A 70,048-nucleotide genomic window follows, 5' to 3' on the forward strand; every position below is an offset into this window, starting at 1 on the left:
AGTATCATTCAAAATAACAAAATTCAAACTTAACAAAAAAAATTGAGGACCAATTGAAAAAATAACCAAAAACAATTTGGGGACCAAAGCCAACGGTTCTACATCCTAACAACGTTGGCTTTGATCCCAAAATTTTTTATTATTTTCTTTTTTATTTTCGTTTTTTATTTATTTTATAATTTTCTTATATTTTTATAACTATCATTCAAAATAATAAAGTTTAAACTTCAAAAAAAAAAATTGAGAACCAATTGAAAATTACAAAATTGAAAAAATAACAAAAAAAAAAAAAATTGGAAGACCAAAGCCAATGCTTGTACATCCTAAAAACATTGGCTTACAAGCATTGACTTTGGTCCTCCAATTTTTAAAATTTTTTTATTATTTTCTTTTTTTAATTCCTTTGATGAAAATATGATAATGAACAAAAAAAAGGGGGAGGGTGTTTGTCTTAAAATTGGACAAAAAAAAAAGAGGAAAAAAGTTTTTTGATGAAAATATGATAATGAACCAAAAAAAAGGGGGAGGGTGTTTGTGTTAAAATTGGACAAAAAAAAAAAAAGAGGAAAAAAAATTTTAGATGAAAATATGATAATGAACAAAAAAAAGACGGTTTATTTTTAAAATTGGACAAAAAAAAAAAAGAGAAATTTTTTTTGATGAAAATATGATAATAAACAAAAAAAAAAGGGTTTATGTTTAAAATTGGACTAGAAAAGAAGAAAAAAAAGGAAAAAAAACTGTCACAAACGAGGAAAAAGTCGATGATATTTTCAGAACAAGTGTTGCCTTTGTACAGGCTTTAGCGACGCTATTTTAAAATAGCATCACTAAAACCCAAATATATAAATTTATAGATTTAGTTTTTAGCAACGCTATTTTAAAATAACGTCACTAAAGCTTATAAAAACTGACGTTTGCTCTAAAAATAGCGTCGGCTTTGATCTTTTTTGTGACATTTTTTTTTCTTTTTTTATTCTTTTCTAGTCCAATTCTAAACACAAATCCTCTTTTTTTTTTCCTTTTTTTTTTTTTATGTTCATTATCATATTTTTATCAAAAAAACTTTTTCTCTTTTTTTAGTCAAATTTTAAAGACAAACTTTCTTTTTTTTTTTTTTGGTTCATTATTATATTTTCATCTAAAGTTTTTTTCCTCCTTTTTTTTTTTGTCCAATTTTAAATAGAAATTTTTTTTTTACTCATTATCGTATTTTTATCAAGGAAATTAAAAAAATAATTAAAAAATTTTAAAAATTGGAGGATCAAAACCAAGGCTTTTAGGATATAAAAGCATTGGCTTTGGTCCCTCAATTTTTTTGTTATTTTTTTAATTTTGTAATTTTGAATTGATACTCAATATTTTTGGTTAAATTTGAATTTTATTATTTTGAATGATACTTATAAAAATATAAAAAAATTATAAAGTAATTAAAAAAATAAAATAATAAAGAAAATAATAAAAAATTTTAAAAATTTGGGGTACACCAAAGTCAACCCTGTTAGAATGTAGAAGCGTTGGCTTTGGTCCCGAATTTTTTTTTTTTTGGTTATTTTATCAATTTTGTAATTTTCAATTGGCCTTCATTTTTTTTTATTAAGTTTGAATTTTATTATTTTGAACAATACTTGTAAAAATTTAAAAAAATTTAAAAAAAATAATAAAAAATTTTAAAAAATTGGGGAATCAAAACCAATGCTCTTGGGATGTAGAAGCGTTGACTTTGGTCCCCAATTTTTTTTGGTTATTTTTTCAATTTTGTATTTTCAATTGGTACTCACTTTTTTTTGGTTAAGTTTGAATTTTATTATTTTGAATAATACTTATAAAAATATAAAAAAATTACAAAAAAAATTAAAAAAAAAATTAATAAAAAATTTAAAAAAATTGGGGGATCAAAGCAAACGTTGTTGGTATGTAGAAGCGTTGGCTTTAGTCCCCAATTTTTATTTTATTTTTTTATCTTTCCAATTTTGTATTTTTAATTGGTCCTCATTTTTTTTTGTTAAGTTTGAATTTTATTATTTTAAATGATACTTATCGAAATAGAAAAAAAAATACAAAAAAATTAAAAAAATAAAATAAAAAAGAAAATAATAAAAAAAATTTTAAAAATTGGGGATCAAAGCCAACGCTTTTACATCCAAACAGCGATGGCTTTGGTCTCCAATTTTAATTTTTTTTGTTATCTTTTTAATTTTGTATTTTCAATTGGTCCTCTTTTTTTTTTTGTTAAGTTTAAATTTTATTATTTTGAATAACACTTCTAAAAATATAAAAAAATTACAAAAAAATTAAAAAGAAAATAATAAAAAAATTTAAAAAATTGGGGAACCAAAGCCAACGTTGTTGGGATGTAGAGCGTTGGCTTTGGTCCCCAATTTTTTTTTTTTTTGGGGCTATCTTTTCAATTGGTCCTCACTTTTTTTGTTAAGTTTAAATTTTATTATTTTGAATAATACTTGCAAAAATATAAAAAAATAAAAATAATAACAAAATAAATAAAAAATAATAAAAAATTTGGGGATCAAAGCCAATGTTGTTGGGATGTAGAAGCATTGGCTTTGGTCCCCCAATTTTTTTTTTTTGGGTTATATTTTCAATTTTGTAGTTTTCAATTATTCCCCAATTTTTTTTTTTATGTTTGAATTTTATTATTTTGAATGATACTTGTAAAAATATTAAAAAATTACAAACAAATTAAAATAAGAAAATAATTAAAAATTTTAAAAAATTGGAAGACCAAAGCCAACGTTGTTGGGACGTAAAAGCATTGGCTTTGGTCCCCCAAATTTTTTTTTTTTGTTATCTTTTAAGTTTTGTAATTTTCAATAGGTTCTGAATTTTTTTAATTAAGTTTGAATTTTATTATTTTGAATAATACTTGTAAGAGTAAAAAAAAAATATTACAAACGAATTAAAAAAAAAAGAAAATAACAAAAAAATTTACAAAAGTGTTAAAGCTTCCATAACTCTACATCTTCAAACCTCTTCTTTCTAGTATTCAATTCAATCAACAAGACCACCATCTCAATTCTTGTTCTCTGAAACTCCACCACTCTAACTCCTCTATGATCGTGCGCTTGTCCTTCACAGCTCAATTGAAAATCTCCAAGTAGGTACTCCTCAACCTCATATCTAATAAGATCGGGGCCTCAAGACTCAAAAGAATCCAACCAAACGAGACTCAATTATCATGGTCATAGATGCCCTTTCTGCTCTGGGCAGTGATACAGTCACCACCAGAACTTCGTTCTCGGCTACCATGAAGAAAGAGCATCTCTTAATCTGGAGGAAAATACCCACTTGTTTTGTACCTAAGCTAATGACGTTTTGCAGGTCATCAATGTCATTGTTTTTTTTTTTTTTTTTTTGGGAGTTTTTTGTTCACACTTAAAAAAAAAAAAAAACAATGGCTCCCAAATAATAACCTAACCTTTAACCCAAGTTCTAAATGGATTTTGGATTTGTCGAGGAGAAGGCCTAGGCGGTGGAAGCAATAGAAGGATATCTGGGATTAGAATGGTGGAGATGGTAGATTTTATTTGGAAATTTTGAAACGGTGAGAGATGGTATATTTTATTTAGGAATTTTGAAATGGTAAAGTCTATATACGGTATTGTGAGTGGGAAAGAAAATGATATTTTGAAGCAGGAAGGTTGAGGGAAATTTTTTTGAAGTTGTAATTTTTTCACGTGTGACAAGAAAGTAGAAATCTAATGTCTAATCATTTTTTCACTTTGTTGGACCGCACCATTATGGTCAGATCGGTCTCTATATATATATGTATATACACCCACACACACTACAACTACTACATATTCTACACTGTGCAGGGATTTTTGTGACTTTAAGTCCTTTTCAATTTTCTGTGTTTAACTTTTTATCTTTTTATCTTTTTTTTTTGTTTGTTTAAATCAGCACAAAATTGGAAGGATTCATTGCCTATATAATATAGATGTTTATCTCTAATAGTTTTATGTAATATTGATATGTATACATATTTTTTCTTTCTTTTTTTTTTTTTTTGCTTTAATTATATATTCTTGATAATAATTCTTTTTATTATTGATATGGATTGTTTTTTTTTTTTTTTTTTTTTCGTTTAGTTGTACTATTTAACAAATCTTATAAAAACAGATGATGGCCTTCGTTTTATTTATTTTTGCCACAATAATATAAGAGAGTTTGGGAGAATTATTATTATATTAAATATCAGTTGGTACGAATCAAAATATGACACTACATCATAAAAAAAAGATGGTCATATATACATATATATATATATATATATATATTTTTTTTTTCTCAAACGAAAAAAAAGATCGTCACATATGTTTTCATATTATACGTGAATTTGAAGGATCACCTGATTTGCGCAAAGGACAGACATCGCCCTCCTCAACAGATACATGAGCGAACAAGACAGAAGGCATCTTTTCTCTGCTTTTTTTTTTTTTTTTTTTTTTTTTTTTTGGGTCAAAAGAGAGGAGACAGCTCCTCTAAAGAAAATTCATCAAGAATGAGACAGGGATCGTACTTCCTTGCTCAGCCGGAAACGTTACCATTGCTTTTTTTTTTTTTTTTTTTTCAATTGACAACCGGATATTATGGGTTGGCTATGGTCTATTTCCCTTCATATATTTTTTTTTTTTTGTATTTTAAAATTTGCCCTATAAAAGTTAATATTTACCATTTTTTTATTGAACATTTTCATTTATGTTATATCTATACATACATATATATATATATATATATATTTTAATATGCAACAATAAGCAATGTTATATTTATCAAAATTTTAATAAATAATAATATAATAATATATGCATGGTAAATAAATTATTTATTTTTTACAATTATATAAGGAAAAACTAATAGTATAATGCTAATTTATGGTTTATCAAAATTTTAGTTAACAAATTTAATAGATGTAGAATTAATCGTGCAACAATACTAGTTGCACTAGTTGCCTTGTCAACTAATGTAGAATTAATAGTGTAGAATTACTTTTACACTAGTTACCTTGGCAACTTTCCATAAATTGACAGTTATAATTTTACTTTAAATGGTAGTTTCCATAGAGGAAGCACGGTTTTCTTCAAATGTAGAATTACTTCCATTCTTGTGCCAACAAAAATAATAAGAATAAAATAACATTTAGCCGACGTAGACGGCGACAAGAGCGAAGGCTTTGAAGGGCTGAGGTCTCAGTGCCCTTCATAACCTCTTCTGAAAGACACTATGGCCCATCACAACTGGGCTGGCTCCCATGTTTCCTACCACCAACAACGACAACGACAACGACAACGCCTTCCTTGTCGTCCACCACCTCTTCCTCCACCATCTCATTCATTCTCAATTTCTCTGATGACCTCCCTTTGACCTGTGTTTGTCTACTGTCCTACACTTTCTTACTTTGAGGCAGTCCGAGAACAGAAACGGGCTTCTCTTTTGGGCCGTACACGGACAGTGGGTTTAAGGCGAACCAGTCCAAAGTCCTAACTTTTTGTACGTCAACTGTATACACCACAATCTTTTTGGAATTGTTAAGTCAAGATCATTTAAGAAAACAAAAAAAAAACAAAAAAATGGGTGGGGGCGGGGGAGAGAGAGATGTTAATTTAATTATTATCATTTTGTTAAAATTTCTTAATTGAGAAATCATTCACATTTACTACTGGAACAAACGTAATTGTTTGTATTAAGAAACTGTATTTTATTCTCACGTAGATTCTGTCTAGCTAATTATTTTTCCAATCACATTTGGATATTCTACGATGCTCAGTTTTTATTTCAAATTAGAAGAACAAATCCTTGATGGTTGCAATGACCGAGACAATTGAGAATACAAGGACAAAAAACGCAACGACAGAGGAACTCCCAGTCCAAATATCCTTAAAGTAGACGCTTTTAAGGGTCGCTTTTGCAACGTTCCACGGATTGTTATAGTGGTCATTAAGATCTTCACAGAGGATTCCATAGCAGAAAGATGTTTCTGCAATTTGGTCACAGATTTTGTTAAACAAATTGGCAACTACATCATTGCTGCCTAGAAAGTTCTGAACAACATCCTTCTCAACCAGTAATTCCACATCTTCAGCAGTGTTGATAAGTTGATCCAGCAGTGAAATATAATTGCATATGTGAGCCTCACATGGATAAAGACACTGCTCCAAAGCCATAACGTTTCTCATAAGGCATTCTGTGTCGTCTTCTACCTTGAGTTTAGGGACCTTCAGTTTCAAATACTTCCAACCTATACAGAAACAGTTGTATGTAACCTTTGTTCTGTGTATGTCAGCTAAGGAATGGTCTTCACTCGGCACAAAGTTCACGCCTGCTCTATCCAGTTGTTTTGCAGTGTAAAGACATTTGGTTTTGACATGTGGACCTCGAGGATACCCACTATATGGACACATGAACTGTCTGACCAAATCAGTGAAATGTTTGATTTTGTTCAGCTGTTGCAATTCCACTTCTCCTGGCTTCTTTATTGTAGCTTTTCCATTCCTGTAATAATCAATGAAGAATTCACATGTAATCCTAATAAAGAAATCATGGGATTCACTTTCCTTCCGATGTTTTGATAGATAAGGAGGGATATTCATATTCCCTTGATTTTCTGGCTGTTTTTTGAGGATGAAGTCAAATAATTCTGTGAAAATAAAATAAGAGAGCTGATTTTCGAGCATTATCAAGTCCAGCTCTACAGCTTTCCTTAGCCATGGAGTTCTCAATATGTAGTCCTGTATATCCTTCTTCATTTCCTCAGGCTTGTCATTATTATCAAGCACATGTTCGTAGTTTCTCAAAAATAGCTCAAAGATGAAGGAGACATCTCGTAGAATAACCCGGAAGAACATGTCCCGGTTATTCATAAGCTCAAAGCTCCCTGCATAGCTACACCAGATTCGTTCTCGGCGAGCCCCTTCTTCGATGAAGTCTCTGATGTCATTTTCCCTAATATGTTTACTGAAGTCCCGTTTCCAGAATTGATCATGATATTTGGTTTTGTGCTGTTCCATGGCATTCAGTTTCGGTTCGTCGTAATGTAAAGGGCCTATGGAAATTAGCTGGGGAGTGTAAGCTGCTTCATGTACCTGACGGAGCTTCCTAGGAACTCTGTGGATCCAACATGTAGAGTTCAAATCAGGTTCCAAGTCCTCTGGAATGTCTATTATGATTGCCTCATCGGGGCAAGCCTTCTTTTCTCCCATTTATAAACGGCTTTCGAAGATCCTTGATTTCCCTTGATACCTATAGAAAATAAAGCAGATTACAATAAATCATCAGAAAATGCAAACTTGTTCTAAAAGAACAGTGTTACGGAATTGGGAGAAAAACAAATAGCAACGGAAACAAAGAAAGCGAAGAACAAACACAAAATTAACGTGGAAACCCTTGACGGGAAAAACCACGGGCAGGGAGAACAAATCCAATATCGAAAGATTGGTACAAAAAGTGAGCCTGACTGCGCGATACCTTCTAACCCTAATTACAGCCGAAAACTAAATATATATAGTACAGAAGAAACCCTAAAATTGAACAGGTCCATACCAAATCAGTGAAATGTTTGATTTTGTTCAACTGTTGCAATTCCACTTCTCCTGGCTTCTTTATTGTAGCTTTTCCATTCCTGTAATAATCAATGAAGAATTCACATGTAATCCTAATAAAGAAATCATGGGATTCACTTTCCTTCCGATGTTTTGATAGATAAGGAGGGATATTCATATTCCCTTGATTTTCTGGCTGTTTTTTGAGGATGAAGTCAAATAATTCTGTGAAAATAAAATAAGAGAGCTGATTTTCGAGCATTATCAAGTCCAGCTCTACAGCTTTCCTTAGCCATGGAGTTCTCAATATGTAGTCCTGTATATCCTTCTTCATTTCCTCAGGCTTGTCATTATTATCAAGCACATGTTCGTAGTTTCTCAAAAATAGCTCAAAGATGAAGGAGACATCTCGTAGAATAACCCGGAAGAACATGTCCCGGTTATTCATAAGCTCAAAGCTCCCTGCATAGCTACACCAGATTCGTTCTCGGCGAGCCCCTTCTTCGATGAAGTCTCTGATGTCATTTTCCCTAATATGTTTACTGAAGTCCCGTTTCCAGAATTGATCATGATATTTGGTTTTGTGCTGTTCCATGGCATTCAGTTTCGGTTCGTCGTAATGTAAAGGGCCTATGGAAATTAGCTGGGGAGTGTAAGCTGCTTCATGTACCTGACGGAGCTTCCTAGGAACTCTGTGGATCCAACATGTAGAGTTCAAATCAGGTTCCAAGTCCTCTGGAATGTCTATTATGATTGCCTTATCGGGGCAAGCCTTCTTTTCTCCCATTTATAAACGGCTTTCGAAGATCCTTGATTTCCCTTGATACCTATAGAAAATAAAGCAGATTACAATAAATCATCAGAAAATGCAAACTTCTTCAAAAAGAACAGTGTTACGGAATTGGGAGAAAAACAAATAGCAACGGAAACAAAGAAAGCGAAGAACAAACACAAAATTAACGTGGAAACCCTTGACGGGAAAAACCACGGGCAGGGAGAACAAATCCAATATCGAAAGATTGGTACAAAAAGTGAGCCTGACTGCGCGATACCTTCTAACCCTAATTACAGCCGAAAACTAAATATATATAGTACAGAAGAAACCCTAAAATTGAACAGGTCCATACCAAATCAGTGAAATGTTTGATTTTGTTCAACTGTTGCAATTCCATTTCTCCTGGCTTCTTTATTGTAGCTTTTCCATTCCTGTAATAATCAATGAAGAATTCACATGTAATCCTAATAAAGAAATCATGGGATTCACTTTCCTTCCAATGTTTTGATAGATAAGGAGGGATATTCATATTCCCTTGATTTTCTGGCTGTTGTTTGAGGATGAAGTCAAATAATTCTGTGAAAATAAAATAAGAGAGCTGATTTTCGAGCATTATCAAGTCCAGCTCTACAGCTTTCCTTAGCCATGGAGTTCTCAATATGTAGTCCTGTATATCCTTCTTCATTTCCTCAGGCTTGTCATTATTATCAAGCACATGTTCGTAGCTTCTCAAAAATAGCTCAAAGATGAAGGAGACATCTCGTAGAATAACCCGGAAGAACATGTCCCGGTTATTCATAAGCTCAAAGCTCCCTGCATAGCTACACCAGATTCGTTCTCGGCGAGCCCCTTCTTCGATGAAGTCTCTGATGTCATTTTCCCTAATATGTTTACTGAAGTCCCGTTTCCAGAATTGATCATGATATTTGGTTTTGTGCTGTTCCATGGCATTCAGTTTCGGTTCGTCGTAATGTAAAGGGCCTATGGAAATTAGCTGGGGAGTGTAAGCTGCTCCATGTACCTGACGGAGCTTCCTAGGAACTCTGTGGATCCAACATGTAGAGTTCAAATCAGGTTCCAAGTCCTCTGGAATGTCTATTATGATTGCCTCATCGGGGCAAGCCTTCTTTTCTCCCATTTATAAACGGCTTTCGAAGATCCTTGATTTCCCTTGATACCTATAGAAAATAAAGCAGATTACAATAAATCATCAGAAAATGCAAACTTGTTCTAAAAGAACAGTGTTACGGAATTGGGAGAAAAACAAATAGCAACGGAAACAAAGAAAGCGAAGAACAAACACAAAATTAACGTGGAAACCCTTGACGGGAAAAACCACGGGCAGGGAGAACAAATCCAATATCGAAAGATTGGTACAAAAAGTGAGCCTGACTGCGCGATACCTTCTAACCCTAATTACAGCCGAAAACTAAATATATATAGTACAGAAGAAACCCTAAAATTGAACAGGTCCATACCAAATAAGTGAAATGTTTGATTTTGTTCAACTGTTGCAATTCCACTTCTCCTGGCTTCTTTATTGTAGCTTTTCCATTCCTGTAATAATCAATGAAGAATTCACATGTAATCCTAATAAAGAAATCATGGGATTCACTTTCCTTCCAATGTTTTGATAGATAAGGAGGGATATTCATATTCCCTTGATTTTCTGGCTGTTTTTTGAGGATGAAGTCAAATAATTCTGTGAAAATAAAATAAGAGAGCTGATTTTCGAGCATTATCAAGTCCAGCTCTACAGCTTTCCTTAGCCATGGAGTTCTCAATATGTAGTCCTGTATATCCTTCTTCATTTCCTCAGGCTTGTCATTATTATCAAGCACATGTTCGTAGTTTCTCAAAAATAGCTCAAAGATGAAGGAGACATCTCGTAGAATAACCCGGAAGAACATGTCCCGGTTATTCATAAGCTCAAAGCTCCCTGCATAGCTACACCAGATTCGTTCTCGGCGAGCCCCTTCTTCGATGAAGTCTCTGATGTCATTTTCCCTAATATGTTTACTGAAGTCCCGTTTCCAGAATTGATCATGATATTTGGTTTTGTGCTGTTCCATGGCATTCAGTTTCGGTTCGTCGTAATGTAAAGGGCCTATGGAAATTAGCTGGGGAGTGTAAGCTGCTTCATGTACCTGACGGAGCTTCCTAGGAACTCTGTGGATCCAACATGTAGAGTTCAAATCAGGTTCCAAGTCCTCTGGAATGTCTATTATGATTGCCTTATCGGGGCAAGCCTTCTTTTCTCCCATTTATAAACGGCTTTCGAAGATCCTTGATTTCCCTTGATACCTATAGAAAATAAAGCAGATTACAATAAATCATCAGAAAATGCAAACTTCTTCAAAAAGAACAGTGTTACGGAATTGGGAGAAAAACAAATAGCAACGGAAACAAAGAAAGCGAAGAACAAACACAAAATTAACGTGGAAACCCTTGACGGGAAAAACCACGGGCAGGGAGAACAAATCCAATATCGAAAGATTGGTACAAAAAGTGAGCCTGACTGCGCGATACCTTCTAACCCTAATTACAGCCGAAAACTAAATATATATAGTACAGAAGAAACCCTAAAATTGAACAGGTCCATACCAAATCAGTGAAATGTTTGATTTTGTTCAACTGTTGCAATTCCATTTCTCCTGGCTTCTTTATTGTAGCTTTTCCATTCCTGTAATAATCAATGAAGAATTCACATGTAATCCTAATAAAGAAATCATGGGATTCACTTTCCTTCCAATGTTTTGATAGATAAGGAGGGATATTCATATTCCCTTGATTTTCTGGCTGTTGTTTGAGGATGAAGTCAAATAATTCTGTGAAAATAAAATAAGAGAGCTGATTTTCGAGCATTATCAAGTCCAGCTCTACAGCTTTCCTTAGCCATGGAGTTCTCAATATGTAGTCCTGTATATCCTTCTTCATTTCCTCAGGCTTGTCATTATTATCAAGCACATGTTCGTAGCTTCTCAAAAATAGCTCAAAGATGAAGGAGACATCTCGTAGAATAACCCGGAAGAACATGTCCCGGTTATTCATAAGCTCAAAGCTCCCTGCATAGCTACACCAGATTCGTTCTCGGCGAGCCCCTTCTTCGATGAAGTCTCTGATGTCATTTTCCCTAATATGTTTACTGAAGTCCCGTTTCCAGAATTGATCATGATATTTGGTTTTGTGCTGTTCCATGGCATTCAGTTTCGGTTCGTCGTAATGTAAAGGGCCTATGGAAATTAGCTGGGGAGTGTAAGCTGCTCCATGTACCTGACGGAGCTTCCTAGGAACTCTGTGGATCCAACATGTAGAGTTCAAATCAGGTTCCAAGTCCTCTGGAATGTCTATTATGATTGCCTCATCGGGGCAAGCCTTCTTTTCTCCCATTTATAAACGGCTTTCGAAGATCCTTGATTTCCCTTGATACCTATAGAAAATAAAGCAGATTACAATAAATCATCAGAAAATGCAAACTTGTTCTAAAAGAACAGTGTTACGGAATTGGGAGAAAAACAAATAGCAACGGAAACAAAGAAAGCGAAGAACAAACACAAAATTAACGTGGAAACCCTTGACGGGAAAAACCACGGGCAGGGAGAACAAATCCAATATCGAAAGATTGGTACAAAAAGTGAGCCTGACTGCGCGATACCTTCTAACCCTAATTACAGCCGAAAACTAAATATATATAGTACAGAAGAAACCCTAAAATTGAACAGGTCCATACCAAATAAGTGAAATGTTTGATTTTGTTCAACTGTTGCAATTCCACTTCTCCTGGCTTCTTTATTGTAGCTTTTCCATTCCTGTAATAATCAATGAAGAATTCACATGTAATCCTAATAAAGAAATCATGGGATTCACTTTCCTTCCAATGTTTTGATAGATAAGGAGGGATATTCATATTCCCTTGATTTTCTGGCTGTTTTTTGAGGATGAAGTCAAATAATTCTGTGAAAATAAAATAAGAGAGCTGATTTTCGAGCATTATCAAGTCCAGCTCTACAGCTTTCCTTAGCCATGGAGTTCTCAATATGTAGTCCTGTATATCCTTCTTCATTTCCTCAGGCTTGTCATTATTATCAAGCACATGTTCGTAGTTTCTCAAAAATAGCTCAAAGATGAAGGAGACATCTCGTAGAATAACCCGGAAGAACATGTCCCGGTTATTCATAAGCTCAAAGCTCCCTGCATAGCTACACCAGATTCGTTCTCGGCGAGCCCCTTCTTCGATGAAGTCTCTGATGTCATTTTCCCTAATATGTTTACTGAAGTCCCGTTTCCAGAATTGATCATGATATTTGGTTTTGTGCTGTTCCATGGCATTCAGTTTCGGTTCGTCCTAATGTAAAGGGCCTATGGAAATTAGCTGGGGAGTGTAAGCTGCTTCATGTACCTGACGGAGCTTCCTAGGAACTCTGTGGATCCAACATGTAGAGTTCAAATCAGGTTCCAAGTCCTCTGGAATGTCTATTATGATTGCCTTATCGGGGCAAGCCTTCTTTTCTCCCATTTATAAACGGCTTTCGAAGATCCTTGATTTCCCTTGATACCTATAGAAAATAAAGCAGATTACAATAAATCATCAGAAAATGCAAACTTGTTCTAAAAGAACAGTGTTACGGAATTGGGAGAAAAACAAATAGCAACGGAAACAAAGAAAGCGAAGAACAAACACAAAATTAACGTGGAAACCCTTGACGGGAAAAACCACGGGCAGGGAGAACAAATCCAATATCGAAAGATTGGTACAAAAAGTGAGCCTGACTGCGCGATACCTTCTAACCCTAATTACAGCCGAAAACTAAATATATATAGTACAGAAGAAACCCTAAAATTGAACAGGTCCATACCAAATCAGTGAAATGTTTGATTTTGTTCAACTGTTGCAATTCCACTTCTCCTGGCTTCTTTATTGTAGCTTTTCCATTCCTGTAATAATCAATGAAGAATTCACATGTAATCCTAATAAAGAAATCATGGGATTCACTTTCCTTCCAATGTTTTGATAGATAAGGAGGGATATTCATATTCCCTTGATTTTCTGGCTGTTGTTTGAGGATGAAGTCAAATAATTCTGTGAAAATAAAATAAGAGAGCTGATTTTCGAGCATTATCAAGTCCAGCTCTACAGCTTTCCTTAGCCATGGAGTTCTCAATATGTAGTCCTGTATATCCTTCTTCATTTCCTCAGGCTTGTCATTATTATCAAGCACATGTTCGTAGCTTCTCAAAAATAGCTCAAAGATGAAGGAGACATCTCGTAGAATAACCCGGAAGAACATGTCCCGGTTATTCATAAGCTCAAAGCTCCCTGCATAGCTACACCAGATTCGTTCTCGGCGAGCCCCTTCTTCGATGAAGTCTCTGATGTCATTTTCCCTAATATGTTTACTGAAGTCCCGTTTCCAGAATTGATCATGATATTTGGTTTTGTGCTGTTCCATGGCATTCAGTTTCGGTTCGTCGTAATGTAAAGGGCCTATGGAAATTAGCTGGGGAGTGTAAGCTGCTTCATGTACCTGACGGAGCTTCCTAGGAACTCTGTGGATCCAACATGTAGAGTTCAAATCAGGTTCCAAGTCCTCTGGAATGTCTATTATGATTGCCTCATCGGGGCAAGCCTTCTTTTCTCCCATTTATAAACGGCTTTCGAAGATCCTTGATTTCCCTTGATACCTATAGAAAATAAAGCAGATTACAATAAATCATTAGAAAATGCAAACTTGTTCTAAAAGGACAGTGTTATGGAAGTGGGAGAAAAACAAATAGCAGCGGAAACAAAGAAAGCGAAGAACAAACACAAAATTAACGTGGAAACCCTTGACGGGAAAAACCACGGGCAGGGAGAACAAATCCAATATCGAAAGATTGGTACAAAAAGTGAGCCTGACTGCGCGATACCTTCTAACCCTAATTACAGCCGAAAACTAAATATATATAGTACAGAAGAAACCCTAAAATTGAACAGGTCCATACCAAATCAGTGAAATGTTTGATTTTGTTCAACTGTTGCAATTCCACTTCTCCTGGCTTCTTTATTGTAGCTTTTCCATTCCTGTAATAATCAATGAAGAATTCACATGTAATCCTAATAAAGAAATCATGGGATTCACTTTCCTTCCAATGTTTTGATAGATAAGGAGGGATATTCATATTCCCTTGATTTTCTGGCTGTTTTTTGAGGATGAAGTCAAATAATTCTGTGAAAATAAAATAAGAGAGCTGATTTTCGAGCATTATCAAGTCCAGCTCTACAGCTTTCCTTAGCCATGGAGTTCTCAATATGTAGTCCTGTATATCCTTCTTCATTTCCTCAGGCTTGTCATTATTATCAAGCACATGTTCGTAGCTTCTCAAAAATAGCTCAAAGATGAAGGAGACATCTCGTAGAATAACCCGGAAGAACATGTCCCGGTTATTCATAAGCTCAAAGCTCCCTGCATAGCTACACCAGATTCGTTCTCGGCGAGCCCCTTCTTCGATGAAGTCTCTGATGTCATTTTCCCTAATATGTTTACTGAAGTCCCGTTTCCAGAATTGATCATGATATTTGGTTTTGTGCTGTTCCATGGCATTCAGTTTCGGTTCGTCGTAATGTAAAGGGCCTATGGAAATTAGCTGGGGAGTGTAAGCTCCTCCATGTACCTGACGGAGCTTCCTAGGAACTCTGTGGATCCAACATGTAGAGTTCAAATCAGGTTCCAAGTCCTCTGGAATGTCTATTATGATTGCCTCATCGGGGCAAGCCTTCTTTTCTCCCATTTATAAACGGCTTTCGAAGATCCTTGATTTCCCTTGATACCTATAGAAAATAAAGCAGATTACAATAAATCATCAGAAAATGCAAACTTGTTCTAAAAGAACAGTGTTACGGAATTGGGAGAAAAACAAATAGCAGCGGAAACAAAGAAAGCGAAGAACAAACACAAAATTAACGTGGAAACCCTTGACGGGAAAAACCACGGGCAGGGAGAACAAATCCAATATCGAAAGATTGGTACAAAAAGTGAGCCTGACTGCGCGATACCTTCTAACCCTAATTACAGCCGAAAACTAAATATATATAGCACAGAAGAAACCCTAAAATTGAACAGGTCCATACCAAATCAGTGAAATGTTTGATTTTGTTCAACTGTTGCAATTCCACTTCTCCTGGCTTCTTTATTGTAGCTTTTCCATTCCTGTAATAATCAATGAAGAATTCACATGTAATCCTAATAAAGAAATCATGGGATTCACTTTCCTTCCAATGTTTTGATAGATAAGGAGGGATATTCATATTCCCTTGATTTTCTGGCTGTTTTTTGAGGATGAAGTCAAATAATTCTGTGAAAATAAAATAAGAGAGCTGATTTTCGAGCATTATCAAGTCCAGCTCTACAGCTTTCCTTAGCCATGGAGTTCTCAATATGTAGTCCTGTATATCCTTCTTCATTTCCTCAGGCTTGTCATTATTATCAAGCACATGTTCGTAGCTTCTCAAAAATAGCTCAAAGATGAAGGAGACATCTCGTAGAATAACCCGGAAGAACATGTCCCGGTTATTCATAAGCTCAAAGCTCCCTGCATAGCTACACCAGATTCGTTCTCGGCGAGCCCCTTCTTCGATGAAGTCTCTGATGTCATTTTCCCTAATATGTTTACTGAAGTCCCGTTTCCAGAATTGATCATGATATTTGGTTTTGTGCTGTTCCATGGCATTCAGTTTCGGTTCGTCGTAATGTAAAGGGCCTATGGAAATTAGCTGGGGAGTGTAAGCTGCTCCATGTACCTGACGGAGCTTCCTAGGAACTCTGTGGATCCAACATGTAGAGTTCAAATCAGGTTCCAAGTCCTCTGGAATGTCTATTATGATTGCCTCATCGGGGCAAGCCTTCTTTTCTCCCATTTATAAACGGCTTTCGAAGATCCTTGATTTCCCTTGATACCTATAGAAAATAAAGCAGATTACAATAAATCATCAGAAAATGCAAACTTGTTCTAAAAGGACAGTGTTACGGAATTGGGAGAAAAACAAATAGCAGCGGAAACAAAGAAAGCGAAGAACAAACACAAAATTAACGTGGAAACCCTTGACGGGAAAAACCACGGGCAGGGAGAACAAATCCAATATCGAAAGATTGGTACAAAAAGTGAGCCTGACTGCGCGATACCTTCTAACCCTAATTACAGCCGAAAACTAAATATATATAGTACAGAAGAAACCCTAAAATTGAACAGGTCCATACCAAATCAGTGAAATGTTTGATTTTGTTCAACTGTTGAAATTCCACTTCTCCTGGCTTCTTTATTGTAGCTTTTCCATTCCTGTAATAATCAATGAAGAATTCACATGTAATCCTAATAAAGAAATCATGGGATTCACTTTCCTTCCAATGTTTTGATAGATAAGGAGGGATATTCATATTCCCTTGATTTTCTGGCTGTTGTTTGAGGATGAAGTCAAATAATTCTGTGAAAATAAAATAAGAGAGCTGATTTTCGAGCATTATCAAGTCCAGCTCTACAGCTTTCCTTAGCCATGGAGTTCTCAATATGTAGTCCTGTATATCCTTCTTCATTTCCTCAGGCTTGTCATTATTATCAAGCACATGTTCGTAGCTTCTCAAAAATAGCTCAAAGATGAAGGAGACATCTCGTAGAATAACCCGGAAGAACATGTCCCGGTTATTCATAAGCTCAAAGCTCAAAGAACAGTGTTACGGAATTGGGAGAAAAACAAATAGCAGCGGAAACAAAGAAAGCGAAGAACAAACACAAAATTAACGTGGAAACCCTTGACGGGAAAAACCACGGGCGGGGAGAACAAATCCAATATCGAAAGATTGGTACAAAAAGTGAGCCTGACTGCGCGATACCTTCTAACCCTAATTACAGCCGAAAACTAAATATATATAGTACAGAAGAAACCCTAAAATTGAACAGGTCCATACCAAATCAGTGAAATGTTTGATTTTGTTCAACTGTTGCAATTCCACTTCTCCTGGCTTCTTTATTGTAGCTTTTCCATTCCTGTAATAATCAATGAAGAATTCACATGTAATCCTAATAAAGAAATCATGGGATTCACTTTCCTTCCAATGTTTTGATAGATAAGGAGGGATATTCATATTCCCTTGATTTTCTGGCTGTTTTTTGAGGATGAAGTCAAATAATTCTGTGAAAATAAAATAAGAGAGCTGATTTTCGAGCATTATCAAGTCCAGCTCTACAGCTTTCCTTAGCCATGGAGTTCTCAATATGTAGTCCTGTATATCCTTCTTCATTTCCTCAGGCTTGTCATTATTATCAAGCACATGTTCGTAGCTTCTCAAAAATAGCTCAAAGATGAAGGAGACATCTCGTAGAATAACCCGGAAGAACATGTCCCGGTTATTCATAAGCTCAAAGCTCCCTGCATAGCTACACCAGATTCGTTCTCGGCGAGCCCCTTCTTCGATGAAGTCTCTGATGTCATTTTCCCTAATATGTTTACTGAAGTCCCGTTTCCAGAATTGATCATGATATTTGGTTTTGTGCTGTTCCATGGCATTCAGTTTCGGTTCGTCGTAATGTAAAGGGCCTATGGAAATTAGCTGGGGAGTGTAAGCTGCTCCATGTACCTGACGGAGCTTCCTAGGAACTCTGTGGATCCAACATGTAGAGTTCAAATCAGGTTCCAAGTCCTCTGGAATGTCTATTATGATTGCCTCATCGGGGCAAGCCTTCTTTTCTCCCATTTATAAACGGCTTTCGAAGGTCCTTGATTTCCCTTGATACCTATAGAAAATAAAGCAGATTACAATAAATCATCAGAAAATGCAAACTTGTTCTAAAAGAACAGTGTTACGGAATTGGGAGAAAAACAAATAGCAGCGGAAACAAAGAAAGCGAAGAACAAACACAAAATTAACGTGGAAACCCTTGACGGGAAAAACCACGGGCGGGGAGAACAAATCCAATATCGAAAGATTGGTACAAAAAGTGAGCCTGACTGCGCGATACCTTCTAACCCTAATTACAGCCGAAAACTAAATATATATAGTACAGAAGAAACCCTAAAATTGAACAGGTCCATACCAAATCAGTGAAATGTTTGATTTTGTTCAACTGTTGCAATTCCACTTCTCCTGGCTTCTTTATTGTAGCTTTTCCATTCCTGTAATAATCAATGAAGAATTCACATGTAATCCTAATAAAGAAATCATGGGATTCACTTTCCTTCCAATGTTTTGATAGATAAGGAGGGATATTCATATTCCCTTGATTTTCTGGCTGTTTTTTGAGGATGAAGTCAAATAATTCTGTGAAAATAAAATAAGAGAGCTGATTTTCGAGCATTATCAAGTCCAGCTCTACAGCTTTCCTTAGCCATGGAGTTCTCAATATGTAGTCCTGTATATCCTTCTTCATTTCCTCAGGCTTGTCATTATTATCAAGCACATGTTCGTAGCTTCTCAAAAATAGCTCAAAGATGAAGGAGACATCTCGTAGAATAACCCGGAAGAACATGTCCCGGTTATTCATAAGCTCAAAGCTCCCTGCATAGCTACACCAGATTCGTTCTCGGCGAGCCCCTTCTTCGATGAAGTCTCTGATGTCATTTTCCCTAATATGTTTACTGAAGTCCCATTTCCAGAATTGATCATGATATTTGGTTTTGTGCTGTTCCATGGCATTCAGTTTCGGTTCGTCGTAATGTAAAGGGCCTATGGAAATTAGCTGGGGAGTGTAAGCTGCTCCATGTACCTGACGGAGCTTCCTAGGAACTCTGTGGATCCAACATGTAGAGTTCAAATCAGGTTCCAAGTCCTCTGGAATGTCTATTATGATTGCCTCATCGGGGCAAGCCTTCTTTTCTCCCATTTATAAACGGCTTTCGAAGGTCCTTGATTTCCCTTGATACCTATAGAAAATAAAGCAGATTACAATAAATCATCAGAAAATGCAAACTTGTTCTAAAAGAACAGTGTTACGGAATTGGGAGAAAAACAAATAGCAGCGGAAACAAAGAAAGCGAAGAACAAACACAAAATTAACGTGGAAACCCTTGACGGGAAAAACCACGGGCGGGGAGAACAAATCCAATATCGAAAGATTGGTACAAAAAGTGAGCCTGACTGCGCGATACCTTCTAACCCTAATTACAGCCGAAAACTAAATATATATAGTACAGAAGAAACCCTAAAATTGAACAGGTCCATACCAAATCAGTGAAATGTTTGATTTTGTTCAACTGTTGCAATTCCACTTCTCCTGGCTTCTTTATTGTAGCTTTTCCATTCCTGTAATAATCAATGAAGAATTCACATGTAATCCTAATAAAGAAATCATGGGATTCACTTTCCTTCCAATGTTTTGATAGATAAGGAGGGATATTCATATTCCCTTGATTTTCTGGCTGTTTTTTGAGGATGAAGTCAAATAATTCTGTGAAAATAAAATAAGAGAGCTGATTTTCGAGCATTATCAAGTCCAGCTCTACAGCTTTCCTTAGCCATGGAGTTCTCAATATGTAGTCCTGTATATCCTTCTTCATTTCCTCAGGCTTGTCATTATTATCAAGCACATGTTCGTAGCTTCTCAAAAATAGCTCAAAGATGAAGGAGACATCTCGTAGAATAACCCGGAAGAACATGTCCCGGTTATTCATAAGCTCAAAGCTCCCTGCATAGCTACACCAGATTCGTTCTCGGCGAGCCCCTTCTTCGATGAAGTCTCTGATGTCATTTTCCCTAATATGTTTACTGAAGTCCCGTTTCCAGAATTGATCATGATATTTGGTTTTGTGCTGTTCCATGGCATTCAGTTTCGGTTCGTCGTAATGTAAAGGGCCTATGGAAATTAGCTGGGGAGTGTAAGCTGCTCCATGTACCTGACGGAGCTTCCTAGGAACTCTGTGGATCCAACATGTAGAGTTCAAATCAGGTTCCAAGTCCTCTGGAATGTCTATTATGATTGCCTCATCGGGGCAAGCCTTCTTTTCTCCCATTTATAAACGGCTTTCGAAGGTCCTTGATTTCCCTTGATACCTATAGAAAATAAAGCAGATTACAATAAATCATCAGAAAATGCAAACTTGTTCTAAAAGAACAGTGTTACGGAATTGGGAGAAAAACAAATAGCAGCGGAAACAAAGAAAGCGAAGAACAAACACAAAATTAACGTGGAAACCCTTGACGGGAAAAACCACGGGCGGGGAGAACAAATCCAATATCGAAAGATTGGTACAAAAAGTGAGCCTGACTGCGCGATACCTTCTAACCCTAATTACAGCCGAAAACTAAATATATATAGTACAGAAGAAACCCTAAAATTGAACAGGTCCATACCAAATCAGTGAAATGTTTGATTTTGTTCAACTGTTGCAATTCCACTTCTCCTGGCTTCTTTATTGTAGCTTTTCCATTCCTGTAATAATCAATGAAGAATTCACATGTAATCCTAATAAAGAAATCATGGGATTCACTTTCCTTCCAATGTTTTGATAGATAAGGAGGGATATTCATATTCCCTTGATTTTCTGGCTGTTTTTTGAGGATGAAGTCAAATAATTCTGTGAAAATAAAATAAGAGAGCTGATTTTCGAGCATTATCAAGTCCAGCTCTACAGCTTTCCTTAGCCATGGAGTTCTCAATATGTAGTCCTGTATATCCTTCTTCATTTCCTCAGGCTTGTCATTATTATCAAGCACATGTTCGTAGCTTCTCAAAAATAGCTCAAAGATGAAGGAGACATCTCGTAGAATAACCCGGAAGAACATGTCCCGGTTATTCATAAGCTCAAAGCTCCCTGCATAGCTACACCAGATTCGTTCTCGGCGAGCCCCTTCTTCGATGAAGTCTCTGATGTCATTTTCCCTAATATGTTTACTGAAGTCCCGTTTCCAGAATTGATCATGATATTTGGTTTTGTGCTGTTCCATGGCATTCAGTTTCGGTTCGTCGTAATGTAAAGGGCCTATGGAAATTAGCTGGGGAGTGTAAGCTGCTTCATGTACCTGACGGAGCTTCCTAGGAACTCTGTGGATCCAACATGTAGAGTTCAAATCAGGTTCCAAGTCCTCTGGAATGTCTATTATGATTGCCTCATCGGGGCAAGCCTTCTTTTCTCCCATTTATAAACGGCTTTCGAAGATCCTTGATTTCCCTTGATACCTATAGAAAATAAAGCAGATTACAATAAATCATCAGGAAATGCAAACTTGTTCTAAAAGAACAGTGTTACGGAATTGGGAGAAAAACAAATAGCAACGGAAACAAAGAAAGCGAAGAACAAACACAAAATTAACGTGGACACCCTTGACGGGAAAAACCACGGGCAGGGAGAACAAATCCAATATCGAAAGATTGGTACAAAAAGTGAGCCTGACTGCGCGATACCTTCTAACCCTAATTACATCCGAAAACTAAATATATATAGTACAGAAGAAACCCTAAAATTGAACGGGTCCATACCAAATCAGTGAAATGTTTGATTTTGTTCAACTGTTGCAATTCCACTTCTCCTGGCTTCTTTATTGTAGCTTTTCCATTCCTGTAATAATCAATGAAGAATTCACATGTAATCCTAATAAAGAAATCATGGGATTCACTTTCCTTCCAATGTTTTGATAGATAAGGAGGGATATTCATATTCCCTTGATTTTCTGGCTGTTTTTTGAGGATGAAGTCAAATAATTCTGTGAAAATAAAATAAGAGAGCTGATTTTCGAGCATTATCAAGTCCAGCTCTACAGCTTTCCTTAGCCATGGAGTTCTCAATATGTAGTCCTGTATATCCTTCTTCATTTCCTCAGGCTTGTCATTATTATCAAGCACATGTTCGTAGCTTCTCAAAAATAGCTCAAAGATGAAGGAGACATCTCGTAGAATAACCCGGAAGAACATGTCCCGGTTATTCATAAGCTCAAAGCTCCCTGCATAGCTACACCAGATTCGTTCTCGGCGAGCCCCTTCTTCGATGAAGTCTCTGATGTCATTTTCCCTAATATGTTTACTGAAGTCCCGTTTCCAGAATTGATCATGATATTTGGTTTTGTGCTGTTCCATGGCATTCAGTTTCGGTTCGTCGTAATGTAAAGGGCCTATGGAAATTAGCTGGGGAGTGTAAGCTGCTCCATGTACCTAACGGAGCTTCCTAGGAACTCTGTGGATCCAACATGTAGAGTTCAAATCAGGTTCCAAGTCCTCTGGAATGTCTATTATGATTGCCTCATCGGGGCAAGCCTTCTTTTCTCCCATTTATAAACGGCTTTCGAAGATCCTTGATTTCCCTTGATACCTATAGAAAATAAAGCAGATTACAATAAATCATCAGAAAATGCAAACTTGTTCTAAAAGAACAGTGTTACGGAATTGGGAGAAAAACAAATAGCAGCGGAAACAAAGAAAGCGAAGAACAAACACAAAATTAACGTGGAAACCCTTGACGGGAAAAACCACGGGCAGGGAGAACAAATCCAATATCGAAAGATTGGTACAAAAAGTGAGCCTGACTGCGCGATACCTTCTAACCCTAATTACAGCCGAAAACTAAATATATATAGTACAGAAGAAACCCTAAAATTGAACGGGTCCATACCAAATCAGTGAAATGTTTGATTTTGTTCAACTGTTGCAATTCCACTTCTCCTGGCTTCTTTATTGTAGCTTTTCCATTCCTGTAATAATCAATGAAGAATTCACATGTAATCCTAATAAAGAAATCATGGGATTCACTTTCCTTCCAATGTTTTGATAGATAAGGAGGGATATTCATATTCCCTTGATTTTCTGGCTGTTTTTTGAGGATGAAGTCAAATAATTCTGTGAAAATAAAATAAGAGAGCTGATTTTCGAGCATTATCAAGTCCAGCTCTACAGCTTTCCTTAGCCATGGAGTTCTCAATATGTAGTCCTGTATATCCTTCTTCATTTCCTCAGGCTTGTCATAATTATCAAGCACATGTTCGTAGCTTCTCAAAAATAGCTCAAAGATGACGGAGACATCTCGTAGAATAACCCGGAAGAACATGTCCCGGTTATTCATAAGCTCAAAGCTCCCTGCATAGCTACACCAGATTCGTTCTCGGCGAGCCCCTTCTTCGATGAAGTCTCTGATGTCATTTTCCCTAATATGTTTACTGAAGTCCCGTTTCCAGAATTGATCATGATATTTGGTTTTGTGCTGTTCCATGGCATTCAGTTTCGGTTCGTCGTAATGTAAAGGGCCTATGGAAATTAGCTGGGGAGTGTAAGCTGCTTCATGTACCTGACGGAGCTTCCTAGGAACTCTGTGGATCCAACATGTAGAGTTCAAATCAGGTTCCAAGTCCTCTGGAATGTCTATTATGATTGCCTCATCGGGGCAAGCCTTCTTTTCTCCCATTTATAAACGGCTTTCGAAGATCCTTGATTTCCCTTGATACCTATAGAAAATAAAGCAGATTACAATAAATCATCAGAAAATGCAAACTTGTTCTAAAAGAACAGTGTTACGGAATTGGGAGAAAAACAAATAGCAACGGAAACAAAGAAAGCGAAGAACAAACACAAAATTAACGTGGAAACCCTTGACGGGAAAAACCACGGGCAGGGAGAACAAATCCAATATCGAAAGATTGGTACAAAAAGTGAGCCTGACTGCGCGATACCTTCTAACCCTAATTACAGCCGAAAACTAAATATATATAGTACAGAAGAAACCCTAAAATTGAACAGGTCCATACCAAATCAGTGAAATGTTTGATTTTGTTCAACTGTTGCAATTCCACTTCTCCTGGCTTCTTTATTGTAGCTTTTCCATTCCTGTAATAATCAATGAAGAATTCACATGTAATCCTAATAAAGAAATCATGGGATTCACTTTCCTTCCAATGTTTTGATAGATAAGGAGGGATATTCATATTCCCTTGATTTTCTGGCTGTTTTTTGAGGATGAAGTCAAATAATTCTGTGAAAATAAAATAAGAGAGCTGATTTTCGAGCATTATCAAGTCCAGCTCTACAGCTTTCCTTAGCCATGGAGTTCTCAATATGTAGTCCTGTATATCCTTCTTCATTTCCTCAGGCTTGTCATTATTATCAAGCACATGTTCGTAGCTTCTCAAAAATAGCTCAAAGATGAAGGAGACATCTCGTAGAATAACCCGGAAGAACATGTCCCGGTTATTCTTAAGCTCAAAGCTCCCTGCATAGCTACACCAGATTCGTTCTCGGCGAGCCCCTTCTTCGATGAAGTCTCTGATGTCATTTTCCCTAATATGTTTACTGAAGTCCCGTTTCCAGAATTGATCATGATATTTGGTTTTGTGCTGTTCCATGGCATTCAGTTTCGGTTCGTCGTAATGTAAAGGGCCTATGGAAATTAGCTGGGGAGTGTAAGCTGCTTCATGTACCTGACGGAGCTTCCTAGGAACTCTGTGGATCCAACATGTAGAGTTCAAATCAGGTTCCAAGTCCTCTGGAATGTCTATTATGATTGCCTCATCGGGGCAAGCCTTCTTTTCTCCCATTTATAAACGGCTTTCGAAGATCCTTGATTTCCCTTGATACCTATAGAAAATAAAGCAGATTACAATAAATCATCAGAAAATGCAAACTTGTTCTAAAAGAACAGTGTTACGGAATTGGGAGAAAAACAAATAGCAACGGAAACAAAGAAAGCGAAGAACAAACACAAAATTAACGTGGAAACCCTTGACGGGAAAAACCACGGGCAGGGAGAACAAATCCAATATCGAAAGATTGGTACAAAAAGTGAGCCTGACTGCGCGATACCTTCTAACCCTAATTACAGCCGAAAACTAAATATATATAGTACAGAAGAAACCCTAAAATTGAACGGGTCCATACCAAATCAGTGAAATGTTTGATTTTGTTCAACTGTTGCAATTCCACTTCTCCTGGCTTCTTTATTGTAGCTTTTCCATTCCTGTAATAATCAATGAAGAATTCACATGTAATCCTAATAAAGAAATCATGGGATTCACTTTCCTTCCAATGTTTTGATAGATAAGGAGGGATATTCATATTCCCTTGATTTTCTGGCTGTTTTTTGAGGATGAAGTCAAATAATTCTGTGAAAATAAAATAAGAGAGCTGATTTTCGAGCATTATCAAGTCTAGCTCTACAGCTTTCCTTAGCCATGGAGTTCTCAATATGTAGTCCTGTATATCCTTCTTCATTTCCTCAGGCTTGTCATTATTATCAAGCACATGTTCGTAGCTTCTCAAAAATAGCTCAAAGATGAAGGAGACATCTCGTAGAATAACCCGGAAGAACATGTCCCGGTTATTCATAAGCTCAAAGCTCCCTGCATAGCTACACCAGATTCGTTCTCGGCGAGCCCCTTCTTCGATGAAGTCTCTGATGTCATTTTCCCTAATATGTTTACTGAAGTCCCGTTTCCAGAATTGATCATGATATTTGGTTTTGTGCTGTTCCATGGCATTCAGTTTCGGTTCGTCGTAATGTAAAGGGCCTATGGAAATTAGCTGGGGAGTGTAAGCTGCTTCATGTACCTGACGGAGCTTCCTAGGAACTCTGTGGATCCAACATGTAGAGTTCAAATCAGGTTCCAAGTCCTCTGGAATGTCTATTATGATTGCCTCATCGGGGCAAGCCTTCTTTTCTCCCATTTATAAACGGCTTTCGAAGATCCTTGATTTCCCTTGATACCTATAGAAAATAAAGCAGATTACAATAAATCATCAGAAAATGCAAACTTGTTCTAAAAGAACAGTATTACGGAATTGGGAGAAAAACAAATAGCAACGGAAACAAAGAAAGCGAAGAACAAACACAAAATTAACGTGGAAACCCTTGACGGGAAAAACCACGGGCAGGGAGAACAAATCCAATATCGAAAGATTGGTACAAAAAGTGAGCCTGACTGCGCGATACCTTCTAACCCTAATTACAGCCGAAAACTAAATATATATAGTACAGAAGAAACCCTAAAATTGAACAGGTCCATACCAAATCAGTGAAATGTTTGATTTTGTTCAACTGTTGCAATTCCACTTCTCCTGGCTTCTTTATTGTAGCTTTTCCATTCCTGTAATAATCAATGAAGAATTCACATGTAATCCTAATAAAGAAATCATGGGATTCACTTTCCTTCCAATGTTTTGATAGATAAGGAGGGATATTCATATTCCCTTGATTTTCTGGCTGTTTTTTGAGGATGAAGTCAAATAATTCTGTGAAAATAAAATAAGAGAGCTGATTTTCGAGCATTATCAAGTCCAGCTCTACAGCTTTCCTTAGCCATGGAGTTCTCAATATGTAGTCCTGTATATCCTTCTTCATTTCCTCAGGCTTGTCATTATTATCAAGCACATGTTCGTAGTTTCTCAAAAATAGCTCAAAGATGAAGGAGACATCTCGTAGAATAACCCGGAAGAACATGTCACGGTTATTCATAAGCTCAAAGCTCCCTGCATAGCTACACCAGATTCGTTCTCGGCGAGCCCCTTCTTCGATGAAGTCTCTGATGTCATTTTCCCTAATATGTTTACTGAAGTCCCGTTTCCAGAATTGATCATGATATTTGGTTTTGTGCTGTTCCATGGCATTCAGTTTCGGTTCGTCGTAATGTAAAGGGCCTATGGAAATTAGCTGGGGAGTGTAAGCTGCTTCATGTACCTGACGGAGCTTCCTAGGAACTCTGTGGATCCAACATGTAGAGTTCAAATCAGGTTCCAAGTCCTCTGGAATGTCTATTATGATTGCCTCATCGGGGCAAGCCTTCCTTTCTCCCATTTATAAACGGCTTTCGAAGATCCTTGATTTCCCTTGATACCTATAGAAAATAAAGCAGATTACAATAAATCATCAGAAAATGCAAACTTGTTCTAAAAGAACAGTGTTACGGAATTGGGAGAAAAACAAATAGCAACGGAAACAAAGAAAGCGAAGAACAAACACAAAATTAACGTGGAAACCCTTGACGGGAAAAACCACGGGCAGGGAGAACAAATCCAATATCGAAAGATTGGTACAAAAAGTGAGCCTGACTGCGCGATACCTTCTAACCCTAATTACAGCCGAAAACTAAATATATATAGTACAGAAGAAACCCTAAAATTGAACAGGTCCATACCAAATCAGTGAAATGTTTGATTTTGTTCAACTGTTGCAATTCCACTTCTCCTGGCTTCTTTATTGTAGCTTTTCCATTCCTGTAATAATCAATGAAGAATTCACATGTAATCCTAATAAAGAAATCATGGGATTCACTTTCCTTCCAATGTTTTGATAGATAAGGAGGGATATTCATATTCCCTTGATTTTCTGGCTGTTTTTTGAGGATGAAGTCAAATAATTCTGTGAAAATAAAATAAGAGAGCTGATTTTCGAGCATTATCAAGTCCAGCTCTACAGCTTTCCTTAGCCATGGAGTTCTCAATATGTAGTCCTGTATATCCTTCTTCATTTCCTCAGGCTTGTCATTATTATCAAGCACATGTTCGTAGTTTCTCAAAAATAGCTCAAAGATGAAGGAGACATCTCGTAGAATAACCCGGAAGAACATGTCCCGGTTATTCATAAGCTCAAAGCTCCCTGCATAGCTACACCAGATTCGTTCTCGGCGAGCACCTTCTTCGATGAAGTCTCTGATGTCATTTTCCCTAATATGTTTACTGAAGTCCCGTTTCCAGAATTGATCATGATATTTGGTTTTGTGCTGTTCCATGGCATTCAGTTTCGGTTCGTCGTAATGTAAAGGGCCTATGGAAATTAGCTGGGGAGTGTAAGCTGCTTCATGTACCTGACGGAGCTTCCTAGGAACTCTGTGGATCCAACATGTAGAGTTCAAATCAGGTTCCAAGTCCTCTGGAATGTCTATTATGATTGCCTCATCGGGGCAAGCCTTCCTTTCTCCCATTTATAAACGGCTTTCGAAGATCCTTGATTTCCCTTGATACCTATAGAAAATAAAGCAGATTACAATAAATCATCAGAAAATGCAAACTTGTTCTAAAAGAACAGTGTTACGGAATTGGGAGAAAAACAAATAGCAACGGAAACAAAGAAAGCGAAGAACAAACACAAAATTAACGTGGAAACCCTTGACGGGAAAAACCACGGGCAGGGAGAACAAATCCAATATCGAAAGATTGGTACAAAAAGTGAGCCTGACTGCGCGATACCTTCTAACCCTAATTACAGCCGAAAACTAAATATATATAGTACAGAAGAAACCCTAAAATTGAACAGGTCCATACCAAATCAGTGAAATGTTTGATTTTGTTCAACTGTTGCAATTCCACTTCTCCTGGCTTCTTTATTGTAGCTTTTCCATTCCTGTAATAATCAATGAAGAATTCACATGTAATCCTAATAAAGAAATCATGGGATTCACTTTCCTTCCAATGTTTTGATAGATAAGGAGGGATATTCATATTCCCTTGATTTTCTGGCTGTTTTTTGAGGATGAAGTCAAATAATTCTGTGAAAATAAAATAAGAGAGCTGATTTTCGAGCATTATCAAGTCCAGCTCTACAGCTTTCCTTAGCCATGGAGTTCTCAATATGTAGTCCTGTATATCCTTCTTCATTTCCTCAGGCTTGTCATTATTATCAAGCACATGTTCGTAGTTTCTCAAAAATAGCTCAAAGATGAAGGAGACATCTCGTAGAATAACCCGGAAGAACATGTCCCGGTTATTCATAAGCTCAAAGCTCCCTGCATAGCTACACCAGATTCGTTCTCGGCGAGCCCCTTCTTCGATGAAGTCTCTGATGTCATTTTCCCTAATATGTTTACTGAAGTCCCGTTTCCAGAATTGATCATGATATTTGGTTTTGTGCTGTTCCATGGCATTCAGTTTCGGTTCGTCGTAATGTAAAGGGCCTATGGAAATTAGCTGGGGAGTGTAAGCTGCTTCATGTACCTGACGGAGCTTCCTAGGAACTCTGTGGATCCAACATGTAGAGTTCAAATCAGGTTCCAAGTCCTCTGGAATGTCTATTATGATTGCCTCATCGGGGCAAGCCTTCTTTTCTCCCATTTATAAACGGCTTTCGAAGATCCTTGATTTCCCTTGATACCTATAGAAAATAAAGCAGATTACAATAAATCATCAGAAAATGCAAACTTGTTCTAAAAGAACAGTGTTACGGAATTGGGAGAAAAACAAATAGCAACGGAAACAAAGAAAGCGAAGAACAAACACAAAATTAACGTGGAAACCCTTGACGGGAAAAACCACGGGCAGGGAGAACAAATCCAATATCGAAAGATTGGTACAAAAAGTGAGCCTGACTGCGCGATACCTTCTAACCCTATCGGCCCGAGACCTCCGCTTCCACCACAGAGCCCCAAATTTTTCTCCAAAATTTAGTTTCACCAAATGGGTCGCACCGCGAGCTTTTCGGGTCGGGTCAACAAGAATTCGGGTCACAAACTCTAACAAACAGAACACCACTCTGTTTAATTTCTAGAAAGAATAACAGATAATTGAATCATGCATGGTCATACTATTGACTTTGATTTCCTTCTACTAAATATATATATATATATATATATATTTCCCATTATCAATTCTGATTTTATATCCAATCATAACCCCTTTGATTCAGTCTGAGGCTATTCATTAACTAATAATTTTTGTATTGCATTGCAACTTAATCGACCACATATGTTAACAAGGAAATAGTAAAATAATGAACCATATAATGTTTACCGCTAAAAAGTGCATGCTATCTTCACTTGTAAAGAATTTGAGGGAATGGAGACCGTGAAGAAAATTTAACAAAGTGAAGAACCTGAGAAATATTATTAATTAGTAGAAAAGAGAAATGGTTTTATAAACATCGTAGGTGTCCTTCTCATCTCTCCCTACATAATTAAGGCCTCCTTCTATGATTCTATCTCTCCCTTCATATAAATGAGGACTCATACCTGATTACAAATAAAAAATAAAAAGATAAAGAATCAAAGCATATTTCAATAACAACAAGTGATAGGACTAACCACTGGTTTATAATATCTCAGCCGACGTTAGGTGCTGCAAATGACCGTGAAGATCTAGTAAGAATCAGAAGTTGGGACTTGGGAGAAGGGCGCTAGAGGCAGAGGGATACGGTCTGTGTAACTCCTCATTTTTTGAAAAAAATAAAATAAAATTAATAAATAAAAATTGGGGAATGGGGATATTTGTGTACATCCCCTTTAAAATCATAATTTATAACAAGAGTCGAGTCAAGTCAACCGTTCCCAGTTGATCTAAGCCAGTAGATTACCATGTTTCCGAGTTTTCTACTTCCTATTTTCTTTAATTTAGAGGCAAAAAGACCAAATATTTTGTTGCATATGCCATCCACCAACTCAATCACTATTTTTATATTCATGAAGGAGCCCAAAAAACAACAACAAATTAATACAATTGTAAGGAATTTATTACATTTTTTCTTTAAGATTCATTTCCTTGCATTATTATATGTGAACTTGCAGTACTATATCCATATATAAATATATATATATATATATAGTTTTTTTCTTATTTAGATCTCCGTTGATTTATCCGGTTTAATGTGCTTTTATAAGCCTATTGTCCAGCTTTCATATGCTAATAGACGCCTATTAAGGCATTGTTAGACTTCTAAATAAGAAAATTTAGGTATATGTATTCTAAGTTTTACTAAAAAACGCTTAGATCCAATTATATTGTGTGCACAACCTATCTCAATCAGTCTATTATTATTAAGAAATTGGTAATGCATATGTTATGGTAAGGATTTGGTGCGCGTCTTATATAACAATGCCTTATATATAAAACAAAATAGTATAAGAAAAACTAAAATGTACAAGTTCAAAGTTTTTGTCTTCTAAAAGAATGCAAGAAAAAGGTTTTTTGAGTTTATTTCATCTTTGTGACTAAAAAAATCTTAAACTCAAACTCAAGTTTAAGAAGGGTGAAATGCTAACATGATCACACATGATCGGTAACAGCATCAGAACCAAATATGAATTGGCAATTAAGTCAAAGTCTTTCTTTAGTCGAAAAAATAAAAGTCATAATTCTCTAGTACTCTATATATATATATATATATATATATATATTTGCTGAATGGATTGGTGGTATATTAATATATACATGAGAGGTATATTACATAAACAGATGTATAAATTTAAAAAAAAAAAAAAAGAAAAAAGAAAAAAAGAGAAAAGCCTGAATATGATCTAGATTAATATTGGCAAAATATTAGATGATAAGCACCAAATATGTAATTGGCAACTAAGTCAAAGTCTTTCTTTAGTCGAAAAATATATGTCATAATCCTCTTCTCTAGTTTTCTACTGGGCTAGTGATATGTATATAATATATGCTGAATGGACTGATGGTATACTAATATGTTCATGGGAGGTATATTCCATGAAAAGATGTTAAAAAGTAGCGTGAATGATTATCTGGATTAACACTGGTAAAATATGAGGAGAGATTGTTCGGTCAACACGGGTTTAGGGATAAGGTAATCGTTTTTTAATTTTAATTTTTTAATGATTGGTCTTTTGTCGTCATTTTATAATCATTAATTACTCTTGCGGCATATCATACCACGTTTTTTTAGAGATCTACAAGATACTACCAACTTTACAGTCAAAATCAAATACCGATTCAATAATAGTTATTAAAATATTTATTAAATAATATGTTAATATTTAATAAATTTATTTATTTATTTATATTTAAGTTATATAATATATTAATAAATAATATTTTAATATGTATTATTCATAACATTTTGATACATATAATATTAAATATGGATACAGGATTGAAATTTAGAAACATTATTATATATATAATGATTGTGCTAATAGGGCTGTAAATAAAGTTCAAATAACTCGTGAGCAGCTTAGTTCAATTTTAGTTTATTTAAACTTAATTCGTAAAGAAAACGAATCAATTTTAAAGAAAAAGTAAAATCCGTGAGTCGATCTTAAATAATAAATAAAGTTTGTGATTAGATTGAATTATTTATATAAAAATTATATGATGAATTTAAACATATTCAATATTTATAATACATAAACAATATATTTTATATTTTTAATTTATAAATTTTAAAAAATTAAACTAATTTTATGATAATTAATAGAATAAAAGAATTCATTATTTATTATGTATTTATATTTTAAAAAATAAATATTCAAGCTTTTTAGTTTTTATATTATACCAAATTGAGTTGAATTAAAGTTAAGTTTTTTATGAGTGAGTCGAGTCGAGTTAAATTGAACTTTCATAAAATCAATAGAGTTGAACTTATCAAATTATTTCAAAATCTTATAAGTTTATACATTTTTAAAATTATATGAACCAAATTTAAAATATTAATACTCAGCTCATTTACATGCCATTTCTTACTACTAAACTTTTTTTTTTTTTTTGGATGATCCAGTACTAAATTGATTTCAAGATATATAAAACAAAAGGGTTGAAGTTCAACTATATACAGCGTGACAAGCATGGTATATTTTATTAAATCTGAAACGTTTACATGTGGAAATAATGTTCCAGACGAGTACTGTCAAATTTAATTTTTTTTATGTTTATTTGTCGCATTTAATTTTTGTCGGCTACATTAATTTTTGTGCATGTAGATGATTCATTTTGGTGATTGGCTCCAGCTTTACGCGGTGAAGGCTAGCTGAGAGTAGTTTATTATAAATAGACGACTTGAGACCAATCTCTTGTCGGCCAATTTTCAATTCATATAAGGTAGAGACAGTTGACATTTGAATTCATTCCGATAATTTAGCAAATTTAATCTCCAGGAGCTTTGCTTACTTATTCTCTCTAATTACCAATCCATCAGTTCATCGATTAATCTCTCTTCTCCTTTACTCTACTAACTTTTATCTTCTTAATTGTACGAAAACCAAACTTTGGTCTTGGAGCTATGCTGACGATTTTCTCTGCCTCCTCTCTTGCCCTCAAACGCTCCATTCCTAGTATGCCTCTCTTCTTTGTCTATTTATGCATGATACAGTTTAATTATTATTATTATTTTATTTTTTTGTAAAAAAAAGAGGGGGTGATTTTACAGTGGTTCGTGTTTTTCCCGAATATAGATTATTATTTTTATTTCTAAATTTTTTCGTACAACATAAAAATAAAAACCAACGCCTTTTTTCCCCCCTTCTCTTCTCAACAAAGCTGCTTTTCCAGGTGCAGCATTTCCCAGGCAGATAGGGACTAACTATGGGCATCAGAAGCAAAAGCAAACACTCAGTTATTCTTTTAAACCCCTCCAGCACCATAATAGGTAACATTTTGATGAGGGCGCAACCAGATTTATTTTTCCGCGTAGTTTAATTTCCTAAAATGTTCTTGATGATCTGGTTGACTAAGTAATATTTTATGAGGCGTGGCAGGGTACAAAACATACATACTTCGACGCACACTATTACAGTCTACGTGAAAGACAAAAAGATATTAGTTGAATTTCCAACATTTTTTAATTTGATTTCTGAAATTAATATCCAGGTACTCAAACTCGTGTAGTTACACATGGCAAATACAAGAAGCTTGATAATGGTATATACTACAAGGATATTTGTACCGGTACTGGTCCACACCCAAAGAACGATGAAGGGGATGCTTTTACTTCATTTCATGTAGGTGGATTATGATTAATTGTTTCCTTCTCTATAATTGTGTGTTTTGGGGGGGGGGAAGAAAAAAAAAAACAAGAATATTCTAGAGTTTAAAAGATTAAAAAAAAGACTAAATAAATAAATAAAAACTAAAAAAATTAAACTAAAGAGTAGTAGATGTTTCCATCATTCATCAGGAAAGCAGTTTGATTCGTGATTCATACAGTTTTGTTAATGTAGGAACACTTTCGTATGTTTTATTAGATTCAAAAGTACATTTGCATAACTTGGAATATACAAATATGCAAAACTGCTATTATGGGCACTGTCGACCGTGTTATACCTAACCATATTCGCATATAACTTAAAAATATCACCTAGTTATATGCGGATGACACCCACTTAATAATGAATGACTATGTCTACAATAGAAAATTTATACAAATATTGGTAAATAAGTAATGCTAGAGGTAATAAAAAGTCTACCAGATTGTTTACCAAATATACATGTGCCATTATTTTATTAGTTAAAATATTAATATAATCTAATTATTAATAAAAAGTAAATAATTGAATTGATAAATGTAACTAAATATAAGTTAATCAAACAATAATATATGTACCCATGATAAATATTTTGTTAGACTTTTCAGTATTTCTAATTATTCATGATACATTATATACATAAAATTTTTCAAACAAAAATTGAAAATTAAGTAAAACATATATGGTCATTGTCATTGTGGCTATAGTAGTATTTTTTGAAAATGTTGTTTTACTTTGTATGGGTTTTTCCTTCCTAGATGAGGATTTCTATCTTTATTTTCCTTATTTATTTATGTGTAATAAAATCACATATTATCTTTGAAAACAATTGTTTTTATTTGTCACTTTGTTTATTTTAATTATTTATTAATATCTTCAAATGAAGTGGCATTATATTATTACTATATAGAGATGAAGAAGGAAAAAGAAAGAAAGAAGATGAATCATCTATCTATATAGTAGTTCAATCTTTATAAAAGAGGAGTACTAGTGTGATCGATTAAACTTATAAAATTAAGTATCTTTATATATTTAAGTATCTAAATCTTTACTAAAATACAAAACATACACTTCCTCTTTAGAAGAAACAATTATCGTGTGCTTCTCCTAAAACCACTCCAATTAAATGTTTTATTTCAATGTAAAAAGCGGTTCCATTTTTTTTTTTTTCCCTCTCTCTCTTGAGAATGTTTTAGAGATGTGATATTCTCCTTGATTGCTGCAACTCTAATTTAAGTTCATTTGCAGGCTGGAATAGAATATGTCATCTATGATGAGTCGGGCAATCGTTTAGAATGTGCGAATCGAGCCCAAATCAAAATGGGAAACAAGGAATTTGGTCCAGGTGAAAAAAAAAAAATTAATAACTAGTAGCTTTTTATTTTTATTGTAAAATAATATTGTAGTTTCTGACATGCTGAATTAGGACCATAATATTGTAAAGACAAAGAATAAAAGCTTATGTTCTTCTTACCTAGTAGCTAGGTTGGGTTCTCTTACTAAAATAATTTAATTAGTTTTTTACTAATTATTTTCGTCTTTCTTTGGTTATATAAGTTTATTTTATATATTTTTTAGTTTCAAATAAATATGTTGATTATACTATCAATTCCAAAATAATAAAATCTAAAAAAATGAAAAATAAAAATATAGCTTGGACATATTAAAGCTAAATTAATTTTAGATCTAAAACTTTTATAAGAAGAAGATTATTAAAAATATATATGTAATTTTAATGGAAAATAAATATTTGTTAAAAGATAAAATTTATCAAATTGAAAAAAGGAAACTATTTTTTTAATCAATTTTTGTTGAGGAAATTTGTATAAATGTAAAAATATTTCTTGAAAACTTAAAGCATAAAGGACTTGAAAACTAGCACTCCTTTTAGTGGAGGAATGGTCTGAATGGATAGGAAATTTTGTAGACAAATCATTTGATCTAAGAACCGTCCTTCATGGACAATATTCAAAAGTAACTTCTATTTTCAAAACTTATAATTTTAACTATATTTTAACAAAAATACGCTTAGTCATTGGATTTTTCCAAGAAATTCAAAATTTTCGATGGCCTCTAAAAAAAATAAAAGTGTATTCTCTGTCTCATTTTTTGAAAACGTTAGAAGGCCTACTTCAATTTTTTGAAGAGATTCGAATGCCTACCTCATTTTTCAAACTGCTTAGAAGATATAAATGTATACTCTGGCTCATTTTTTTGGAACCCATGTGAAAAAAAAAAAAGGCATTTTGGATAAAAATGGTTAAAATTATGTTTTGAAAATGAAGCCTATTTTTCAATTTTACTTTCGAAAGTGGGTTTTTTTTTTTTTTTTTTTTTCCCTAGTGAAAAATTTTGAAAAGGGTTATGAATGATTCCAATGTTTTATGCATCCACTTTTCCATCCTATCTCAAAGGTAGGCTAAAAGCTTTTTCTGTTTCTCACCAATTGTTAAACCACTTTAATTTACTCTACCATTGTACCATAAAAGATCAGCTTAAATATTGGGACTAAATTTTGATAAAAAATAAATAAATAAATAGTGAAGTATATTTGTTTTTTTAAATATATAGCAAAAATAAAATAAAATATACGTTTGCAGTGTATCCAGTGGCAAAGTGAATGCTTTTATACTGGCAGAAAGCAAAGCTCGTAAAGCAACACTTTTGATTCATCTCTGTTACAAAGCTGCGGCCAGATGAGTTCGAATCGAAGTCATGGCTCCGAGTAAATGCCTTTACCCAGTAAATGTAATTCATAGCAGAAACACCATCCTTTGTTGTTACTTTTTGGCAACACATTGATATTGTTTTTCTTTGACAAACAAAAAAAAACAAATAAAAAAAACATTGAGATTTTTTTTTTTTTTTTTTTTCTATAAAGAACACACTGAGTATGCAAAACAGCTAACAAAGGAAACAAAATCAAAGCATACGTGATTTGAAATGGCACAGCACATGTAAAAAATAATGAATAAAATACATGTAAGAAATAAGTAGTAAAATAAAATAAAAACTGAGAGAAATCAATACATGACACGGAAGTGATAGGACTACTGACCTGCGTTGAATAACAACTGGCGAGTCCTTGAAACCGCAAGTGGATGTGATGAGTGAAGCTGTGGTGATGGTGGGAACTTATATATAGACATCGAAAGGGTAGAGACAGAGTCACAGCGGCGAAAAGTCTTTGGTTTGCATAGTCTTCCAGTTTCAAAGAACATGGATCTACACAAGGAGAAATTATCTATTACGCCAGGCCCACTGCCCTTCTAATAGGTCCAACCAGTATATTCATGCCAACTAACTAAGACTTGCCATATCAGTATTTTACAACAAGGTGGTTCATTATTTAGAAAAGTACGTGGTGGCCATAATAATTGGACCATCTTCGCAGGGCTGTTAGATATGTTAATTAGTTTCTAAACTTTGTCTATGATTATATTTTGGCACTTGATTTTTTCTGTTTGATTTTGTACCTAAATTTTTACTATTAGTATATTTAATTCTTAAAATTATTTTTAGTTAATTTTTAACAGTCTTAAAACATATTATACACATACAACAAAAAAATAACAAAATTAAACAACTCACAAGGTCCCTGTTACATATTTCATTAACTGTATTACATGTTTTAAAATTGCTAAAAGTAAACCATGAATAATTTACTCTACGAATAGTCTAGCAACCATATTGCACTACAAAAATTATTTAACTGAAGATCAATTGTATACTCATCACATAAGATGTCACGCATTACATGTGTGATTAGTAATACCATTGATAGGATGTAAACAAACCAAGTTGGGATGAGTGCTAAGAGCCTCTTTTAACACAATTTTTATACATTAATTATGTTAATTGAATTTTGTATTTTTAGAATTTTAAAACATGTCCCTAATATATTTAAAAATATTTTATGAGAATGAAAATGATAAAATCATGTTTGGTGGATGTTAAATTCAATAAGTATGTGTGTCTGTTTGGTGTGGTTAATGAAAATAGTAGATCTTTAGCTGTTAAGTTTAGTAAAATAAATCTTTTTGAAAAAAAAAATTATTAAAAAACTAATAAATATTTGATTGTAAATAAATTAAAAAAAAAACTGCATTTGGACTTCTCTGAAACAGTTTTTAAAAAAAAAAATTTTTTTTATCAACAAGTATTTGTTGATTCTTACCAAATATCTTTATTTTTTAACAAAAGAGCTTTTAACCCTCAAATAGAGTTTTTGATCCCAAAAAAAAAAAAAAAAAAAAAAAAAAACTCTGCCAAACAGATACTATATATACAAAAAAAATCTTAATTATTGAAAATAATAAACATTATACATATTTATGTTTGATATATGTTAAACGCAACACATATTTATACAAAATAAATATATTTAATTTAAAATTATAAATATTATCTATTTCTTTTCATATTTCTATTTCTAAAAAATATTTATGATACATGTAAAATGTCTCTCCAATATTTTCAAAATTTATTTATGTTTTAAACAATGTATTTAGTAACATTTTTAAAATGAAGTAGATATTTTTAAAATTTCATAGAAATTTTCATTGAATTGTTAAGAAATTGACATATAAATATATACATAAAATTTTTAATGAAAATATAAAAAATGTTGAATTAAATTATTAAAATTTTGTTGTTTGTCTTTTAACCAAAATACCCTATAAACATAAAATGAAATTTTCATGAAAATTTTTCAATTTTTAAAACCTTTCATATAACTCTGCGTCAACTAGTGATTATCTGTCAGACAATATCCTTTATTTTTCCAAAGAAGTAGTTTTCTTTCAGCCGATTGGTTTGAGTGTTTGGAATTATCTAAACATAGAAAATGTAATCTTTTCACAAAAAGTTTGAAATTTGGTATTTTTTCTTTCACACCATCCAAAACTAGATCTAGATAATTCACAAAAAAAAATCCCAAATATAGATCGGTTTAAGCACACGAATCTTATCACTTACTCTTTCACAATTTCCTTTTAGCACAAGAATCTTATCAATATAGATTTGTGATTACTTAGTAATTCTGATTCAAGTATAATCATAGTATAACCAACTCTTGTATATCCTTTTATCATATTTCAATTCATTCTCTTTTGAAGATACACAACTTAATGTTTATAATTTATTTATTTTTTTGCCCTTTTGAACAACTAAACCATGTAGTATAGGTGCTTAAGGATTTGGCTAAATATAGTCAACATAACTTTTTTTTTTTTTTTGGGGAATAATAGTCAACATAATTTTTTTTTAATATTAGAAATTATCTTAAATTCTTTATTCCCATGACTCGAACATATACTTTAATGGCATAAGTAGAAGTGTTCAACCACTAGAGCTATCATCTTTTTTAATAGTCAACATAGCTTTAATCGCCTTTTTTAAAGGTTTACTCCAGAATAAAATGTTTTCTTTAAATCTGAAATCTAAACATACTTATGCGAGGCGTAAATAAGTCTTTAGAACACTGTTTTAAACGAATATTGTTATTTATTATCATACATAATTATTATTAGTGATGGACTTATTAATCTTGTCCAACAAAACTTTTATCACTTTTTCAATTAATTTATTTAGAATAAGGCTTTTTTTTTTCAAACAAGAAAAAAAAATATTAGTGATGTGACAATGTATGCAATGGTGTGGCCACCAATACACGATCCTATACGGCAAATATGATTGTCGTTCTTCATAGCGGTTTATTGTCAATATTATTATTATGTGGGAGAGGTTCGGCTCATTATTTAGAAAAGTAAGTAGTGGCATCATGACTGGGCTATCCCCGCAGGGTTATTAGATATGTTAATTAGTTTCTAAACTTTGTCTACAATTATATTTTGACACTTGATTTTTTTCTTTTTGACACTTTGTCCCTAAATTTTAACTGTTGGTATGTTTGATTTTTAAAATTATTTTTAGTTATTTTTAACAATTTTAAAACATATTATACACATGCAACAACAAAAAAATTAATAAATAAAATAAATAAACAATGTCACAAGGTCCCTATCATTAAATGCATTGCACGTTTTAAAACTATTAAAATTATATCATAAATAATTTAGTCTACCAATAGTTTAGCAACCAAATTGCACTACCAAAATTTTAATTTAAAGATTAAAGTGCAGATATAGTTATAATTTAGACACTAAGATAACTAAGAACCCTTTCCTTTCACCATATAAATTTTAGTTTTAAAAGTCAAAAATTATTTAACTAAAGATCAATTGTACACAAATCACATAAGTTGCCACGCATTACATGTGTGATTAGTAATACCATTGATAGGACGTAAAAAACCCAAGTTGAGATGAGTGCTAAGAGGCCGTTTAAACACAATTTTTACAAATTAATTTTGTAAACTGGATTTTATATTTTCAAGATTGTACAACATGTCCCCTAATATATTTAAAAATATCTTATGAGAATGAAAATGATAAAATCGTGTTTGATGGAAGTTAAATATAATAAGTATATATGTAAAAAAAAAATATATTTTTGTCATTCAAAATAATAAACATTATACATATTTATGTTTGATATATGTTAAATGTGACACATATTTTTATAAAATAAATATATTTAATTTAAAATTATAAATATTATCTATTTCTTTTAATATTTCTATTTCTAAAACAATTTATGATACATGTAAAATAACTCTCCAATATTTTCAAAATTTATTTATTTTTTAAACAATGTATTCAGTAACATTTTTAAAAGAAAATGGATATTTCTAAAATTTCATAGAAATTTTCGTCGAATTGTTAAGAAATTGACATATAAATTTATACGCAAAATTTTTAATGAAAATATAAAAAATGTTGGATTAAATTATTAAAATTTTGTTGTTTCTTTTTTAACCAAAACATCCTATAAACATAAAATGAAAATTTCATGAAAAGTTTTCAATTTTCAAAACCTTTCATGCAACTCTGCGTCAACAAATGATTGTCTGTCAATTTAACCTTCAATTTGTTTTTTTTTTCCAAGGAAGTGGTTTTCTTTCAACCGATTGGTTTGAGTGTTTGGAATCATCTAAACATAGAAAATGTAATCTATTTACAAAAAGTTTCACATTTCATATTGTTTCTTTCCCACGATCCAAACGTAGATCTAGATAATTCACCAAAAATCCCCTAGATATGGATCGGTTTGTTCAATAGTTCTGTAGAAAATCTCCATCTCTTAGTCGCGAGCTGTTAGCTGTCTATTCAACTCTATCTATCTCTATTGTCGCAATTTGTATTGGTATTCCTACCTAGTTAACCAGTCAATCCATTGGTCTAGGGATAGGTTTGTGAGCAATTAATCAATATCTGGACTTAGTTCCCCACCCTTAATTGGTCCTTAGGGCATCAATACTTGTCAAAAATTAAAAAGGCAGATGATGAAATTGCATTCACACTTGATCTTGCTTCCCTACAAAGCACTTAAGATTTATTGGTGCTTAAGTTCAGCTATGGTGTACTTCCACACCATTTTTACAAACTATCTATATGTAACATTATAATGAATGAATTTTTTATGGTTCGGGTCTTTAGCGTGTTTATTGATAGAGATCAATAGCTTATTTCTAGATGCGTTGATATTCCTTTTTTTTTTTTTTTTCATTCTAGTTAGTGAGATGGTGCTAGATTTTTTTGTCACATAAGAAAAATAGCTAGTCACTAAAAAACAAAAAAAAAAATCTCCAATTTATCTGTCTAAACACCCTATTAAGCTAACGTGACCCAAACAAAAAAAAAAAATAGATATGTCAAGGTAACCCTCTATTTCTAGAGGATATGTAAGACATAGTGGAGTTTTCTTAAAAACAAAATTTTCCTTAAAAAGTCAATTCATTCAAAAAAGAAAAAAACTTAATAAAATATATGTCATTAGAGAACAATTTTAAGTTTGATTATATATTTATAGTATCTCCAATCATAAATGTGGATTGCTACCTACGTGGCATATAAATTGATATTATCTAAATCTAAATGGCAAAAGTTTAAAATTAATTTTAAAATTGTTATTTAACGGTAATGTGCATAAAAATTATTTATGGTTATTAATTAGTTAAATATTTTATTAGTTTATTTTTTCCTTTTGAAAGAATTGGCTTTTTAAAAAAAAAAAATTTTAAAGAAACTTTTAAAATGTCCATTGACAGTGTGTTTTTTTTGTTTTTGTTTTTTTACTACATCAGCAAAGATATTGTCGTTCATTACCATATAAGCCGATGGATGCCACCTGTGACTATTACTGGCGGTAAACTGGTAATAAATAATAATATTTTATTTCAAAATAATAAAAAATAATATAGTAATATTTTTTAAACTAAGTTCTAAAATAGGTAAGGCCTGATCAAACGACAAGTTTAAGCTTTAAATTTTATGAGTTTAGGCTTGCCTAAACATAAGAAAGTGTTTTGTTATATTTATTATTATTTTAATTATATAAAATCACTAAATCAATAAACTAATTCATAATTTTAAAAATCAAAATGCATACAAGTCTATATCATTATAATAGATGTAACATAATTTAAATTAGCAAATACTTATTCATAATAAGTTTATAAAAATATCATAAATTCCAAACTTTCAACAAAAAAATTAGTAAAAATCTATTCATAATAGATTCATGAAAACATCATCCTTTCTAAATTTCTAATAAAAAATTTAATCTCATTTATATACAAGTCTATAATTACTTAATAATTCTTATAATATGGAATTTAAATATACTTAATGTTTATAATTTATTATTTTTTTTCTTTTTTGCCCTTTTGAAAGACTAAACCGTGTAGTACAGCTGCTTAAGGATTTTGCTAAATATTTTTCATCATTTAAAAAAAAAAATAATTTTTCTTTCTTCTTTTTTTATTTTTCTAATTTTTTAACTCCTTTTTCTTTAGGGAAAAAAAATAATGATAAAAAGACTTATGTTTTGAGGTGCCAAGAAACACATTAAGTAGTAAAGATAACTTTAATCGCTTTTTAAAAAGCTTTCCTACAAAATGAAACGTTTTCTTTAAATTTGAAACCTAAACGTGCTAAGAAAAGGCATAAATGAGTTTTTCAAAACACTGCTTTAAATAGATATTGTTTTTTATTATCATGCATAATAAATATTAGTGATGGACCACCTTGACTTATTAATCTTCTCCAACAAGATGTTTATCCCTTTTTCAATTAATTTAGAATAAGGTTTTTTTTTCAAAAACGAAAAAAAATTATTAATGATGTGACAACGTATGCAGTGATGTGGCCACTGATACACGATCTTATACCACAAATATGGTTGTCGTTTTTCTAGCAATTTATTGTGATTATTATTATTATTAGGTGGGAGAAGTTTGGGTCATTATGTAGAAAAGTACGTAGTGGGCATCATTATTGGGCTACCCTCATAGGTTGTTGGATATGTTAATTAGTTTTTAAATTTTGCCTATAATTACATTTTGGCACTTGATTTTTTTTTTTTCATATTCTGTCCCAAAATTTTAACTGTTAGTATATTTGATTTTTAAAATTATTTTTAATTAACTTTTAATAGTTTTAAAACATATTATACACATGCAACCAAAATAAATAAATAAATAAATAAACAACTTATAAGGTTCTAGCTACATATTTCATTAAAAATATACAATGAATAATTTAGCAGCCAAATTGCAATGCAAAAACTTAAATTTAAAAATTAAAGTGCAGTTATATTTATAATTTAGAGACGAACATAACTAATAATCTTTTTCTTTCACCATATAAATTTTGGTTTTAAAAGTCAACTGAAGATCAATTGTACACTCATCACATAAGTTGCCACGCATTACATGTGTGATTAGCAATACCATTGATAGGACGCAAAAAAACCAAGTTGGGATGAGTGCTAAGAGCACGTTTAAACACAATTTTTACAAATTAATTTTGTAAACTGGATTTTATATTTTCAGGATTGTACAACATGTCCCCTGATATATTTAAAAATATCTTATGAGAATGAAAATGATAAAATCGTGTTTGATGGAAGTTAAATTTAATAAGTATATATGTCAAAAAAAATATTCTTGTCATTCAAAATAATAAACATTATACATAGTTATGTTTGATATAAGTTAAATGTGACACATATTTATATAAAATAAATATATTTAATTTAAAATTATAAATATTATCTATTTCTTTTAATATTTCTATTTCTAAAAAAATTTATGATACATGTAAAATATCTCTCCAATATTTTCAAAATTTATTTATATTTTAAACAATGTATTCAGTAACATTTTTAAAATGAAATGGATATTTCTAAAATTTCATAGAAATTATCATCGAATTGTTAAGAAATTGACATATACATTTATACGTAAAATGTTTAATGAAAATATAAAAAATGTTGGATTAAATTATTAAACTTTTGTTGTTTCTTTTTTAGCCAAAATATCCTATAAACATAAAATGAAAATTTCATGAAAAATTTTCAGTTTTTAAAACCTTTCATACAACTCTGCGTCAACAAATGATTGTCTGTCAATTTAACCTTCATTTTTTTTTTTTTTTTGCCCCAAGGAAGTGGTTTTCTTTCAGCTGATTGGTTTGAGTGTTTGGAATCATCTAAACATAGAAAATGTAATCTATTTACAAAAAGTTTCACATTTCGTATTGTTTCTTTCCCACCATCCAAACCTAGATCTAGATAATTCACCAAAAATCCCCAAGATATGGATCGGTTTGTTCAATAGTTCTATAGAAAATCTCCATCTCTCAATCGCGAGCTGTTAGCTGTCTATTCAACTCTATCTATCTCTATTGTCGCAATTTGTATTGGTATTCCTACCTAGTTAACCTGTCTATTCAACTCTATCTATCTCTATTGTCGCAATTTGTATTGGTATTCCTACCTAGTTAACAAGTCAATCCATTGGTCTAGGGATAGGTTTGTGAGCAATTAATCAATATCTGGACTTAGTTCCCCATCCTTAATTGGTCCTTAGGGCATCAATACTTGTCAAAAATTAAAAAGGAAAATGATGAAATTGCATTCACACTTGGTCTTGCTTCCCTGCCAAGCACTTAAGATTTATTGGTGGTTAAGTTCAGCTATGGTGTACTTCCATACCATTTTTACAAACTATCTATATGTAACATTATAATGAATGAATTTTTTATAGTTTGGCTCTTTAGCGTGTTTATTGATAGAGATCAATAGCTTATTTCTAGATGAGTTGATATTCCTTTTTTTTTTTTTTTTTTTCATTCTAGTTAGTGAGATGGTGCTAGATTTTTTTTTGTCACATAAGAAAAATAGCTAGTCACTAAAAAATATGTCAAGGTAACCCTTTATTTCTAGAGGATATGTAAGACATAGTGAAGTTTTCTTAAAACAAAACTTTCCTTAAAAAGTCTATTCATTCAAAAAAGAAAAAAACTTAATAAAATATATGTCATTAGGGAACAATTTTAAGTTTGATTATATATTTATAGTATCTCCAATCATAAATGTGGATTGCTACCTATGTGGCATATAAATTGATATTATCTAAATATAAATGGAAAAAGTTTAAAGTTAATTTTAAAATTGTTATTCAATGGTAATGTGCATAAAAATTATTTATGGTTATTAATTAATTAAATATTTTATTAGTTTATTTTTTTCCTTTTGAAAGAATTAGCTTTTTAAAGAAAATTTTTTTTTTCAAGAAAATTTCAAAATGTCCATTGACAGTGTGTATTTTTTTATTTTTATTTTTTTTTTTACTACATCAGCAAAGATATTGTCGTTCATTACCATATAAGCCGATGGATGCCACCTGTGACTATTACTGGTGGTAAACTGGTAATAAATAATAATATTTTATTTCAATATAATAAAAAATAATATAGTAATATTTTTTAAACTAAGTTCTAGAGTAGGTAAGGCGTAATCAGACGACAAGTTTAAGCTTCAAATTTTATGAGTTTAGGCTTGCCTATACATAAGAAAGCGTTTTATTGTATTTATTATTATTTTAATTATATAAAATCACTCAATCAATAAACTAATTCATAATTTTAAAAATCAAAATGCATACAAGTCTATATCATTATAATACATTTAACATAATTTAAATTAGCAAATACTTATTCATAATAAGTTTATAAAAATATCATAAATTTCAAACTTTCAACAAAAAAATTAGTAAAAATCTATTCATAATAGATTCATGAAAACATCATCCTTTCTAAATTTCTAATAAAAAATTTAATCTCATATATATACAAGTCTATAATTACTTAATATTTCTTATAATATGGAATTTAAATATACTTAATGTTTATAATTTATTATTTTTTTTCTTTTTTGCCCTTTTGAAAGACTAAACCGTGTAGTACAGCTGCTTAAGGATTTTACTAAATATTTTTCATCATTTTAAAAAAAAAAAATTTGTTATTCTTCTTTTTTTATTTTTTCATTTTTTTCACATTTTCTAATTTTTTTAACTCCTTTTTCTTTAGGAAAAAAAAATAATGATAAAAAGACTTATGCTTTAAGGTGCCAAAAAACACATTAAGTAGTAAAGATAACTTTGATTGCCTTTTAAAAAGCTTTACTACAAAATGAAACGTTTTCTTTAAATCTGAAACCTAAACATGCTACGGAAAGGCATATATGAGTTTTTCAGAACACTTCTTTAAATAGATATTGTTCTTTATTATCATGCATAATAAGTATTAGTGATGGACCACCTTGACTTATTAATCTTCTCCAACAAGATCTTTATCCCTTTTTCAATTAATTTAGAATAAGGTTTTTTTCAAAAAAGAAAAAAAAATTATTAATGATGTGACAACATATGCAGTGATGTGGCCACTGATACACGATCTTATACCACAAATATGGTTGTTGTTTTTCTAGCAATTTATTGTTATTATTATTATTATTAGGTGGGAGAAGTTTGGGTCATTATTTAGAAAAGTACGTAGTGGGCATTATTATTGGGCTATCCTCACAGGGTTGTTCGATATGTTAATTAGTTTCTAAAATTTGTCTATAATTACATTTTGGCATTTGATTTTTCTTTTTGATATTTTGTCCCAAAATTTTAACTCTTAGTATATTTGATTTTTAAAATTATTTTTAATTAATTTTTAACAATTTTAAAACATATTATACACATGCAACCAAACAAAAAAAAAAAAAAAAGAAATAAACAACCCATAAGGTCCCTAGCTACATAGTTCATTAAAAATATACAACGAATAATTTAGCAACCAAATTGCAATACAAAAACTTAAATTTAAAAATTAAAGTGCAGTTATATTTATAATTTAAAGACTAACATAATTAATAATTTTTTTTTCACCATATAAATTTTAGTTTTAAAAGTAAAAAATTATTTAACTGAAGATGAATTATATACTCATCACATAAGTTGTCATGCATCACATGTGTGATTAGTAATACCATTGATAGGATGTAAACAGACCAAGTTGGGGTAAGTGGTAAGAGCCCGTTTTAACACGAGTAAAATGTCTCTTAGATATTTTCAAAATTTATTTATATTTAAGGCAATATATTCAGCAATATTTAAAAAATTTAATGGATATTTCTAAAATTTCATGAAAATATTCATCTAATTATAAAGAAATTAATATAGAAATATATGCATAAAAATTTTAATGAAAATATAAAAGAATTTGAATTAAATTATTAAAATTTTATTGTTTCTTTTTTAACCAAAATATCCTATAAACATAAAATGAAAATTTTTCATAAAATTTTCAATTTTTAAAACCTTTCATACAATTCTACGTCAATGAATAATTGTCTGTGAATATCCTTCATTTTTGGAAAGAAATAGTTTTCTTTTGACGGATTGGTTTGAGTGTTTGGATAAATCGGCTTAAGCACAAGAACTTTATCACTTACTCTCTCACAAATTCCTGAATTTAATGTATGGGTCCTGGCCGTTTGGCTTTGTCTTGGGTGCTTCTATCCACGTGGAAAATCTTTCCTGAATATTTAAGTCTTCTTCCATATGCTGCCAAAATGACATTTTATATTCAGCAAATAAATGACATACTGTATGTGAAACGCATGTATGCTCAGCACGACCCGCATTGACACAGTGTGAAAGGCAACGAGGTTAAGCCTGAGTTCTATGAACCTAGGCGCGCATAGGTTAAGATTCGGCGTAAAAGGTATTTCACTATTTTTATCATTATTATTTTAATTATATAAAATTACTAAATAAATAAAATAAGTTATATTTTGAAAGCCAAAATCTATGTAATAATATATATCATAATACTTTCAATTAACATAAATAAATATCTATTTACAATAAATTCATGAAAACTTTATACTTTTCAAGTTTTCAACAAAATATTAGTAAGCATTTGTTTATAACACATTTATGGAAATTTAATAGTTTTAAGTTTCTAACCAAAATAATAATAATAATAATAATAATTAGTCTCTATTCATATAATACTGCATGTCTACAATTACTTAACAATATTTTATAATATCAATATAGATATAATTATAATTTAACTAACTTTTATCTAACTCTTCATTTGATTTTAATATTTCTTTTTAAAATGTAAAGTTTAATGTTTATAATTTATTAATTTTTTTCCAATTTAAAAATGTGAATTATGGAGTACAGGGCCTAAAGATTTTTTCCCTTTTTTTAACACTAATTTCTTTATTTTTATATTTTAATTTTTTTTAAGTTTCTAACCAAAAAAAAAATTAGTCTCTAATCATGTAATACTACATGTCTGCAATTACTTGATAATTTTTTATAATATCAATATAGATATAACTATAATTTAACTAACTTATATCTAACTCTTTATTTGATTTTAATATTTTCTTTTAAAAATGTTTAGTTTAATGTTTATAATTTATTAATTTTTTTCATTTTAAAAATGTGAATCATGCAGTACGGTGCCTAAAGATTTTACTAAATATTTTTTTTTCCCACTTTTAACACTAATTTCTCTATTTTCATCTTTTTCATACTTTTCTAATTTCCTCTAAATTTTTTGAACTTACAAAAAAAATTAAAAAAACTTATCTTTAAAAAAGATTTGTTGAAAAGGTTTAATCCTCACGACACCTTGCCGCAACAACGTTGAGTTGACAGCGATCTTTCAATCATGCTTTATCTCCGGATCTAGCACCTAGGGCCGCCTTTTAGCGCATAGGACGGTGTCAGATACTGCCAAAATCATATTTTAATATTCCTTTTTTTTGTCCCCTGAAAATTTTAACATTCCTCTCTGATTCTTTAAAAACAAATATATATATATATATATATGTAGGTAGACAAGATTGTTCTTTTTTGGTTCAAAAGATTACATAGTTCAAGAGTCTTTTCCCAGAAGTCTAGGTCGAATATGAAACGTCATTTTGGCATCACATATGTGGCACTGCCGATCATCTATGTATCACATATTATTGTAAGTCATCAGTATTTAACGCACGACTAGGTGTATAGGTATACTTTACTCCATGTATACAGTTGTGCCGCACGAAAGAGCTTCTATTATTATCGTTATCCATTACCTCGAGAGTGATTGTGGGGCGTGAAGGATACGTCACTGCACTAACCGACAATACTGGTCCATAATAGTATCTAGTTTGAATGAATTGTTAAAATCAAATATATAATCCTTGAGACTTAAAATTAAATATCAAGTTTATTAGCAATTGATTTATATATAAACAGTAAACAAATTGAATTAAACAAGTTAATTTTGAAATAAATAAGTGAAACACATTATAATATTGAAGCATCATATGTCATATTGGTTTTTGTTCGTTTGTTTTTTTTTTTCTTGGTAACTTATCACAATAATTGGTAAATAAAATTGGCAAATAAACTGGTTAGCTTTTAAATGTTGGTTAATAAGTTCCCTTTGACACTTCATATGATAATGATCATCAATAATAATTACCAAATTCTTAATCTTTGATCATTTGGTGCTAAAATTCTACTTCACAATTTATCAAAACAAAAATGTTGGCTAATCACAATTTACCACATGAACACTCATCAAATGAATAGATCGAAGTTTTTAATGTGAAAAAATATTATTCATCATTACAAGACCCTATATGGCCGAATGATAGTTTAACTAACTAGCTATATGTTAAATATTATTATTTTCATTTTAAAAAATAAAAAAAAGATTTGTGTTAAATTATTACTGATTCTTAAATGATAAACTACTAGAATACAGAGTTTATTATATATATATATATATATATGTCATGAATTGTTAACATTCACCTTCACTTATAAAGTTGTAGACTTTACAAGTGGTACTCTTTAAATGGGTGATAATATGATAGTAGTATAACTTGAACCTGTTTTAAAAGTCCAATACCATATTAAATTATCACTGATATTAAAACTAAAATTATTAAAATATGAGCTTATTATATATATCTAGATTGTCAATATAACATAACTCAACTAACTATTGTCATATTAATAATGAATCCCACCCATAATTATCACTGTCAATGACAAATAACAAATTTGGTTTTTTTTTTTTTTTTTTTTTAATGTTTCCTGGGATTCTCTTTTAAAAGACTACACTTTCGTTGAGGCTAAAAACTAATTTATGAGAGCATTTGGATGAAAATAAAGATTTTGACTTTTAAAGTAGTATTGTCACTTTTTGAAACAATTTCAAGATATTATTGAAAAATAATATATTCATCAAAAGTTTATTTGAGCTTCCCTTATACGCTCGTTTTCGGCTTATTGGATTGAAAGCTTAAAAGGGGTGTATTCAATTTAGAATTTGAAGTATTTTAAAAAATTTTAAAATTTTAGGGGTATTCAATTTAAATTTGAAAGGAGTACATACAAGTCTAATGATATTCAATTCTAATTTTAATGAATTTTATAAAAGTCCATTAAAATCTAGGTGTATTCAATTAAAATTTTATAAAATTCTTTTAAAATCTTGTGATATTCAAAAAGTTATTGATTTTAAAAGATTTTAAAAAATGATCGATTTTAATGGATTTAAAAGGATTTTAATAGTGAAATTGTGAAGAAATTTGTCAATATGAAATCTAGCATTAAACCCAAAGATTTCATTAGATTCTTATAAAATCTTTATAGAGTCTGTAAAATTATATAACAATTCATTAAATTCTAAATTGAATACATCTCCCTAAATTTTGCACTTATTTGAGAAGAAAACATAAAGCAAAAAGAAAAAAAAAATCTTTTTTTAACCCAAAAATGCTTTGGTATATATGCATGCGAACAACAACATTTCATTTAAATAAAGCTTAAAAAAAAAAAAATTCGAACCGAATCATCAACTTTGATTAAAAGCTTTTACATACAAAGATTTACTAAAAATTTTTCACAAAAACTTTGAAACACTCTCAAAAATTGCTTTAAAACATTAAAAGATATAGGCATCATTTCATAAACCATGGCAAACAAGACTAGCTCCCAAGAAGAGCTCTAACTAAAGTTAATGAAGTTTAATTAGTTGCTTAAGGAAGATTTCGTAAAGGACAAAGGAAGTTATGTCAGGACCCGTCCAAGATCCCTCACCGAAATCCTAGACAAGCCCTGATCCCAGGGAAACACCACCGAACCTTCCAACGGAAAATTCAGTAGCATCTCCCCTAAGAATAGGACTTACCACAAACTTTTCTGCACATAAAACACACTCCAATAAACGCCACCTTATTCCTTCCACCTTACTATAATTTATTTCTACAAATTTACAGCACTCCAAAGTAATAACAGGGAATCAGTAAGCAATTAAACAAATATTTGTCCAATCCGTATACAGAGCATTATACGAATAAATATGACTTTAATACAATGACAGATAAAGAAGCAATACAAGATGGAGAGGAAAAAGGGAGGAAATGTGTCTTGGACTTTCGGCAATGAACTGAGACGTCGGGCTCGCTCCGGACGATTAATGTCTCCCAACCTAGGCCTAGGGGAATGAAATTTAAAAACATGAGATGCTAATCATCTCAGTGAGTAACCCAATCTACAATACAATTATAATAGTAATAATAATTATAATATACTTGATTAATTAAGAATAAATAAATAATAATTAATCGGAAATAATATTTTCTCTCAAAATCCTCACCATTCACTCCTTTGGAAAGGTTCCCATTTTAAAAGATTTTCGCAAAATCCAATATTTTATGCCCCAAAATCAAGGAATAATTAATTTAATAAAAATTTAAATAATCTAAATACGAATAAAGTATAATAAAATAAATTTAGAATACTTGCATTAAAGAAATATAACATAAAAGTGAAATTCAATATATAATTCATAAAATTTGATTTAATAAATCAAAATAAACAGTGTCAAAAATATAATTTAAATAATTACAAACAATCATATAAAATAAGTGGTAGAAAAATACTATAATATTCATTTTGAAATATTCAACCAACCTATATAATATTTTTATGGCAAAATGCATTTTAAAAACATTAATTTAAAATAAATGACATAAAATATGAATAAATACATTTTAGAAGATACTAATTGGAAATAGATGATAAAACAAATTAAATACATTTAATTTAAATGCTGCTTTAAAACTTTAGGATTTGAAATTTATATCTGAAAAATAATACTTGACGCACCACACTATATACCAGTGATGCCCTATGATACCCAGCATCCCGAGCACCATCTGGCAGGAGGTTAAAGAGAGAAACTTGCATAAGGTTTCTTTGGCGTCCCGACAGTGCCGCTGCTTAAACCGTCATCCCGGCCATGGAGGGGGGTGGCTTATGGCCAATATCAAACTTGCCTGTCCTCGGTCCGATGGCAAATTACGGGAGACATTATAACTTGCGCGCTCATCCACATACACAGTACAGAACACCAATACTGTATGAATGCGTCTAAAACAAATAACCATATTATTTTAAAAATAATAATATTTTTTTCCAAAACTCACCATGGGAATTATATCACTTTTCAAATTCATATTCCCACATTTTTCTTTAATATCACCGACATAAATCCATCGATAATAAATTCCATCAATTTCAAATCCATCAATGAAATCAATAATAATTTAAAATAAAATCAAGCTGTACCAAAAATGATATTGAAAACTATGTCAAATTCGAATGCAATTAAATTCATATAAATTACCATCATAACGCCAACATTAAACTTAACAATAATTTAAATCAAACTTTAAACCATGAATCTTAAGTCCCAAAATATATTTTTGCACCAAAACACATTAAAAAAAAAATTATCATAAATTGGCAATATAATTCTATATAGAAATTCTCTTAATATCAAATACATGAAACCTATTTTTCAAATATTTAATTATGAAATACTCCAAGAATGAAATTTAATAATAATTAAAAAAATCCCAAATGCATATAATCCTTAAAACCAAAATATTTTATAATGCACAAATATTCAATTCCAGTCAATTTTGGTATCAAAATTCCAAATATAAATTTACTAAATATTCGACACATAAAACATATTCTTCAAATAACCAATTAACACAAAATATATATACTTTAACATCCCAAAATAATTTTAAAGGTGGATCACTCACCTCGAACACGCAATTAACTCAAAATTCTCCATGGGATCAATTTCACGACACACACGTGCTCCTAGAACAACAATATTACATAACTCAAATAAATGAATATTTTATTCGGGTAAATAATACCCGGTACCGGGGGGTTTAACACAAACGTTAACCAAAATTTGTGAATAATATACCAAAATGAAGCTTATGGAACAAGGATCGCGGATTGAGACTTACCTCCCGGAGCTCGGACCCGTGGTGGCTGGGATCTCGTCAGAAAGTTCTCCGAATTCAAGTCCTCGATTCTCTCAACTTGTCGCGAATTGGAAGAAAACGACCTTGGATTTGGGTTTAGGGAGGTCGAATTAGTGGGGAAAGATAGGTGGGGTGATCGGAAACTCATCGGAATTGGTTTTTCCGGTGAGCCGCCGTGGTCATTGGAATCCGCCACCTCCGGCTGCGAGTCCGATGGCCACTGGCAGTGAAACTTGGTAAAATGGTAGATCTGGTGATGAGTAACTCAACGGGACCGGCGGTGAGGCAAATGGAGGTTTGGTTTGGGAGATATCGGTGAGAGAAGGAAATCAACCACTTGCCGGAAAATGCCCCGATTTGGGCCCGTCACCGGTGATATGGCCATGATTTTTAGCTGGGTGGCCGGAAAATGGCAAATTGGCAGTGGCCGGTTGGGTTTCTCTCTCTAGCTCTCTCTCTCCTCCTCTCTTTCTCTCTCTTCCCCCCAGCTCACGTGTTTTGGCCAAAATAAAAGCCATCCATGGGTGACACTGTTCACTCACGGGATTTGCTGAAAATACGACATGTGGGACACACCATGTTCACTTAAGTCAAAATATATTAAAATATTATGGTATTTGGAAAACTTTGCACGTCCATAACTTTCAAACCACATGTTCAAATCGGCTGTATCGCTAGTCTATGAACTCGTATCGACGAGTACTTTACAACCATGCATGAGTCAAAGCTCAACTTTGCATAACAAAAAGTCAGCTCCGGCACCCCAGGACAATTTTGACCTCAACTTGTTTTGCTCATAACTTTCAATCTGTAGCTTCCTTTTCAACGTGCTACTAGTCTATGGACTCTTGACAACGTGTACTTTTTAACAGTACCTCAGTCAATGTGAAATTCCATTAGGAGTAAAAAGTCAACATTTGACCCCTTCTCGGTCAACGACGGTCAAACCCAGTCAACCTTGGTCAAATTTTATAAATTTCGATATACTTCGGGACGGGGTGTTACAGTTATTTTAATTTTTATGAAATATTCATAATACCTATTTATTCTTTTACACTCATGTAGAAATAAATACCATAATTATCTCTTAAACCTTTTTTTTTCTTTTTTTTAAAAAAAAAAAAAAAAGAGTTTGTCACATTAACTAGATCCCTTGCTTCGTCACTTTGGATTATAATTATTTCATAAAGTATAAACCAAGTTTAATTGTCAGTTTGTCATTCCATAGTTGACCATAAAAGTATTAAAATAAATACACACACACACACACACACACACACACACACACACATATGTATATGAAATAATGATCCACTTTCTAATTGCAGCTTAGTATCAAAGCCAAAGATCCTTGAGGTTCTAGATTTAAAATTCAACAATTTCATCCAAAAATGAAAACACATATAAGAACTCAAATTGAGACCAAAAGAAATTGAACTACATGTAATAGAGAGTGTAGGAAAACATTTAAAAAATGATAACCAACCTCCTAATAACTTAAGCTTTTTAATGGTTGCATAAAGATCAACTATTCACCTAAAGCTACTTATAGTTATCTCATAATATACCAAGTTTAATCTTCAGTTTGTCACTCCATAATTGACCATACATAAGAAGGGAAAAAATATCAATTTGATTCTGAAAATGCAATATATATATATATATATATATATATATATTTATATTATGGGGGCCATTAACTTGCTGGCAACTAAGATCATAGCAATCAAAGATTATGATATGGAAGAGGGAGAAAGTTTTGATGTATATGGCTAGACCTTTAGAAGCATTTAATTTGTATTTAGTCATTCATTAACTAAATGGAACAACCCTATTATTTGAGTCGAAGAGGAGCCATAGTGGATTAATTTCTTGTCTACTCAAACTTATATTATTTCTAATTCTATTGAGTGAATTTTAATTTGAAAGATTCTTTCAATTCATATGTAATGGTGTGTTATAATATAATAATAATGTTACATTATTTGCTATCCAAAATTTACAAATATGTTTGATGATTCTATATACCAGTGGCGCCAACGGTACCTAGCGTCCCGAGCATCGCCAGGCAAAAGGTTAAAGAGAGAAACTGGCATACGGTTGCGTGGCGTCCCGTCGTGCTGCTGCAAACAGGCGTCCTGGCCATGGCGGGGGGTGGCTAAGGCCGATATCAACTTGTCGACCCTCAATCCGATGGCAACCACAGGACAACCCATAAATCACCTGCGCGCTACTCACACCCACCTGCGGCTAATCATATCCATGTGCGCACTAATCATATCCACATATACAGAACACCAGTACGTGTGTGGTGCATCTAAAAACTCATAAATCATAAAATCAATATTTGTATAAAATACCACCAGATTTATTTTATCTATTTAAACCCACAAATTTTGCACATTTCTTTTTAAAATCATCATCATAAATCCATCGAAAAAATTTCATAAATTCCAAATCCATCAACTCTCAATTCCATCAATTCAAATATACAAATTTTCTAATGGCATAAAGTCAAATCTTTAATATTCCAATGTATAAATATTTCTAAACATAATAATTCAAACCCATATCTTTCTCAAGTTCTCAAAAATTAATTTAAATCAACATATACTTTAAACCCACACAAACTTCATAAATAATTAAATTCCACAATTCCTCAATATATAATAAATTTAAAATAAATAATTTCCTTCAAATCCATACAATCAATCCATACCAAAGTAATATTAAATCACATAAATTCATAAAGTATTAAAATCATATAATTATACACAATAAATCTAATAATAAACATAACAATAAATTAAAGGAATTAAAACCACAATTCCTTTAGTTCACAAATATATTTTTGGCACTAAAACCACATTAAAATTATCATAAATTAATAATATAAAATTAAAGAGTAATTTTATTAAATCACCAACACATAGAACATATTTTCCAAATAATCAATTAACACAAAATATATAATTAATCACCCAAAATAATTTCAAAGGTGGGTCACTCACCTCGAGCATCCAATCCAGTCAAGATCCTCCATAGGATCAATTCTACGACTCACACGTACTCCTAGAATAACAATATTACACAGGATTAAATAAATTAATATTTTATTCGGATAAATAATATCCGGTATCCAGGGGAGCGAACACAAACGACAACTAATATTCGCAAATAATATATCAAAACGAAGCTTACAACACGAGGATTAAGGATTGACCCTTACCTTCCAGAGATCGAACCCGAGGTGGTCGGAATCTCGCCGAGAAGGTTTTAGTCTTTAGGTTCTCGGCTCTCATAAAGCGCCGTGAATTGGAGGAAACCGACCTCAGATATGGGTTTAGGGGTCAGAATTAGTGGGAAAAGGTGGGTGGTGCAACTGGAAACTCGCTGGAAAATCGATTTCCCGACGAGCAGCCTTGGTCACCGGAACCCGTCACTACTGGCGGCGAGTCCGGTGGCCATTGGTCGTGATTTTTGGTGGGAAGGTAGACCGGAGAATGGTCGACTCAACAGGATTGGCGGTGAGGCAAACAGAGGTCTGGTTTGGGAGAAATCAGCCGGAAAAGAAAATAGACCGCTCACCGGAAAACACCCCGATCCGGGCACGTCGCTGGCGATCTGGCAGTGATTTTTGACTAGCCGGCCAGTTTTGATGGGTGGGTCACAGTGGTCAAGCGCGTGTATTGTTCTGGTGGCCAGAAATGAATGAACGGTAGTTGGCCGGTCCTTCCCCTTTTTCTCTCTCTTTTTCTATCCTCCTTCTCCTTCTCTCTCCTCCCTCCCCTTCTCAGCCAGTCAAAATGCCATGGGTACCACTGTGCACTCACGGGTGGGTCCACTTTTTGTGACACGTGGCATCACTGTTCACACACATACAGATCCATGAATAGTAAATGCTGTCTCGAAAAAACTTTACAGGTCTGTAACTTTCAAACCACGTGTCTAAATTGGACATGCTGCTAGTTTATGAACTCGTATCGATGAGTACTTCAAAACCATGTATGAGTCAAAGCTCAACTTTGCATGAACAAAAAGTCAACTCCGATATCCCTTGGACAGTTTGCACCTCAACTTGTTTTACTCATAACTTTCAAACAGTAGCTCCGATTTTGAGGTGTTATTAGTCTACGAACTCAGGCTAACACGTACTTTGCAATGGTACCTCAGTCAATGCAAAATTCCACTCGAAACAAAAAGTCAAAATTTTAATCCTTTCGGTCAACGGTCAACTTCTGTTAACGTGCAAATTTCTGACATATTTTGGGACGGGGTGTTACAATGATGTCCAATCCTTTGTGTAAATCAGATGATTCTTCAAATTGACATATAATAAGAGGGATCTCACTTCCTTGCTGTGCCGGCAACCGTACTGTTGTTGTTGTTGTTCTTCTTCTTTTTTTTTTTTTTTTTTTTTTTGGTTAATTGCCAACCGGTTATCACGGTGGCCCATCAATTTTTGTTTTTTTTTATGTTATTAATTTTTATTACTTGCTCTTTAAAAGTTAATATTTATAATTATTTCTTTGCCACTGGCTATCCCGAAGGACTCTTTTTTTCCCATAGACTTAATGCAATATATTGAGTTACAAGTACTGTCTCCTAGCTAGATAATGAATGCGAAAAAGAAAAAAGTACCGACTCCAAATATGTAGCAGGATCAAAAACCAAAAAAAAAAAAAATATATATATATATATATGCACATTTATATACACACACACACACTACAACTACTACATACTCTATACTGTGCAGGGATTTTTGTGACTTTAAAGTCCTTTCAATTTTCTGTGTTTCGCTTTTTTTTTCTTTTTTTTTTTTGGGGGTAAAAATCAGTCCTTCTTTTTCGTGGAATAAATAAAAGAAATAAACAAATATTAATTAAAAAAGAATTATTCGATAGTCCTTAATTAGAGCATCTGCCATAGGTACGTAGATTACAAAGTGGGATAAAGAATGAAAAATATCCTTTAACACCCATGGAAAGAGAATTTTTTTTTTGTTTTTTTTTTTTTTAAAAATCAGCACAAAATTGGAAGGATTTATTGCCTATATAATATAGATGTTTTTCTCTAATAGTTTTATGTAATATTGATGTGTATACATATGTTTTCTTTCTTTTTTTTTTTTCTTTAATTATATATTCTTGATAATAATTGTTTTTATATTGATATGGATTGTTTTCAAATGTTTTTTTTTTTTTTTTGTTTAGTTATACTATTTAACAGATCTTATAAAAACAGATGATGGCCCTCGTTTTATATGGTCATATATATATATATATATATATATATTTTCTCTCAAACAGAAAAAAAGATCATCACATATGTTTTCATATTATATGTGACTTTGAAGGATCACCTGATTTGCGCAAAGGACATACATGAGGGAACAAGACAGAAGGCATCTTTTCTCTCTTTTTATTTTTATTTATTTATTTATTCATCAAGAATGAGAGAGGGATCGTACTTCCTTGCTCTGCCTGAAACGTTACCATTGCTTTTTTTTTAATTGACAACCGGATATTACGGGTTGGCTATGGCCTATTTCCCTTCATTTTTTTTTTTTGTATTTTAAAATTTGCCCTATAAAAATTAATATTTACCATTTTTTTATTGAATATTTTCATTTATATTATATCTATACATATATATTTATATTTTAAGAAACCGTATTTTATTCTCACATAGATTGTGTCTAGCTAATTATCATTTTCATTCATCAGGATTTTTCCGATCACATTTGGATATCCTACGATGCTCAGTTTTTATTTCAAATTAGAAGAACAAATCCTTGATGGTTGCAATGACCGAGACAATTGAGAATACAAGGACAAAAAACGCAACGATAGAGGAACTCCCAGTCCAAATATCCTTAAAGTAGACGCTTTTAAGGGTCGCTTTTGCAACGTTCCACGGATTGTTATAGTGGTTATTAAGATCTTCTCAGAGGGTTCCATAGCAGAAAGATGTTTCTGCAATTTGGTCACAGATTTTGTTAAACAAATTGGCAACTGCATCATTGCTGCCTAGAAAGTTCTGAACGACATCCTTCTCAACCAGTAATTCCACATCTTCAGCAGTGTTGATAAGTTGATCCAGCAGCGAAATATAATTGCATATGTGAGCCTCACATGGATAAAGACACTGCTCCAAAGCCATAACGTTTCTCATAAGGCATTCTGTGTCGTCTTCTACCTTGAGTTTAGGAACCTTCAGTTTCAAATACTTCCAACCTATACAGAAACAGTTGTATGTAACCTTTGTTCTGTGTATGTCAGCTAAGGAATGGTCGTCACTCGGCACAAAGTTCACCCCTGCTCTATCCAGTTGTTTTGCAGTGTATAGACATTTGATTTTGACATGTGGATCTGGAGGATACCCACTATCTGGACACATGAACTGTCTGACCAAATCAGTGAAATGTTTGATTTCGTTCAACTGTTGCAATTCCACTTCTCCTGGCTTCTTTATTGTAGCTTTTCCATTCCTGTAATAATCAATGAAGAATTCACATGTAATCCTAATAAAGAAATCATGGGATTCACTTTCCTTCCAATGTTTTGATAGATAAGGAGGGATATTCATATTCCCTTGATTTTCTGGCTGTTTTTTGAGGATGAAGTCAAATAATTCTGTGAAAATAAAATAAGGGAGCTGATTTTCGAGCATTATCAAGTCCAGCTCTATAGCTTTCCTTAGCCATGGAGTTCTCAATATGTAGTCCTGTATATCCTTCTTCATTTCCTCAGGCTTGTCATTATTATCAAGCACATGTTCGTAGTTTCTCAAAAATAGCTAAAAGACGAAGCAGACATCTCGTAGAATAACCCGGAAGAACATGTCTCGATTATTCCTAAGCTCAAAGCTCCCTGCATAGCTACACCAGATTCGTTCTCGGCGAGCCCCTTCTTCGATGAAGTCTCTGATGTCATTTTCCCTAATATGTTTACTGAAGTCCCGTTTCCAGAATTGATCATGATATTTGGTTTTGTGCTGTTCCATGGCATTCAGTTTCGGTTCGTCGTAATGAAATGGGCCTATGGAAATTAGCTGGGGAGTGTAAGCTGCTTCATGTACCTGACGGAGCTTCCTAGGAACTCTGTGGATCCAACATGTAGAGTTCAGGTCAGGTTCCAAGTCCTCTGGAATGTCTATTAAGATTGCCTCATCGGGGCAAGCCTTATTTTCTCCCATTTATAAACGGCTTTCGAAGATCCTTAATTTCCCTTGATACCTATAGAAAATAAAGCAGATTACAATAAATCATCAGAATATGCAAACTTGTTCTAAAAGAACAGAACACCACTCTGTTTAATTTCCAGAAAGAATAACAGATAATTGAATCATGCATAGTCACACTATTGACTTTGATTTCCTTCTACTAAATATATATATATATATATATTTCCCATTATCAATTCTGATTTTATATCCAATCATAACCCCTTTGATTCAGTCTGAGGCTATTCATAAAGCAATAAGTTTTGTATTGCATTGCAACTTAATCGACCATATATGTTAACAAGGAAATAGTAAAATAATGTTTACCGCTAAAAAGTGCATGCTATCTTCACTTGTGAAGAATTGGAGAGAATGGAGAGCATGAAGAAAATTTAACAAAGTGAAGAACCAGAGAAATATTATTAATTAGTAGAAAAGAGAAATGGTTTTATAAACATCGTAGGTGTCCTTCTTATCTCTCCCTACATAATTAAGGCCTCCTTCTATGATTCTATCTCTCCCTTCATATAAATGAGGACTCATACCTGATTACAAATCAAAAATAAAAAGACAAAGAATCAAAGCATATTTCAATAACAACAAGTGATAGGACTAACCACTGGTTTATAATATCTCAGCCGACGTTAGGGAATGCAAATGACCAGTTGGGACTTGGGAGAAGGGCGCTAGAGGCAGAGGGATACGGTCTGTGTATCTCCTCAATTTTTGAAAAAAAAAATAATAAATAAATAAAAATTGGGGAATGGGGATTGTTGGGTACATCCCCTTTAAAATCATAATTTATAACAAGAGTCAAGTCAAATCAACCGTTCCCAGTTGATCTAGGCCAGTAGATTACCATGTTTTCGAGTTTTCTACTTCTATTTTCTTTAATTTAGAGGCAAAAAGACCAAATATTTTGTTGCATATGCCATCCACCAACTCAATCACTATTTTATATTCATGAAGGAGGCCAAGAAACAACAACAAATTAATACAATTGGAATGAATTTATTACATTTTTTCTTTAAGATTCATTTCCTTGCATTATTATCTGTGAACTTGCAGTACTATATCCATATACATATATAAATATATATAGTTTTTCTCTTATTTAGATTTCTGTTGATCTATCCGGTTTAATGTGCTTTTATAAGCCTATCATCCAGCTTTCATATGCTAATAGACGCCTATTAAGGCATCTGCCAGACTTCTAGGTAAAAAAATTTTGGTATATATTCTAAGTTTCACTAAAAAATGCTTAGATCCAATTATATTTTATGCACAAGCTGTCTCAATCAGTTTATTATTAGTAGTAAAAAATTGGTAATGCGTATATTATGGTAAGGATTTGGTGTGCGTCTTATATAACAATGCCTTATATATAAACAAAATAGTATAAGAAAAACTAAAATGTGCAAGTTTTAAGTTTTTGTTTTCTAAAAGAATGCAAGAAAAGGCTTTTTGAGTTTATTTCATCTTTGTGACTAAAAAAATCTTAAACTCAAACTCAAGTTTAAGACCGGTGAAATGCTAACATGAGCACACATGATCGGTAACAGCATCAGAACCAAATATGAATTGGCAATTAAGTCAGTCTTTCTTTAGTCGAAAAAATAAAAGTTATATTTCTCTAGAACTATATATATATATATTTGCTGAATGGACTGGTAGTATATTAATATATGCATGGGATGTAACACCCCGTCCCAAATCGCACCGGAATCCGTGCACGTTGACCGAAGGGGTCAAAAGTTGACTTTTAGACTCGGTGAAAATTTTGAGTTGACTAGGGTACCGTGGCGAAGTGCACAATGCCACGCGTTTGTAGACTGGTAGCACGTCGAAAACGGAGCTACGGTTTGAAAGTTATGGACGAAACAAGTTGCGGTCCAAACTGTCCAAGGGGTGCCGGAGTTGACTTTTTGTTTATGGGGAATTGAGCTTTGACTCATGCATGGTTGTGAAGTGCTCATCGATACGAGTTCACAGACTAGTGGCACGCTCAAAACGGACATCCGGTTAAAAAGTTATGGACGTTTGAAGTTTACCGGATACCGTATTATTTTAATGTTTTTGGGTCGGTGAACAGTGAAATGCCACGTGTCAGCTTCTGAGTGGTCCACGTGGCATGAACAGTGTCATGCAGGGGTTTTATTTGTTAAAACACTCGGGGAAGAGAGAGAAAGAGAGAGAGGAGAGAGAGAGAGAGAGTCACCGGCCGCCGGTCATTTTCACGTTTTCCGGCCTAGTTACTGTACACGCACTGGCCAGCCAGATTGCCCACCTCATTTCCGGCAAAACCTCCAAATTTCACGGCGAACGGCCGCCGGACGCGCCCGGATCGGACCTCCGAAGTTTGGCGGCGATTTTTCCCCCTCCACCGCCGGCCACCGCGAATCGGCACTATTCCGGCCGATATACAGTACACGCACCATACACCCATCATCCTCTCCTCAAGTCCGGCCTACCCACCAAAAATCACCGCCATCGGACCACCGACGCGCCGGGATCGGAGCGTTTTCCGGTGAGGGGTCGGAAATCTTCAAACGGTGATTTCTCCGCCGTCCGACCTCCGTTTTGCTCACCGTCGGTCCCGTTGGATTGCTCTCCTCACAATCTACAAGTCTGCAAAATTTCACAGCCAACGGCCACCGTACGCACGCGCCGCCGGCGACGGTTGCCGGTGACCGCGGCGGCCCGCCGGAAAATACTGTTCCGGCGAGTACCCGAAATTTCCGGCCGGCTCCAGTCCGCTGTGTTCGACCTCCTGAATCCGAATCTGGCTTCCGTTTCTGCCAATTCGCGACGGTTTGGGAGAATTGCAGAGCCGAAACTCGAAAAGCTTTCCGGCGAGATTCCGACCCCGTCGGGTCCGATCACCGGGAAGTAAGACCGAATCTGTGATCAGCATCACTCGAGCTTCGATTCGGTATATAACTCGTAAATTCTAGATATCGTTTGTGTTTTGACCCCCCGGGTACCGGGTATTATTTACCCGAATAAAATATTAATTTATTTGACTGTCTGTGAATTTTGTTCTAGGAGCACCGGTGAGTCGTAGAATTGATCCCGTAGTGGATCATGGGTTAATTGCGTGCTCCAGGTGAGTGACCCACCTTCAAATTAATTTTGGGGAATTTAATTGATGAATATATTATGTGTGAATTAAATATTTGGAATTTAATTTCTATGTGCCAAATATTTATTGGATTTATTGTAGAATTATTTATGAATTTATTGGATTTAAGAAAATGCGAATTCTACAAATTTATGCAGTGTGGAATTATTTTATGGTTTTGAGGATTTTGAAATTGGTGTGGTTTTAATAGTAAATTGGGCACGATTTGATTTTCAAATATTTCAAAGAAAATATTTGGTTATGTTGCTGATTTCAATTTTTATAAAATATGCCCATGGAATATTATGAGATTTGACTATGATATTTCGAGAATTATTTATGCTTGGAAAAATGTGGATATTTAAATTGATGGATTTGGAAGTTGGTGGATTTGAAAATCATGGAATTTATGGCATTGATTATAAAGAAATTGTGGAGAATTTCCCGGTTCAAGCGGATGGGTTATGCCCGCTATGCTTATGAAAAATGTGAAATTTGTTTTATGATTTAAATTTATGGATTTTATGATTTTTAGATGCACCGTGCACGTACTGGTGTTCTGATTATGTGATATGGTATATGTGATATGGATATTGTGCACACGGATATGATTAGCGCGCAAGTGGGTGTGAGTAGCGCGCAGGTGATATTATGAGGGTGTCCTGTGGATGCCATCGGAGAGGGTAGCCACCCCCCATTGGCCGGGACACCAGGTTAGCAGCGGCGCAGTGGGACGCCACTCGACCGTATGCCGGTTTCTCTCTATAACCTCCTGTCTGGCGGTACCTTGGGACGCTGGGTACTGTTGGCGCCACTGGTATATAGTGGGTGCATCAAATGATTTTCAGAACTGTGTTTTAAAAATAAAATGTTTGGAAACTGTATTGAAATTAAAAATATAATGATTACTGTTCGGATATTTATTTGATGTCTTGGTTTTTCGGGGAATATGAATAAAGGGTTTTGTGAAAATGTTTTAAAAGGGGAACCTTTCCAACTGAGAGAATTGTAAGGGTTTTGAGAGAAATTATTATTTCCAAATAATTATTATTTATACTTATTACTGTGATATTATATGGTATAGTAGTAGGGTCGCTCACTGAGATGATTAGCATCTCACACTCTTAAATTCCGTTCCTCTAGGTACCAGGTTGTCGGTGTTCATCCAGAGCGGACTTGATCTTCATCGCTGTTTTACTTCGTGAAGTACCATGTTCTTCTTTATTGCAGTTGTACTATTTCTTTCACTCTTGTTGTATTTATCTTGCACTGGATTACTGTATTTTTGTTTTGAAGTGCTGAAATTTGTGGAACCAATTTGTAGTTTGTGGGAGGAATAAGGGGATATTTTTGAAGTGTGTTTTCAGTGCAGGTAAATTTGTGGTAAGTAAATCCCTTAGGGGAGGTGCTGCCTGATTTTCCGTTGGAAGGTTCGGTGGTATTTCCCTGGGATCAGGGCTGTCTAGGGTTCCGGAGGAGGATTTCTGGACGGGTCCTGACATGGGAAGTATATTACATAAACAGATGTTAAAAAAAAAAAAAAAAGCCTGAATATGATCTAAATTAATATTGGCAAAATATTAGATGATAAGCACCAAATGTGTAATTGGCAACTAAATCAAAATCTTTCTTTAGTCGAAAAATATATGTCATAATCCTCTTCTTTAGTTTTCTACTGGGCTAGTGGTATATATAAATATATATATATATATATATATATATAATATGCTGAATGGACTGATGGTATACTAATATGTTTATGGGAGGTATATTCCATAAAAAGATGTTAAAAAGTAGCATCTATATAAACACCGGAAAAATATGAGGAGAGATTGTTCGGTCAACGCGGGTTTAGGGATAAGGTAATCGTTTTTTAATATTAATTTTTTAATGATTGGTCTTTTGTCGTCATTTTATAATCATTAATTACTGCAGCGGCATATCATGCCACGTTTTTTAGAGATCTTCAAAATACTACCAACTTTATAGTCAAAATCAAATACCGATTCAATAATAGTTATTAAAATATTTATTAAATAATATGTTAATATTTAATAAATTTATTTATTTATTTATATTTAAATTATATAATATATTAATATATATTATTCCTAACATTTTGATACATATAATATTAAATATGGATACAGGATTGAAATTTAGAAACATTATTATATATATAATGATTGTGCTAATAGGGCTGTAAATAAAGCTCAAATAACTCGTGAGCAGCTTAGTTCAATTTTAGTTTATTTAAACTTAATACGCAAAGAAAACGAATCAATTTTGAAGAAGACGTAAAATCTGTGAGTTGATTTTAAGTAATAAATAAAATTTATGATTAGCTTAAATTATTTATATAAAAATTATATGATAAATTTAAACATATTCAATATGTATAATGCATAAACAATATTTTTTATATTTTTAATTTATAAATTTTTAAAAATTAAACTGATTTTATGATAAAATTAATAGAATAAAAGAATTCATTATTTATTATATATTTTTATTTTAACAAATAAATATTCAAGCTTTTTAGTTTTTACATTATAATAAATTGAGTTGAATTAAAGTTAAGTTTTTTAATGAGACAGTCTAGTTAAATTGAGCTTTTTATGAATCAATGGAGTTAAACTGATCAAATTATTTCAAAATTTTATGAGTTTATATATTTTTAAAATCATATGGACCAAATTTAAAATATTAATAGTCAGCTCATTTACATGCCATTTCTTATCACTAAACTTTTTTTTTTTTTTGGGGATGATCCAGTACTAAATTGATTTCAAGATATATAAAACAAAAGGGTTGACTTTGATTCTTATCGTCGTTCAACTATATACAGTGTGACAAAGATGATATATTTTATTAAATCTGGAAGGTTTACATGTGGAAATAATGTTCCAGAAGAATACTGTCAAATTTAATTTTTTTTATGTTTATTTGTAACATTTAATTTTTGTTCGGCTACATTAATTTTTGTGCAAGTAGATGATTCATTTTGGTGATTGGCTCCAGCTTTACGCGGTCAAGGCTAGTTGAGAGTAGTTTATTATAAATAGACGACTTGAGACCAATCTCTTGTCGGCCAAATTTTCAATTCATATAAGGTAGAGACAGTTGACATTTGAATTCATTCCGATAATTTAGCAAATTTAATCTCCAGGAGCTTTGCTTACTTATTCTCTCTAATCACCAGTCCATCAGTTCATCGATTAATCTCTCTTCTCCCTTACTCTGCTAACTTTTATCTTCTTAATTGTACGAAAACCAAACTTTGGTCTTGGAGCTATGCTGACGATTTTCTCTGCCTCCTCTCTTGCCATCAAACGCTCCATTCCTAGTATGCCTCTCTTCTTTGTCTATTTATGCATGATACAGTTTAATTATTATTATTATTTTATTTTTTTGTAAAAAAAAAGAGGGGGTGATTTTACGGTGGTTCGTGTTTTTCCCGAATATAGATTATTATTTTTATTTCTAAATTTTTTCGTACAACATAAAAATAAAAACCAACGCCTTTTCTTTACAAACACCAAAATAGCTTACAAACACCAAAATATAGCCTAAGATCTCTGGCGGTTCTATAGGTATTCTGGCTCTCAACAAAGCTGCTTTTCCAGGTGCAGCATTTCCCAGGCAGATAGGGACTAACTATGGGCATGAGAAGCAAAAGCAAACACTCAGTTATTCTTTTAAACCCCTCCAGCACCATAATAGGTAACATTTTGATGAGGGCGCAACCAGATTTATTTTTCCGCGTAGTTTAATTTCCTAAAATGTTCTTGATGATCTGGTTGACTAAGTAATATTTTATGAGGCGTGGCAGGGTGCAAAACATACATACTTCGACGCACACTATTACAGTCTACGTGAAAGACAAAAAGATATTAGTTGAATTTCCAACATTTCATAGAGACGGTCGGTGCAATTTTCTTGTTGTATTATTAGTATCAATGATTTAGAGTTCGAATTTGCCACCCCGATATCAAAATATATATATGTATGCTTTGATGATAACTAATTAGTGACAAATTAATTACTGTTATAGATCATATATTATTTGCCCCTTCGGTAAATTTTCATTTTTTAATTTGATTTCTGAAATTAATATCCAGGTACTCAAACTCGTGTAGTTACACATGGCAAATACAAGAAGCTTGATAATGGTATATACTACAAGGATATTTGTACCGGTACTGGTCCACACCCAAAGAACGATAAAGGGGATGCTTTTACTTCATTTCATGTAGGTGGATTATGATTAATTGTTTCCTTCTCTATAATTGTGTGTTTTGGGTGTGTGGGGGGGTGGAAGAAAAAAAAAAAACAAGAATATTCTAGAGTTTAAAAGATTAAAAAAAAGACTAAATAAATAAATAAATAAATAAAAACTAAAAAAATTAAACTAAAGAGTAGTAGATGTTTCCATCATTCATCAGGAAAGCAGTTTGATTCGTGATTCATACAGTTTTGTTAATGTAGGAACACTTTCATATGTTTTATTAGTACATTTGCATAACTTGGAATATACAAATATGCAAAACTGCTATTATGGGCACTGTCGACCGTGTTATACCTAACCATATTCGCATATAACTTAAAAATATCACCTACTTATATGCGGATGACACCCACTTAATAATGGATGACTATGTCTACAATAGAAAATTTATACAAATATTGGTAAATAAGTAATGCTAGAGGTAATAAAAAGTCTACCAGATTGTTTACCAAATATACATGTGCCATTATTTTATTAGTTAAAATATTAATATAATCTAATTATTAATAAAAAGTAAATAATTGAATTGATAAATGTAACTAAATATAAGTTAATCAAACAATAATATATGTACCCATGATAAATATTTTGTTAGACTTTTCAGTATTTCTAATTATTCATGATACATTATATACATAAAATTTTTCAAACAAAAATTGAAAATTAAGTAAAACATATATGGTCATTGTCATTGTGGCTATAGTAGTATTTTTTGAAAATGTTGTTTTACTTTGTATGGGTTTTTCCTTCCTAGATGAGGATTTCTATCTTTATTTTCCTTATTTATTTATGTGTAATGAAATCACATATTATCTTTGAAAACAATTGTTTTTATTTGTCACTTTGTTTATTTTAATTATTTATTAATATCTTCAAATGAAGTGGCATTATATTATTACTATATAGAGATGAAGAAGGAAAAAGAAAGAAAGAAGATGAATCATCTATCTATATAGTAGTTCAATCTTTATAAAAGAGGAGTACTAGTGTGATCGATTAAACTTATAAAATTAAGTATCTTTATATATTTAGGTATCTAAATCTTTACTAAAATACAAAACATACACTTCCTCTTTAGAAGAAACAATTATCGTGTGCTTCTCCTAAAACCACTCCAATTAAATGTTTTATTTCAATGTAAAAAGCGGTTCCTTTTTTTTTTTTTTTCCTCTCTCTCTTGAGAATGTTTTAGAGATGTGATATTCTCCTTGACTGCTGCAACTCTAATTTAAGTTCATTTGCAGGCTGGAATAGAATATGTCATCTATGATGAGTCGGGCAATCGTTTAGAATGTGAGAATCGAGCCCAAATCAAAATGGGAAAGAAGGAATTTGGTCCAGGTGAAAAAAAAAAAATTAATAACTAGTAGCTTTTTATTTTTATATCATTACCAATTAATTTAATGTTTTTCACTATAGGTTAGTTTTTTAGTATCTTTTAGCCGTATTCTCTCTATAACTAACAACATTTGTTGTCGTTTACCCCAAAAAAAAAGGCACGCCAAGCAAATAAATAAACAAATAAAAAGTTAAAAAGAAGCAATTTAAAAAGTACAAAACTTGTGCAGGATTAGACAAAGCCATTCAACACATGAGATTAGGAGGAAGAAGAATGATAGTTATTCCTCC

The 70,048-nt window shown here is 32.6% G+C and overlaps 12 protein-coding genes across 13 annotated transcripts in view; 1 reads left to right on the top strand and 11 right to left on the bottom strand.

The window, feature by feature from the left end:
- Positions 1-5,801: 5,801 nt before the first annotated feature.
- On the bottom strand, positions 5,802-7,220 carry LOC132804396 (UPF0481 protein At3g47200-like). Its single transcript, XM_060818701.1, has one exon. It carries the CDS (start codon positions 7,218-7,220, stop codon positions 5,802-5,804), a length of 1,419 nt encoding a protein of 472 aa, XP_060674684.1.
- A 7,941-nt stretch (positions 7,221-15,161) lies between these two features.
- LOC132804397 (UPF0481 protein At3g47200-like) lies at positions 15,162-16,228 on the bottom strand. The gene is made up of 2 exons (XM_060818702.1): positions 15,443-16,228; positions 15,162-15,194 (listed from the first exon to the last, which is right to left on the bottom strand). The coding sequence occupies exons 1-2, from the start codon at positions 16,226-16,228 to the stop codon at positions 15,162-15,164; spliced, it is 819 nt and encodes a 272-aa protein (XP_060674685.1).
- A 1,890-nt stretch (positions 16,229-18,118) lies between these two features.
- Positions 18,119-19,185, bottom strand: LOC132804398 (UPF0481 protein At3g47200-like). Its single transcript, XM_060818705.1, has 2 exons — positions 18,400-19,185; positions 18,119-18,151 (listed from the first exon to the last, which is right to left on the bottom strand). The coding sequence occupies exons 1-2, from the start codon at positions 19,183-19,185 to the stop codon at positions 18,119-18,121; spliced, it is 819 nt and encodes a 272-aa protein (XP_060674688.1).
- A 59-nt stretch (positions 19,186-19,244) lies between these two features.
- On the bottom strand, positions 19,245-20,311 carry LOC132804399 (UPF0481 protein At3g47200-like). The gene is made up of 2 exons (XM_060818706.1): positions 19,526-20,311; positions 19,245-19,277 (listed from the first exon to the last, which is right to left on the bottom strand). Exons 1-2 carry the CDS (start codon positions 20,309-20,311, stop codon positions 19,245-19,247), a joined length of 819 nt encoding a protein of 272 aa, XP_060674689.1.
- Positions 20,312-20,370: 59 nt separating this feature from the next.
- LOC132804400 (UPF0481 protein At3g47200-like) lies at positions 20,371-21,437 on the bottom strand. Its single transcript, XM_060818707.1, has 2 exons — positions 20,652-21,437; positions 20,371-20,403 (listed from the first exon to the last, which is right to left on the bottom strand). The coding sequence occupies exons 1-2, from the start codon at positions 21,435-21,437 to the stop codon at positions 20,371-20,373; spliced, it is 819 nt and encodes a 272-aa protein (XP_060674690.1).
- A 2,311-nt stretch (positions 21,438-23,748) lies between these two features.
- Positions 23,749-24,815, bottom strand: LOC132804401 (UPF0481 protein At3g47200-like). The gene is made up of 2 exons (XM_060818708.1): positions 24,030-24,815; positions 23,749-23,781 (listed from the first exon to the last, which is right to left on the bottom strand). Exons 1-2 carry the CDS (start codon positions 24,813-24,815, stop codon positions 23,749-23,751), a joined length of 819 nt encoding a protein of 272 aa, XP_060674691.1.
- Positions 24,816-24,874: 59 nt separating this feature from the next.
- LOC132804402 (UPF0481 protein At3g47200-like) lies at positions 24,875-25,941 on the bottom strand. The gene is made up of 2 exons (XM_060818709.1): positions 25,156-25,941; positions 24,875-24,907 (listed from the first exon to the last, which is right to left on the bottom strand). The coding sequence occupies exons 1-2, from the start codon at positions 25,939-25,941 to the stop codon at positions 24,875-24,877; spliced, it is 819 nt and encodes a 272-aa protein (XP_060674692.1).
- A 59-nt stretch (positions 25,942-26,000) lies between these two features.
- Positions 26,001-27,067, bottom strand: LOC132804403 (UPF0481 protein At3g47200-like). The gene is made up of 2 exons (XM_060818710.1): positions 26,282-27,067; positions 26,001-26,033 (listed from the first exon to the last, which is right to left on the bottom strand). The coding sequence occupies exons 1-2, from the start codon at positions 27,065-27,067 to the stop codon at positions 26,001-26,003; spliced, it is 819 nt and encodes a 272-aa protein (XP_060674693.1).
- A 59-nt stretch (positions 27,068-27,126) lies between these two features.
- On the bottom strand, positions 27,127-28,193 carry LOC132804404 (UPF0481 protein At3g47200-like). The gene is made up of 2 exons (XM_060818711.1): positions 27,408-28,193; positions 27,127-27,159 (listed from the first exon to the last, which is right to left on the bottom strand). Exons 1-2 carry the CDS (start codon positions 28,191-28,193, stop codon positions 27,127-27,129), a joined length of 819 nt encoding a protein of 272 aa, XP_060674694.1.
- A 59-nt stretch (positions 28,194-28,252) lies between these two features.
- Positions 28,253-29,319, bottom strand: LOC107424143 (UPF0481 protein At3g47200-like). The gene is made up of 2 exons (XM_060818713.1): positions 28,534-29,319; positions 28,253-28,285 (listed from the first exon to the last, which is right to left on the bottom strand). The coding sequence occupies exons 1-2, from the start codon at positions 29,317-29,319 to the stop codon at positions 28,253-28,255; spliced, it is 819 nt and encodes a 272-aa protein (XP_060674696.1).
- Positions 29,320-59,572: 30,253 nt separating this feature from the next.
- On the bottom strand, positions 59,573-60,530 carry LOC132804406 (uncharacterized). Its single transcript, XM_060818714.1, has one exon. The coding sequence runs from the start codon at positions 60,528-60,530 to the stop codon at positions 59,733-59,735; it is 798 nt and encodes a 265-aa protein (XP_060674697.1). The 3' UTR covers positions 59,573-59,732.
- Positions 60,531-67,288: 6,758 nt separating this feature from the next.
- The window catches only part of LOC132804568 (peptidyl-prolyl cis-trans isomerase FKBP20-2, chloroplastic-like), a 3,240-nt gene continuing 480 nt past the window's right edge, over positions 67,289-70,048 (top strand). The window contains exons 1-6 of one of the 2 annotated variants that reach the window (XM_060819231.1): positions 67,289-67,477; positions 67,725-67,854; positions 67,964-68,055; positions 68,253-68,383; positions 69,664-69,760; positions 69,988-70,048. The exon at positions 69,988-70,048 is cut by the window's right edge and continues 13 nt beyond it. In XM_060819231.1, coding sequence (XP_060675214.1) covers positions 67,426-67,477; positions 67,725-67,854; positions 67,964-68,055; positions 68,253-68,383; positions 69,664-69,760; positions 69,988-70,048 — 563 coding nt within the window. In that variant the 5' untranslated portion in view covers positions 67,289-67,425. The remainder of the gene's footprint in view (positions 67,478-67,724; positions 67,855-67,963; positions 68,056-68,252; positions 68,384-69,663; positions 69,761-69,987) is intronic. The other variant, XM_060819232.1, reaches the window with a different exon arrangement.

This window comes from Ziziphus jujuba, chromosome 7, assembly GCF_031755915.1.
Source record: "Ziziphus jujuba cultivar Dongzao chromosome 7, ASM3175591v1".
Lineage (NCBI taxonomy): Eukaryota > Viridiplantae > Streptophyta > Magnoliopsida > Rosales > Rhamnaceae > Ziziphus > Ziziphus jujuba.

What these genes read in the sequence shown, in the direction of transcription:
- LOC132804401 (XM_060818708.1), bottom strand. Translation starts at nt 24,815, where the DNA reads ATGGGAGAAAAGAAGGCTTGCCCCGATGAGGCAATCATAATAGACATT. An exon ending in TCAAACATTTCACTGATTTG is followed by an intron (nt 23,782 to 24,029) that starts GTATGGACCTGT and finishes CTGTTCTTTTAG; the next exon opens with AACAAGTTTGCATTTTCTGA.
- LOC132804403 (XM_060818710.1), bottom strand. Translation starts at nt 27,067, where the DNA reads ATGGGAGAAAGGAAGGCTTGCCCCGATGAGGCAATCATAATAGACATT. An exon ending in TCAAACATTTCACTGATTTG is followed by an intron (nt 26,034 to 26,281) that starts GTATGGACCTGT and finishes CTGTTCTTTTAG; the next exon opens with AACAAGTTTGCATTTTCTGA.
- LOC132804397 (XM_060818702.1), bottom strand. Translation starts at nt 16,228, where the DNA reads ATGGGAGAAAAGAAGGCTTGCCCCGATGAGGCAATCATAATAGACATT. An exon ending in TCAAACATTTCACTGATTTG is followed by an intron (nt 15,195 to 15,442) that starts GTATGGACCTGT and finishes CTGTTCTTTTAG; the next exon opens with AACAAGTTTGCATTTTCTGA.
- LOC107424143 (XM_060818713.1), bottom strand. Translation starts at nt 29,319, where the DNA reads ATGGGAGAAAAGAAGGCTTGCCCCGATGAGGCAATCATAATAGACATT. An exon ending in TCAAACATTTCACTGATTTG is followed by an intron (nt 28,286 to 28,533) that starts GTATGGACCTGT and finishes CTGTTCTTTTAG; the next exon opens with AACAAGTTTGCATTTTCTGA.
- LOC132804404 (XM_060818711.1), bottom strand. Translation starts at nt 28,193, where the DNA reads ATGGGAGAAAGGAAGGCTTGCCCCGATGAGGCAATCATAATAGACATT. An exon ending in TCAAACATTTCACTGATTTG is followed by an intron (nt 27,160 to 27,407) that starts GTATGGACCTGT and finishes CTGTTCTTTTAG; the next exon opens with AACAAGTTTGCATTTTCTGA.
- LOC132804396 (XM_060818701.1), bottom strand. Translation starts at nt 7,220, where the DNA reads ATGGGAGAAAAGAAGGCTTGCCCCGATGAGGCAATCATAATAGACATT.
- LOC132804400 (XM_060818707.1), bottom strand. Translation starts at nt 21,437, where the DNA reads ATGGGAGAAAAGAAGGCTTGCCCCGATGAGGCAATCATAATAGACATT. An exon ending in TCAAACATTTCACTGATTTG is followed by an intron (nt 20,404 to 20,651) that starts GTATGGACCTGT and finishes CTGTTCTTTTAG; the next exon opens with AACAAGTTTGCATTTTCTGA.
- LOC132804399 (XM_060818706.1), bottom strand. Translation starts at nt 20,311, where the DNA reads ATGGGAGAAAAGAAGGCTTGCCCCGATGAGGCAATCATAATAGACATT. An exon ending in TCAAACATTTCACTGATTTG is followed by an intron (nt 19,278 to 19,525) that starts GTATGGACCTGT and finishes CTGTTCTTTTAG; the next exon opens with AACAAGTTTGCATTTTCTGA.
- LOC132804398 (XM_060818705.1), bottom strand. Translation starts at nt 19,185, where the DNA reads ATGGGAGAAAAGAAGGCTTGCCCCGATGAGGCAATCATAATAGACATT. An exon ending in TCAAACATTTCACTGATTTG is followed by an intron (nt 18,152 to 18,399) that starts GTATGGACCTGT and finishes CTGTTCTTTTAG; the next exon opens with AACAAGTTTGCATTTTCTGA.
- LOC132804402 (XM_060818709.1), bottom strand. Translation starts at nt 25,941, where the DNA reads ATGGGAGAAAAGAAGGCTTGCCCCGATGAGGCAATCATAATAGACATT. An exon ending in TCAAACATTTCACTGATTTG is followed by an intron (nt 24,908 to 25,155) that starts GTATGGACCCGT and finishes CTGTTCTTTTAG; the next exon opens with AACAAGTTTGCATTTTCTGA.
- LOC132804406 (XM_060818714.1), bottom strand. Translation starts at nt 60,530, where the DNA reads ATGAAGAAGGATATACAGGACTACATATTGAGAACTCCATGGCTAAGG.